This window comes from Saccopteryx bilineata, chromosome 4 (assembly GCF_036850765.1).
Source record: "Saccopteryx bilineata isolate mSacBil1 chromosome 4, mSacBil1_pri_phased_curated, whole genome shotgun sequence".
NCBI classification, from domain to species: domain Eukaryota; kingdom Metazoa; phylum Chordata; class Mammalia; order Chiroptera; family Emballonuridae; genus Saccopteryx; species Saccopteryx bilineata.
In genome coordinates, this window is record NC_089493.1 from 69,344,135 (window position 1) to 69,416,223 (window position 72,089).

Genomic DNA, 72,089 nt, shown 5'->3' on the forward strand with positions numbered 1-72,089 from the left:
TTATGGAGAAGAGACAGGGATTTGGAAAGCGTGTAGCCCCAGCTAACTGAGAGAAGCAGTCCCATGCCCTGGCAGCCCCTACAGTCCTACCTAGCGATTGCTCAAGGAGCCTCCAGCTTTTGGAAGTAGGTCAGCTATAAAATGTTAGCTACCCGGTACAAAGGACAGGAGAGGGAAGAAAGCAAGAAGCAGTAGAGAGGATAAGAGTACGCTTCTGAGCCACAGTACCCGAGTCACTTGGGTAAGCTGCTCCTAGCTACCTTTCAGACCTCTGTAGCGATTAAATACTCTGTAGAGTATTACCTACAAAGTGCTTAGAATAGTGCCTGACATACAGTAAGTGCTCAGTGAGTGCTAGCTGTTAGTATGGGTTTCCATAATATTGTGCAATTTTTTTGTTTTGTGAGCGCATCAGTACTTTGTTGTTGGTCCCAGCTGTGTGGTTGCCTGCTGTTTTCAGACTTGGGAGATGAGGTGGCCGTTGTAATTGCTGACCTTGTCAGAATGTGAAACTGGATGATATATAAATAGCAAAATAAAAAATCATCCCTAAATAAATAAATATCTGCCTGTGTGTAAAGTTACTGATATGTACACATTTATACACAAAATGCTTGTTGTGATCCACAAGTAGTACTAACACCCATAGATTAAAAGTTGTTTGTTATATTCTAAGAGATACCATGAAAGGTCAGGGGAAGAGGGCATGAGTTGCTGCTGTTTTTACATGGTTTACCACTTTGGGATGACATTTAGAGGAAAATATTGCAAAGAAAATGGTGCTGTTTGGGACTGGCCTTGGTTCCCTGGGCTCAGGCACTGGGGCACAGTGTCTAAGAAGCCAAGGTCTGTTTGGATTTCCCACGTCACGGCAGAGGGGCAAAGCCCTGCTGGGACCAACCCAAGAGCCAACAACAGTCTTTGGAGCTGCACCCTTCCCAAAAGTGCTTATGGTTCAGGCTCGGGGGGTCCCAGAAGAGCAATTTCATTACTAAGGGAAACTTCCAGAGAGGCTCCCCTCACTCTTAGAGAATCACCCCCTGCTCTGCCCTGCTCCGGACTGAAAGACACACAGAGGCCTGTTATTGTGTCTCACCCTAAAGTGTAGGAGGTTGCGGCCATCACCCCCAATTTGACTCTCAGTAAAATTGGGACTTTTGGGCAAGTCACTTGATCTCTCCACATCTGTAAAATGGATATAAGAATAAAATCTTCATGGGACTGTGAAGGCTTAGCTGTAACCAGGCAAAGGTTGGCATTCAATAAAAGGTAGCCATTAGAGTCAGGACGCGTTGCAACCACTGATACTGCAGGTGGGGTGGGGGGGTGGGGGGCAGGGGCTGCTGCTGAAGGCCCATCCAAAATTCACATATAATGAAAGCGACCATAAAACTTAGTGTCTAAATCCCGGGCACTTTTGAGGGTAAAAGGAGTGCTCGTAATAATGGTGCTGGGACCACAGGCCCAAACTGGGACTGTCCATGATTCTCTACTCACCCCTCACTGCTCACCTCCAAGGCCAAGCTCTCCGACTACCTCTTTCTTTTCTCTCTCTCTCTCTCTCTCTCTTTTTTTTTTTTTTTGTATTTTTCTGAAGCTGGAAACGGGGAGGCAGTCAGACAGACTCTCACATGCACCCGACCAGGATCCACCCAGCATGCCCACCAGGGGGCAATGCTCTGCCCATCTGGGGCATTGCTCTGTTGCAACCAGAGCCATTCTAGCACCTGAGGCAGAGGCCATAGAGCCATCCTCAGCGCCCGGGCCAACTTTGTTCCAATGGAGCCTTGGCTGCGGGAGGGGAAGAGAAAGACAGAGAGGAAGGAGAGGGGGAGGGGTGGAGAAGCAGATGGGAGCTTCTCCTGTGTGCCCTGGCTGGGAATAGAACCTGAGACTCCTGCACGCCAGGCCGATGCTCTACCACTGAGCCAACCGGCCAGGGCGACTACCTCTTTCTTCAAAACATAGTTCTTAGTGAAATGTTTTTCTTTTTCTTGATGTCTTTCCTTTGAAGGATATTTATTTTACCATTAAGGTTAGCTATCACTTACTAGGGAATACACATGTGTTAGCTATTGTAGATTAAGGAAATAAGCTCTAAAATCCTCAACCACCATAGGAGTTAAGTGCTACCTCCATTACACAGTTTATAGAACCTGATGCTTGTAGGGGTTAAATAACCTGTCCAACTGAGGTAATAGGCCTTGTAAACGGTATGTTGGGGATATACCACATAGACTAAAGCCTATGACCTTTACTGGATCAGATGGATAGAGGTGAACCTAGAATGATTTATGTAGGGCCCTCACTCCTACCCCTCACTTGCTGGACTTACAGGGTGGGTGTATATCTTCCTCCCACATACACACTAATTCCCAAGCACTCAGGTCAGAGAAGTGGGCTGAAGAACATTGGCTGCTTTCTGATTTCCACAGAAATGGGGGCTTCATACATATAGGTTTCTTTGTAAATAGAATCCTGTGAAGTTTTCATAAGACCTAAAGATTATATAGCTAAGCTGACAAAAGATTTTATCCTTATTTTTTTCCATTTTAGATATTCCCATTGTGAGGGTAGCAAGCAGTCAAGTACCTCTAGACCCTGATGTTCTTTTTTTTTTTTTTTGTAACAGAGATGGAGAGGATAGGCTAGATAGGGACAACAGACAGGAAGGGAGAGAGATAAGAAGCATCAATTCTTTTTTGCAGCTCCTCAGTTGTTCATTGATTGCTTTCTCACATGTGCCATGACCAGGGGGGTGGGTGAGGCTACAGTAGAGTGAATGACCCCTTGCTAAAGCCAGCAACCTTGGGCATCAAGCAAGGAAACTTTGGGTTCAAGCCAGTGACCATGGGGTGATGTTTATGATCTCACACTTAAGCCAGTGACCCTGCGCTCAAGCTGGTGAGCCCATATTCAGGCCAGATGAGCCCATGCTCAACCCAGTGACCTCGGGGTTTCGAACCTGGGTCCTCTGTGTCTCAGTCTGACGCTCTACCCACTGCGCCACCCCCTGGTCAGGCTAGACCCTGACGTTCTTTATTGACAAGTTGTATGGAAACACTTCTTTCAAGGATGCTCATTCCTGAATCTGCCATGGTGAGACAGACACACTGCCCTACCCACTAAGTGTCTAAAGGTAGAAAACATTAACTCTGACTGTCTGGTTCCATGGTAGGGCTCCCATAAAAGTAGGGAATGGTACTCAGAATTCACCTAAATTATTTGGGTAAATTTATCATTTCTGGGGCCATAATTTTCAGGAGAAGGGTTTCAATGGTGTAAGAAAATGATTGCTTCCTGCAGTGCTGGCCATGTAAAATGAGCTCTTTTGCAAGCACATTACTTGTTCATCATTGCAGAGCTTGTCACCTCTGGGGTGCTCATCCAGGAGTTATCTCATTACACACATCATGTCCTTGCAAATGAAAAGTTTCCTCTGCACCTGCTGGCTGATTTCTTAGGATAATAATAATAGTGTCCATGTAGAACTTGGGAACAATGCCAGGGAAATCAATTTTTTTTATTTTATTTTATTTATTTTTTTTATTTTATTTTTTTTCATTTTTCTGAAGCTGGAAACAGGGAGAGACAGCCAGACAGACTCCCGCATGCGCCCGACCGGGATCCACCCGGCACGCCCACCAGGGGCGACGCTCTGCCCACCAGGGGGCGATGCTCTGCCCATCCTGGGCGTCGCCATGTTGCGACCAGAGCCACTCTAGCACCTGGGGTAGAGGCCACAGAGCCATCCCCAGCGCCCGGGCCATCTTTGCTCCAACGGAGCCTTGGCTGCGGGAGGGGAAGAGAGAGACAGAGAGGGAAAGCGCGGCGGAGGGGTGGAGAAGCAAATGGGCGCTTCTCCTGTGTGCCCTGGCCGAGAATCGAACCCGGGTCCTCCGCACGCTAGGCCGCCGCTCTACCGCTGAGCCAACCAGCCAGGGCGGAAGTCAATTTTTTGTCTCAACTAAACTTGAGCCTCAGGGATGGTTTCCATCCAGGAGATTAAGGGTTTCCAAACTTTCAACAGTGGCGTTGGTGCCAGTCCTGAGGAATGGGAACACCAGTAAGCCTCCCTCCCCACCCACTTTTAAGCATAACAAACTGAAAATAAAGTCTATTCTTAAATATTCTGTTGAGTAAAGATTCCCCTGAGTTACTTTAACTGGCGGTAAGTGTCCTTTATGTTGCATGTCATGAGTGACGTTTATGAGAAATGGTGGCAGTCACTTCAGGTGAGCCTACTTGCATGCACAGGGGCCCAGTCCCCCACTTCGTTCCCCCCGACAGGTCATGAAACGATGCGAAATTTACAGCCCAACTGTTCCAGATAGCCTTGGCACAAGTAACGCCCGCCCCAGACTGCTGGAATAGTGCCCACCCAATCAAGAAAGAGGGCATTTTCCCACTTTAAGTAAGAACTTTACCTTCTTAACCATCAAAGTCTTTGTAGATACTCCTCTCACCTCCTGGAATAAATCATCCTTTTCCCCTCTCTTCTGGAAAATACCTACTATTTTTAAGAGTCAGTTTAAGAGGGGGCACCTAATCTTATCTAGAAGAGGTTTTCTGTTACATACTCTCATAGGACCCTGCATGCTCCCTTTGATAAACCTCATCTCATTTTTATACTTATTACTAGATCAAGGCTGGCCTTCACTACTTGGTCACGAGCTCTAGGGAGAAGGCTTCCAGCCGTGTTCCTGCCGTGCGTACCACCTGGCCCAGTATCTAGCACAGAGACCCTCAGGGAAAGAGTGGAGCCCCTGGCTGTGCGGAGGACATGTCCAGTCCACTGCTGTGGCGTGCTTCCCTGAGCTGGAGATGCTTTTTCTCTTTCTCTCCAGGATTTTCACTCTTGATTTCAAGGACTGTGCACCTCTACATTGCTCTTAAACTCTAGAATTAAAAGGAACCTTAAGCAGAATTATGCCATTTATATCACATTCCAGTGTATATAGATATTTCACCTAAGTTATCACAAGGCAAGGAAGTTTCTAATACCTCCATATTACTGACAAAGGAACCGAGGGGTCAGAGTGGTGTAGTAAGTCACACAGTGTGGGGCAGAGCTGTAAAGTGAATTATCCCCCATTATGATAGTACAACTCCAGTGTCAGAAAAACTGTAACAAGGCTGACTGTGTTCTACTTCCAAGTTCCACTGGTCACAGATCATTCGAGCCTTCTTCAAATGTTACTCCTTAAGGATTCACCTATTGCTTCTTTGCAAGTTGCCCTGACTTATAGAAATTTTGATGATTTTATTGGCATTCTCATGGCTGGCCCCAAATCTCCCATGTTCTCTATTCCACCCGTTCTCTGAGAAGTCGTTTGCATGCGCTGGCCTTTCTGTTTGCTTCTCTGTCCTCCAGCTGAGTCACTAACTTCTGTATCTAATCTCTATTTGCCCTTCGGAGTCTCCAAGTATATCTCTTTCTCATCCCCTGAGGCCTCCTGTGTGTACCATATTCAACTTTGGAGCCCTCCTTAAGTAAGGTCTAGAGCACCTCTGACAGCAGCTATATCGTCACAGGGTCTTTCCCAAACCACCACCAAACGTGTGAGTCTCCTATGCAGCCTAACTGCTCATTTCAATGAAATCACCAAAACATCGCTTTCTTTGGAATTGCTTTCAGAAACCTGTGGACCCTCATTTTTAACAACTTCAGTAACTTCTGCTTCAAGTTGGTATATGACGCACAGGCTACAGCTTTGACTTATCACCACCAAATTTCCAGAACTGATAGATATTATTTTAAAATCTGTAACTGAATTACAAAATAAGAAGAGATGCCCTGATAAAGGGAGCAAATAAAAATACAGACAGGAAGTAAGAGTACCCCTACAAAGGCAGGACAAAACCCAAGGAAACTCTACACCTAGAGAAAGTGAATTTATAAGAGCAGGAGAAAACCAGGGGCAACCAGCAGATTTGGGGAACTGCCTTCAGGAGTTCGCATGCATCTTCTTTCCCCTTACCCAGCAGCAGCTAAAGTGGGGCTCTACCCACAGATACTATTGGTGTATATTGGTATAGAGGGAGGCGGCTGGAGATGCTGTGTGGACCCAAACCCAGAAGCCCAACTGCTGAGATATGCTGACTCGTGGCATGTTCCACCCTCTACTTACTGTTCCTGACAACAGGTTGAAGTATAACCTGCAGCAAAATATCCTGCCTCCTCTCATCCTCCTCCAAAAGATGAGCAAACAGAAGCAACCACCTGGCTTAAGAGGAAATTTCAGCCACAAAAATGAGCACATAATTAAGACCAAACATTTTGGTTAGCATTTTATTAATGCTAACCCTATGGAAGAAGTCACAAACTATAAGCAAACAGAAGACTTTAGAACTGAGGAAAGAGGTACTGATCAATCAAAATAACACCGTGGAACATGCTTAATTAATAGCCTCAGAGACACTCGCATATACTGCATCTATAAAATATTTTTTAAAAATTAATAGATAATAGACCTTAATATTTTGATTTTTTTTTTTGAAGAGAGAGAAACAAGAAGGGAGAGAGAGATCAAGGGAGGAATGAGAGTAAGCATCAACTCAGTTGCTTCACTTTGTTTTCTCATTGACTGTTTTTCATACATGCCTTGATGGGTTGAAAGGAAGGCGAGGCTGAGCCAGTGATCCATTGCTCAAGCCAGCAACCTTGGGCTCAAGCCAGTGACCTTTGGGCTCATGCTAGTGACCTTGGAATCATGTCAATGATCCTGTGCTCAAGCTGGTGAGCCCATGCTCAAGTTGGCAACTTTGGGGTTTTAAACTGGGGACCTCAGCATCCCAGGTTGATGCTGTATCCACTGCACCACCATAGGTCAAGCATTATTTTGATTTTTGAAATAAAAATTTGAATAAAACAACTAAAAAACAAACAAACAAACAAAAAACCAATTGAAGGTTGGGAGAGTCCATCAAGGAATTATCTCAGAATGCAGCACAAAAAGATAAGAGATGGGAAATATGAAAGACCAGGCAAGAAACATGAAGGATGGAACCATAAGATCCAATATTTGTCTAACTGGTATTTTTTTTAAATAAATTTTTATTAATGTTAATGGGATGACATTAATAATTCAGGGTACATATATTCAAAGAAAACATGTCCAGGTTATCTTGTCATTAAATTATGTTGCATACCCCTCACCCAGAGTCAGATTGTCCTCAGTCACCCTCTATCTAGTTTTCTCTGTGCCCCTCCCCCTCCCCCTAACTCTCTCCCTCCTTCCCTCCTGCGTCCTCCCTCCCCCCACCCCTGGTAACCACCGCTCTCTTGTCCATGTCTCTTAGTCAGGCAAGCCCAGGGTTTCGAACCGGCGACCTTGTTACTAACTGGTATTTTTAAGAAGCAAAAATGGAGAAGAAGCAATGTGTAAAGAAAGATTAGCCAAGAATATCCCATAACTTAAGAGGATTGCCTGAATGCTCGGAGTGTAAAAGAGTCACACACAGATATCTCAGTGTGGCCAATTCTTTCATCCACCGAAGACAGACTTGATTTGGGAAGCAGCGAAAGATCATTTGAAGGCAGATGTGGCAGAAAAGATGGGTGATCAAACTCAGTTCTTATTGACAATGAGATATAAGTTAAATTAGGTATAAATTCAAAATATTTCTGCAAGGCTCAAATTAGTTCTGAAGATGCCTGCCTCTACCATTAGCACCCACAGAGGCAGTTTAGCTAGTAGAATTTTCTATTTTCTCAAAATTTCTTCTAGTTTTCTTGTATGGAAGTATATGCATGCTAGTTTCCTAACAGAGAAATACATGATCAAACTGAAAGCCAGGTGTCAACTAAAAGAACAATGCCTCTCCCACATCTTCCCTCAGCCTCCCCATCCCTACTTACAGTAGTTAATAATGCTTTGCCTCATGGATGCAGCTGCTTCCGTCTCACCATCCACACCCGCCTTCCTCATTCTACCTCCTTCCTCAGACCTCCCAGTACTTACAAAGCCCCTCCTCCACTTACCATAGAAATGTCAACCACATCTCAAAGCACAGGACAAGTCCCACCTTTCACACCCCGCCTTCTTTGGCCACATCTCAATGCTAATATTTCTTTGTACTCATCAACAGTATCATGCTTATTTGTTTTTGTTTTTCCTTCTACTAGACAGCAGGCTCTCATAGAGCTGAGAGAGTGCCAAATATTTTTTTCATGCCCTCCAAAGAACTGCTCCAGGCACCTGTTAAAATGAAAATATCCCTGGAGGAAGAAGGAGCTGAAAGATGATCCCAGAGACTGTTTCCTCGGACTGGGGAGAAGGAAGTGGCAGGTGGAAAATGTGGGGAAGTGACACAGAAAAGGAAGTGAGGGTGAGGAGGGGCACTCGAGACAAATGTCAACCCCTCCACAATTCTATTCAGGCCACCTCAGTGTCTCTCTCACATGGCAAAAGGGTCATAGAATCAATGACCTCCAGGCCACCAAGGGAGCTTAGAGACGACCTTATTCCCTGGCACCCTCAGAGTACCCAAGAGAGGTAAATTGACCAGCCTAATAGTACAGTCTACAGTGTCTCCCAAGGACACGACTGCAGTCCGGAGACTGCTTCTTCCAGCTCTTCCCAGCTCCGTCCCTTCTCACCTCTGCTCCTGCTGGAGACTGTAGACCAATAACTCTAACAATGTTCACTGAACTCTTTTATGTGCTAGATACTCCAAGAAGCCCCCAGTATGCTTTATTTCATTTTCTATACTTTTCGTTACCGTGTCAAAAATCACTATTATGTCCCCGATTTTTCTGATGAAGAAACTGGGGTGAGGCTGTAGCAATGAATGTGTACAGTCTGTCTGAACCAGGGAAGCCTGTGGCACAGGGAGGGAGGCGGGAGCCCCCCTGAGTTTCCCTTGTCAATTTTCTCCTCATTCTCTCTCAACCTGCAATGCCTTTCCCTTATATCTCGTAAAATAATACTTCTCCTTCAAGGCCCGCTCACTGTTATCGGACAGGAACTGGACCGAAGTGGCCAGCAAGTGTGGGTTCTTGACTTTGTGTGAGAAAGATTTCACAACAAGAGTCCAGTTGATTTTTGAGAGTACATTTATTAAAGCTGGAGACAAAGAAACAAAGGGAGGGCTTAGGTCAGAAGAAGCCACAGGACAGAGCCTAGGTGGTGCGCTGCTTTGACTCTCTAGAGACGATATAGGAAAGCAGTGAGCCATGGCGGGGCTGCTGTCAGCTCACTGGGAAGTCAAAGAAAAGGGGGCCTTGGAGACAGGCTCACGGGGTTAGCCTGGGATGTGCTGCCACTGCCTACTACTCCCCTGGTTACAAGTCTCATGGGGACCCTTAGGGTTTAGGAGATGCATGCCAAGAGGGGAGAAAGACATGGGCATGCCTGGGAGGGGGAGTGCACCCTGGGTCCTTTGTCCTGAGGGTTTTTATTTCTTCTGTGACAGAGACAGAGAGAGGCAGAGAGAGGTACAGATAGGGTCAGACAGACCGGAATGGAGAGAGATGAGAAGCATCAATTCTTTGTTGCAGCACCTTGGTTGTTCATTGATTGCTTCTCATATGTGCCTTGACCAAAGGGCCCCAGCCAGTGACCCCTTGCTCAAGCCAGCAACCTTGGGCTCAAGCTGGTGAGCCTTGCTCAAACCAGATGAACCCGCACGCAAGCTGGCGACCTTGGGGTCTTGAACCTGGGTCCTCTGCATCCCAGTTTGATGACGCTTTATGCATTGCACCACTGCCTGGTCAGGCTGTCTTGAGGTTTTTAAAGGCTGGGAGTTTAGGGGTTGTCTTAGGGAAGGAGCTCAATAGAATATTCATCAGCTTTATTCTGATGTGCCAAAATAAGATTTATTCCCCTGACTCCATCTGTCCTCGGGTGTGGTTGGCACAAGTGGCATTAATTGTATTTCTGTTATCTATCTCCCTGGGTAGGGTGATTTAAGCTATTTACTCTCTGGTTGAGAAGTGTAAACCATTTACTCTTAAGTGCCCTTGGTTATGGAAGGCAGGATTTTGTGATTTACTAGATGGTTGTAAACTGCTTGGCCATTGAATTGTCTTAGTTTCCCTGTTCCACTTGTCTTGGCTTACTAGCCTGTCTCGATGAAGCCATACCTAACTTTCCCAGAATAATAATTTTCTCTTCTCTTTCCATGGTTGTTCATGGCTCTGGTTCAACACTCATAATCTGACTTATATTAATAGTAATATGGGTGTCTGAGTGTTGTCCAATTAACTTCTTGAGGGCAAGAACCACATTTTGTTGACTGCTATATTCCTACAGTCTGAAACAGCATCCAGGATATTAAAGACAACAAGGTTTTGAAATCTGCATGTATATGTGCTTTCAGTGAGATGGGATCCTCCATGGCAGAAGCCCAGGGATCCTGTGGGCCTTGATGTCCACCAACGGCTAAAGTGTGGCTATGGACAGTGTCGCTGGGAGGTGGGCCACAGATGGGACTTCAGGGTATCAGGCACACCCTTTTCTCACTCCTTAAATCTTTCCCACTGGTTCCATTGGCTGCAAAATCTATCACCTTATCATTAAACCTTCACCTGTATTCAGGGTCCAGGTGAAACATAAAATGCTTAAAGAAAATGACATTCACTTATAACCCGGACACCACAGTCGAAGGTGGTTTTGGTCCAGAAAGAGCCTCTGGGACACTGAGAACCTGAGGCAGAGGATAAGGAAAGGAACTTGAAAGCTGGCGGACTGCAAGTTCCCTTATATCCCGCTTTAGCTCTGGGATCTGGGCCCACAGGCACCGCTGGCTGGCCTAAGGCAACGGTGCAGAAGGAGGGATGGGGGAGGATGAAGAAGGGCAAAGGTACTGGGGAGGGCGGGGGGGGGGGGGAGATAAGATAAAAGGTAAGAATCTTGGACTTCAGATACAGAGCTTATTTTATAAAGAAATTGGGTCCAGAGAGGTTAAGCAAACCTACCACTTGGGGTCAATCATTGGCTCCTTTGCCAGAGACTGGCCTTGCTAGGCCATCTCTGTGGCTTCTCAGTTTGTTCATTAAACAACAGATAAGCTCACAAGAAAGGCCAGTAATGCTGCTGTTATCTGACTGTTTGGGTGGTAGCTCGGGGCCACTGCATTACTGAAAGATGGCATTTGGAATCGCAGGAAAAAGAAACATTCCTCTAGAATTATGTAAATGCGTCATTCTTTGATGACCCCAGCTCATCTATCATTGGCCAACATTTACTGAGCATTTACAGTTCAAGGCATTCCTGGTCGCCTCCAGGGTGGCCACAAAGATAAATGAGATGTGAGTATATGCTTGGGAGGATACCATGAAAGACAGCCCCTTGCAGAGGCAGCTGGGCATGTTCCCTACCGGGCTGGTTTGCTACCGCCCTGCCAGGGAGTGCTGCATGAGCCACAACAAGGCCTCTTGGGAGCTCAGTGTGATAGATCTGGGACACCAAGGCTCAAGAGTGGCTCTGGGTCTTGCCACAAGAACGAGGTTCAGTGGCCTCTCTGGCTGGTGGCTCTAGGGCTACCTTAAGCAGCCCTACTTGGGGACTCATTGTTGCTCTCAGTGTCATGAGTCACAGAGATCATAAAGCCTGAACAATGATAGCAAGCAACGCTGGTGTACAACTATGAAACTTGCACTTGAACCCAAAACCTCAGTGTCCTGAGGTAGAGAGAATTCACTTCCCCAGCCAGGGCTCAGGAAAGCTTGGGAAGTAAGTACATGAGGTCATAGAGCTGGTTAGCCACCGAGCTGAGACTTGGATTCAGGCCCCCAGCCCCAAAGCCTGCTCCCGTGACACTGTCACATCTGCCTTTTCTTTCCTTTGGGTTAAAAGCCAAAACTGGACTGCAGAATCCTTTTAGCTTGTCTCTTTTACATCAAGGCAAGAGGTTAGGTCTTGCAAAGTTGACTTGAAAGTTAAGGGGCGGGTGCTTGCTTGGGCAGCACATATACTAAAATTGGAAGGATGCAGAGATTAGCATGGCCCCTGAGCAAGGATGACATGCAAATTCTTGAAGCATTCCCTATATTTTTACAAAAAAGAGTGAAGGGGTGGGAAACCTCTCAGAGAAATGGCTGCTGCTTCTGGAACAATACCCAGCCTTGCCTTTTCTGCCTCCTCCATAAGACAGGCTCATCCTGCCGGCGAGAGAAAGCCTGGCTGTCAGGCAGCCCCTGCACAACAGTATCTGAGGACCCTAGGGTAGACCTCTGGCCCCACACCTGCACACCCTGGGTCCAGATAAAGATCCAGTACTCTTTTCAGGTGGTCATTGCTGACTATACTTTAAAACAAACCCTCTGAGGATAGGCTATCACATTCCATTTGGAAGAAAACAGATTAGGTATCTGAGGGACAATAAGGCACCTTCAGAGGGTTAAAAATAAAAGCTAAGAGAGAAAAGGGCATCCAGGCCCAAGTTCTGGTCTGCACGCTCACAGGAAACATGGGCTTTGGCCGCCTGCACATTTCCCTGAGTGGTAACTTGCCTTTTATGCACTGAGTCGCCTTTTCTACGTGGTTGCAATGCAGTGGCTGAGGCCTCCTAGCGGTGCTCTGAAGGGAAGTCCACTCCAATGACGCAACATTGCACATTTCCCTGAGTGGTAACTTGCCTTTTATGCACTTGGTCGCCTTTTCTACGTGGTTGTGATGCAGTGGCTGAGGCCTCCTAGCGGTGCTCTGAAGGGAAGTCCACTCCAATGATGCAACATTTATCCTTCTGGGTGTCCCTTATTGGTTCCTATTATGTTTCTCCTTCTTCAGAACAAGAAACTTCCAGTGATTCACTTGGAAGCTTTCTGGGAAGAGTAACTGGAACTGCCAGGGTTACCACTCCAGTGCCAGGGCACAGAAATCAAATCGCAGAATGAGCATGTGGGTAACTCGGTCCCACTTGTAAGTGACCACTGAAAAGTGACCTTATTTCCCTGGACCTCATGTGGTTAGTTTGTTTTCGAGGGAGAGAACTTTACTATAAGGAGATCTCAAAGTGTCTTATAACCTTGAAAACCCATGCTTCCTTAGTGTACAAGTTCACGGGCAGCTCTGACATCCTAGATTCCTGGCTTATAACCTTCCTTGGGACTTATACCTCTCATTTCTGAATATCAGCTCACTCAGTCAGGGTCTTTAGTAAATGTTTAATGAAACTCTCCACCACTCTAAGTTATAGAGTGACCTGGAAGTCAAAACAAGTGTCCTATATCAAACAAAAAGGAGGGGTACTTATATCAGGTAAGAGAAGGCTCGTGGAAGGAGGACACAGACCTCTCCCAGGAGACCTGTGGGGCTGAAGCAGCTGAGCCCGGGGGATAAGAGAAGAACTCCCAGGTAGGATGTTTGTGGGTCACTGAGGAGGCAGAGTTAGGGTGTGGAGAGCCAGGAAATAAGACTAGACGAGGATGAAGTTTGAACCCATGTACTCAACTGGAAGCAAAGCAGGGTTTTTAGCAGGGGATTGATGTGATAAAAACTGAGTTGAGAAGCGATCTAGCAGCAGTGTGTGGGATGAACTGAAGGGAAGGCCTGAGAGGAAGGGGCTTGGGGAACTCAAAATAGGGGGTGAAACCAGACGAAAGTGGAAACAGTGCAAACTCACGCAACAGATTTGAATTGACCAAGTATAAAGGTCTGAATGGGATGCAGGTGTTGAAGGAGACAGGGATGGATCCCTGGCCTTGGGGAGCTCACCTTCTAGGAGAAGAAACAGAGGGAGATGACTTTTAAGAATTAATGCCCAGTGGTAAAAACACAAAACAATATCCAAATGATGTATTATAGAATTGTACACCTGAAACCTACATAATTTTACTAACTGGTATCATCCCAATAAATTTAAAAGATTTTTTGTTGTTGTTGATTGATTTTACAGAGAGAGGGGGTTAGGGAGTGAGAAGCATCCACTTATAGTTGTTCCACTTGAGTTGTTCATTGATTGCTCGTGCTTGTTGTATGTGCTTTGAGTTGGCAAGCCCAGAATTTCGAATCAGTGATCTCAGAATTCCTGGTCAATCCATTGCACCCCCACAGGGCAGGCACCAATAAATTTAATGAAAAAGAAAAAAAAAAAGCCACCCCGGCCAGTTAGCTCAGTTGGTTAGAGCATCACACCAAGATACCAAGATTGCGGCTTTGATTTCCAGTCAGGACACATATAAAAATCAACCAGTGAATGCATAAATAAATGAAACAACAAATTGATGTTTCTTTCCCTTTCTCCCTTCCTCTTTCTAAAATCAATAAAAAATAAAAGTAGTATGTCTATCCAAAAATAAATAAATAAATAAATAAATAAATGATGTGGCCCTAGACCTCTGTTTAACTTGCCTGTGTGTCCCATCAGAATATCTTACTAAACAGGAAAAATAATGCACAAAGAAGAGATAATCTTTTTTCTGAGGTCTGAAAAGCTTACTGCTTTAAAGAGAGTCATTCTGAATAGCCTAGGCATAAACATGAGTGATTGAAGTCCCTGAATATAGGGACCAAATAAATCCCATAATAGGCAACAAAATGGCATGATTAAGAGCATGGGCTCTGGAGACAGACTCTACGAACTTCAATCCCAGTTTTGCAACAAATAAACTGGGTGCCCTAGGCCTAGGGCAAGGTACTTCCCTATGCTTCAGTTCCTTCATCTGTAAAATGGGGGTCCTCATACAAGTATTATGAGGATAAATGGCTTAATATTTGTAAGGTGCTTGAAATAGTGTCTGACATATAGCAAAATGCTTTGTTAGTGTTAAAAAACAATTTTTATACTGGCTCTGGCTGAGTCGCTCAGTTGGTTAGAGCATTGTCTCCACACACCAAGATTGCAAGTTCAATCCCTGGTCAGAGTATCTATTATTCAAGAATCAACCAATAAATGCATAAATAAATTAAACAAATTAATGTCTCTCTTTTTACTTCCTCCTTCTCTAAAATAAATAATTTATTTTATTTTATTTTTTGCAACAGAGACAGAGAGAGGGACAGAGAGGAAGGGAGAAAGATGAGAATCATCAAGTCTTCATTGTGGCACCTTAGTTGTTAATTGATTGTTTTCTGATATGTGCCTTGACACGGGGGCTACAGCAGACCAAGTGACCCCTTGCTCAAGCCAGAGACCGTGGGCTTCAAGCCAGTGACCATGGGGTCATGTCTATGATCCTACACTCACGCCAGTGACCCCATGCTCAAGCCGGATGAGCCCGTGCTCAAGCCAGTGACTTCGGGGTTTCGAACCTGGGTCCTCTGCATCCCAGTTCAATGCTCTATCCACTGTGCCACAGCCTGGTTAGGCAATAAATCAATAATTTTTAAAAATCTTATCCTGTTGGATCTTTAAGTCATACTTTTTAGGGCATCTTTATGAAAAACAAATTTTTTTAATTAATTTATTTTTTTTAGAGAGAGAGGAAGGGAGAGAGAGGAAGAGAAAGAGAGAGAGAAAGAGCGAGAGAGCTCTTGTATGCTCACAATCTTGATGTATCGAGATGGCTCAAACCGACTGAGCTGCTGGGCCAGGGCTATGACCTACATTTAAGGAAGACGAGGAGCAAAGCTTCTTAGCCCCATTAAACATTTAGACATAAAGGGAGGCCTCACTTCACACAATAGTGTAATACTGTAAAAATGACCATGCAGGCCGAAACTGTGCCAATATAATCCTAAAAATCAAAGGAAAAAGTACAACTGTTCTGTGACCTTTAACATTTTTTGTTCAAGCATTAAAAAGTCTTATTGTAGGTTTTAAGTGTATAGGAAAATGAAAAAAATAGTAAAACTAATATTTAAAACATTAGAAACACTGCAATTCTTAAAGTATTTTTTCTTTATATATATATATAAAAAAGCTTATCAAGAGTATTTAAACAGGTCTTACCTTCTCTGTATAACAGGATACCAAAGGAGCATCTTTTCTATACCTTGGTGAATTGTCATGCTCCCTTATCAATTCACATCAGCTGCCAATATTTTATCCTTTGTGCTTTCAATGTGAAATATCTAAGAGTTCCTTTAATGTGAAGCTTTTTTGTTTTTGTTTGTTTGTTTGTTTGTTTGTTTTGTATTTTTCTGAAGCTGGAAATGGGGAGAGACAGTGAGACAGACTCCCGCACGCGCCCGACCGGGATCCACCCGGCATGCCCACCAGGGGCGACGCTCTGCCCACCAGGGGGCGATGCTGTGCCCCTCCGGGGTGTCGCTCTGCCGCGACCAGAGCCACTCTAGCATCCGGGGCAGAGGCCAAGGAGCCATCCCCAGCGCCCGGGCCATCTCCGCTCCAACGGAGCCTCGGCTGCGGGAGGGGAAGAGAGAGACAGAGAGGAAGGGGGGGGTGGAGAAGCAAACGGGCGCCTCCCCCATGTGCCCTGGCCGGGAATCGAACCCGGGTCCCCCGCACGCCAGGCCGACGCTCCACCGCCGAGCCAACCGGCCAGGGCCTAATGTGAAGCTTTTTGCCAGCATCACTTCCTCTGTCCTCCTTTTTGTCACTATCACTTTCTCCACTTTTAACATTTTCAGCTTTCATCAATATAAATAGAAACCTGGAGGGTCCTGGCTGTCAGAAAGTCACAAAGAACTTACTCAGAATGTTATGAAATTCTACTCTGGAAATAAAAAACCTAGAAACTCAACCTGTTCAAAGTAGCACCTACTCACTAACAAAGGAACCACATAATGACAGAAACACTGTTAAATTTCAGTTTCAAATTTCAATATGTATTTTAAACTGCCCAACACATGTGCATGCAGTTTCAGTGCTTTGCACTTAACCATTAATAGTTATTTAAAAGGTGGAAAATAAGATGAATCAAGCAATTCAATGAATTGGACTATACTGAGAAATTTCTAGAGTTGCCAGCAATGAGTCTTTGACTGGATGATTAAGATCTCATCTGGATGTTTGGAGAATTACAAGTACAAACTCATTAAGACTGTGATAAGAATTAGGGCTTCTTTCCCCCCTGAAAAGGGCAGATGAGCAGATACATTTTATTCAGTATTTCAGGGAGTTCACAGAGCCCCTCAAATCCAACTAGAAGCCCTGGGCTAATAATCTAGAACTTTATTACTAGATGAAACCCAGCCCAAATCTGTTTCAGAGCCATTAGAAGCCCTGGAAACTTCAGGCACTCTCCCAGGGAAGGGAAGCCTTGAAGCAGTCATTGGCACCGGGAACTGCATTGAACAGTTGCTCTTTCCTCACTGTACAAGTCTATTCAATCTCGGTCTTTTCGACAAACCAGCATCTCTGTGACTCTCTCTTGAGAGTACAGGCATTAGAAAACCTTACTGAAAAGACAGACTCAATATTATGTTGTTGAAAAATCAGAACCAGCAAATCAAACAGAAAATCCTCTTGCACAGGAGGCTAGCCACTCTGAGGAGTGAGGTCGCTAAGTGTCACCCTAGCCTATTGCTGGTAGCATGCTACTCCGTCCTTTCTTTTCTTCTTCCTCCTTCCCATTCCTGCTCTTTCCCTTCTCCTTTATTTTTCCTCTCCCATTCTTCTTTCCTACTATTGATACCTCTGGCATTAGCCTGCATAGGCACTGCTTAATCCAGCCTGTGATGCAAGAGATTTTAAACCTTACTTGTCCTGAGTGAGTTGCATTGAATTCAATGGACCATGTAAAGGGGACTCTGAGAACTGCCTCCCTGATGGCTAAGAAACATGTTCTTGTTGGAGAAGCTTATTCTTTGGGGAAAGAAATGCTGAGCGAGGAAGCATGTTGGTGATTGCTTTTTTTTCTTCTTCTTTTGATTGATTTGGCTGCAAGGGGAAAAGTTTGCCTAAATAAAATCTGCTGATGAAGTCACAGAATGATCCCACCTCTGCAATGAGCTTCATTTCCTTGTATTTTGGTAAAAAAAAAAAAGAATAATAATAATAATAATTGGCTCTTAATTGGGAATTCAGTCACTCTGCCCACTCAAGGGCAAGATGATAAGGTTCTAATCAGACCAAGCGTCCAACCGAACGTGAGGCTGTGCAAGGTCAGACCTGCTGTGTGTCAAGCCGAAAGAGCTCTCTCGGGCTTGCTTGTTTTGACTTGTCCCCATAAGTCAAATTTGTCTCGTCTAAGTGTCCAATCACATTATAAAACAAAGTGCAGCTCTCTGTACCACAGCGTCCTCTGAAGCAACAGGAGTCCTGGTGGTACCTTTTCGGGGAATCTCTAATTTTTCGGCCCCTTGGTTCCCACAGGTCTTCCCTCGAGACCAAGGAGCACAGTATGGTTTGGGGAATGCTGAACCCAGTGCATTTTAACATCACCAGCATGGTGCCCGACGCCGTGCCTGTTGCCACCATGCCAATCCTGCTGCTCACTGGCTTTTTTCTTTTGGTTTGGAATTATGAGGGCTCCTCTTCAATCCCCGGTAAGTCGTGTACCTAGTTTTGTATCTAAGGAGATTGTTTACTTGGGTTTTGGGTCCATGAAGGTAAAGAAAGTTTTGTAAAAGGGTACGGAGCGAACCTGGGGAGATGGCTGAAGCCCACAGCAAACTTGGCGAGTGACGACTCAGACGGAAGCTTTTTCACCAGTTAGCTGCAGGTTTTGAATGAAAGCATTTTAAAATATCTCAGATAATCCCTTCTACTCTGCACTTAGCTTTGGTAAAGCAGACTTGGAACAAACCCTTTAAGGTAAGTTCGAGACAGGGAGGAACAAGGTAAAATTCCAGGTGTTATTTGTTTGTTGGTTGGTTTCAAATTCATTCCAATTTTGCTCTGAAGGTGAAAAAGCCTCTGGAATGCCATCTGTAATCCCTTTTCTCTCTTCCCATGCCTGCTCCCTGCTTCTCTTTATTCCACTCTTCATTTTCTTTCAATTGTTGGGGGGGGGGTGATGATGGGGCCACCATAAGGACTGGATGAGACCTGGGCAGTGGAAGAGTGGGGACCACTACAGTTCCCTGGATCATCATACCCTAATAGAATCTTCAGCAAGATCTGTGGGGCAATCAAAAAGTAGAGTATAATATAATTATCCAGATAAATCCAATAGAAACCCCTACCACTCCATCACTGTCAGATTAATTCAGAATTACTCAGAAATATCAGACTAGTTCTTTGGTTTTTAGTGAAAATTCCTCATGGCAGGCATCTGTCCCCAGGACCATAAGATATATGGTAAGGCTATATGTCTGTCTTTCAGGAGCATTGTCATGACACACTTCCCGATGTGGGGGGCTTCAGCATAGCTTGATTTAGAGCAGGAGTAGGGGCTGGTACCCTGTGTCTGGATTCTTTAAGAATTTCTGGAGAACTGCCTGTCTCTCTACCTGATTCAGCCTGGTACTTTAGGTCACTACAATGCCCAGAACATTTAATTAATCTTGTTCTCTACTCCCAGATGGAGTCTGAGAGAAGGTTCTTTCATGGTCTCTAACTTGAAATCCTTTCTCACTGGATTTCTTCTTCCCCGGGGGACTCCCAGGTCAGGGTCCATGAATAGTGGAGGTGAGGTGGGTGCATTTTTAAAAAGCACCCCCCGGTGTTTATGCTGCAGGTGGTGATAGAGCTGCCTCAGACTCCCGAGTGAGGAGGTCTAGGGGGCAAGCATGAGAGCTGGCAGCCCTGAAGCTCTGGGCCAGGAGTCTAGGTGGCAGTCCATTTCTGTCCACCACTCCTGGAGCAGGGACACCATGCTGTCATATACCAATAGGTCAATAGTCCTGTGGTTCTCAGCCAAAGGGACTTAAGAAGATATAATGATTCAAAGCTCTTATGTTTAAGTTACAGTTTACAACAAAGCATTTTCTCTGTGATCCTCACAGCACTCTGGTGAGTTGTTTGTGTTTATGCCTATTTTGCAGATAAATAAACTGAAACTTAAAGAGGGTAGATGCTGCATGGCTAGTAAGTGATGAAACAGGGACTCACACCTAAGATTGTTTGACCCACAGGTCCTGAGAGGCTTTGCTGGATCAGGTTCTGGGGGGTGAAGGAGACGAGGAGGGTGCAGAGATGACACACGCTGGCAGTGACTTCCTGCCAGGGAGAGCTCTGAGAGTCTGCGCCAGGAGAGAGGCGTTCCCACTTAGCGGCTTTGCGAGCTTCAATTCTGGGGAAATGCCTCAGGTTCACTGATATCTGTGCAGCGCTCACAGTTACCTGGCACCTGGCAGCTCTCCCTTCCCCTGAAACACACAGCCGCCCCCAGACTTGCACAGGGTCTTTTCCTACAGAGCCTCTCTCTGCCCTGGCCACCACATCCCCATAAGGGGACACAGGGTAAAGGACACGGCAACATATTTTCCTTTTTCCCACTAAGAAACTAAGTTACAGAATAGTGCACAGTGAATGTCATCACAGTCCAGGACAAGAACTAGGACGTTAGCAGGGTCCCACAAACATCTCTTGTGCCTTTTCAGTCACACCCCCTCTCTCGCCCCCAGAGGTAAACATGCTTCTGCTTGGTGACAATCACTCCCTGCCTTTTTTAAAAAACAGTTTTACCACCTTTTTTTTTTTTTTTTTTTTTTTTTTGTATTTTTCTGAAGCTGGAAACGGGGAGAGACAGTCAGACAGACTCCTGCATGCGCCCGACCGGGATCCACCCGGCACGCCCACCAGGGCCGATGTTCTACCGCTGAACCAACCGGCCAGGGCCTTACCACCTATTTTCACATCCTCAAACAATACAGTTTAATACTGCCTAGTTTTAAATATGTTAGCAATCGAATCCTACATTACTTGTCACCTCTATCTTGCTTCTTTTGCTCCATATTATACTTGTAAGATTCATCTTGGTGGGGCATGCAGCTGTAGTTCATATGGTGTGCAGTTCCATGAACATCTCATGGTTTAATCACTGATTCTACTGTTGAAAGTCATTTGGGGTATCTTCATTTGGAGGCTATAGTGCTGCTGTGAAATTTGTGAGTGCATGTTTCTCTAGCATGAAATACAACAGTATCTTGACTGGATAGCAAGCAAGGGGTTCCAGTCGTTGGCTTCACAAAGGTTGTCTCTATACAAAACTGCAGTAAGTACTGAACGTGGCTCCTGCCGTCACTGCGTGCCTAGATGAACATCCCTGAATCTGAGAAGCAGGGAGGAGCCGGGTATGGAGTTGCAACCACAGTATTTCCCTAATATTCTCCTAAAGGTTTCCCCTCCTGGAGCATCCTCCCTCCAGCTGGAAGGTGTTAGAGATACATATAAATGAAAGGATCATGCTTTGTTTTGTTCTTTCTCTTCACACACTCTCCTGCCAGGGACTCTGAATGGGGACCTACTTATACCCATCACACCATACCTAATTGGGTCTCAGGAAGTGTTTGTTGGATGAATTAAGCTGACATATGACTGATCACTAAGTATCCAAAACTCTGATTCTCTTCTGGTTAGAACACTCAGGTTTTCAAGCTAAGTAAAGTTCATCGAGATCTCCCTTTTCAATAGACACAGCCCAACACTGTCATCTTTTTTATTTGAATGGTGGTTCCCAAATATTAACATTTTTTACAAACTTTTATTTATTTATTTATTTATTTTTGTATTTTTCCGAAGCTGGAAACGGGGAAGCAGTCAGACAGACTCCCGCATGCGCCCGACCAGGATCCACCCAGTACGCCCACCAGGGGGCGATGCTCTGCCCCTCCGGGGCGTCGCTCTGCCGCGACCAGAGCCACTCTAGCGCCTGGGGCAGTGGCCAAGGAGCCATCCCCAGCGCCTGGGCCATCTTTGCTCCAATGGAGCCTCGGCTGCGGGAGGGGAAGAGAGAGACAGAGAGGAAGGAGAGGAGGAGGGGTGGAGAAGCAGATGGGCACTTCTCCTGTGTGCCCTGACCGGGAATCCAACCCAGGACTTCCGCACGCCAGGCCAACGCTCTACCACTGAGCCAACTGGCCAGGGCCACAAACTTTTAGATGAAAAATGAAAAGTGCAGCCTTAGTTGTCTTTGTTTCTCCCGAATCTAGGATGTTAAGTAAATGTTGAACAATATCTTCTCCCAAATAGTTAGATGTCTGACCTCATGTGAAATAAATGTATGTGATCCAATGATATATATCCATTGTATTAAAATGTAAATACAATCTAAAATATTCTTTAAAAGAATGATGTTTAAAAGTGTATTTTTCAAAATATACACACAGCTGATTAATTTTAAAAATTCATTCAGAAAGCATTTATTGAGCATCAACAATGTTTCAAGCTATAATTACCAGGAAAATATCCTGTTATTATGCATGTTTCTATTGATGGCAGGTTAGTATATCTCATGACATTTAAAGGAAATACTTATTCAATCAAATCTGCTTATTTAAATATTTTTAAGAACTTAATGAAATTATTTCATATAAAGTCAATCATCTACTTATCATATAGCATTATTAGAACATTCATAGGATTAAGAACACTTTAAAAATGTTTTCCTTCTACAGATATGAACAAAGTCTTTCTCATTAAAGCAAAAAAAAAGCTAACAATCTTGTTCACATTAATATAGTTACTGCATAGTTAAGGGCTAAACCTTGTTAGCTGAATTTGGAAATAAACATCTAATTTAGATGATTCAAGAAAAAGTTTAGATTATCTAGATCATTTCTACAGAGCACCTGCCCACAGAGAGAGAGCACAGCCTGGTACAACTGTGCATGTCCTGTTTTTATAAGTATTTCACCAACAGAATGGACATAAAGGAGAAAGATTTAGAAAAGCTTCTAATTTAGTAATAAACTCCTAAAATGATTCCAAAGCGTTTTTGTCTAACTTTTCACCACCACTGGTAAAATCAAGCTACCAAGTTCGGTCTCTGATAAAAGCAACAGCAAATTCCCTAGTTATTCACTGGATTTATGTCTTCAGAATTCTGCCTTTGTCTACATAGAAGCAAGGACGAACGTGGCTGAGTAAAACCACCTCCCTAAACTGAAACTTTAGTCTAAAAACTGATTGAACTCATTGTCTAATTCAAGCCTTAGCTTTATTTTGCCTATAGAGATTTAGCTTAAGATTTTTTTTCTTAAACTGAGTCCTTTTTGAAGGAAAAAAAAAATAGATGTTCTTTGTTTGGATATTATCTTTGCAGATCATGTTTCTCTTAGTTAAAAAGATTACACCAAAACTATAACTTCATTATAACCTACCCACTAGGTCATCTGAAAACATATCTGTCAGTTTGTCACTTTCCCTGGTTTCCATGCTTGTTACTAGATGAACTGACTGACTTGTATTTGAAACTCATTGACACCACTTAACATGGCAAGAAAATCGTAGACGCACATCCTGATTCATTCAGACTGAAATGACTGAGACAAAGTAGAACTAGTAGGGTGTGAACAATAAATTACTTTTTATTCATGGAAGGGTAAAGAGCTTCTAGTTAAGCGTATAGGTTTATTTCTTTATTTTATTTCTTTCTTTATTTTTTAGTGATTCACAGATACACACCAGAAGATGTGAAAGAACACTTAAGTATGAAAGAATAAGAACAGCAGCAACAAAGCAGTTGCTCTTTTCGGTATTATTGGAACGCTGATTGTGATTTGATGATTTTTCTAGGTCCTGGGTACTGTATGGGAATTGGGCCCCTCATTTCCCACTTCCGGTTCCTGTGGATGGGGATTGGCAATGCCTGCAACTACTATAACAAGATGTATGGAGAATTCATGAGAGTCTGGATATGTGGAGAGGAAACACTCATTATCAGCAAGTAAGCCTGTTAATAATCAGAGACCTACTTTTAAAGTCTAAGCTGGGTTTTTCATACTCAAAAAAAAGTTTTTTTGCTTTGTTTTGTTTTGTTTTTGAAGTGAGAGAAGGGGACATAGAGATACAGACTCCCACATGCACCCCAACCAGGATCCACCTGGTAACCCCCATCTGGGACTGATGCTTGAATAAACCAAGCTATCCTTAGCGCCTAGGCTGACATTTGAACCAATGGAGCCACCGGCTATGGGAAAGGAAGAGGGAGAGAAAGGGGAGAGAAGCAGATGGTCACTTTTCATGTGTGTTCTGACTAGATATCTAACCCAGGACATCTATTTGCATTCCAGGCCGATGCTCTATCCACTGAGCAAACCAGCCAGGGCCGAAAACAACATATTTTTTCTTCCCATGCAGTCTTTGTTCCTAAGTTTGTGTTTTACTCCTAGGTGAAACAATCTAACTATAATGGGCTTTGCCTGAAGCCAGAGGCACATCGAGAACTCTAGCCCTGGCCTGATAGAGTTGGTTAGAGCAGTGGTCCCCAACCCCCGGGCCACAGACCCGTACTGGTCCATGGGCCATTTGGTACCAGTCTGCAGAGAAAGAATAAATAACTTATATTATTTCCATTTTATTTATATTTAAGTATGAACGATGTTTTATTTTTAAAAAATGACCAGATTCCCTGTTACATCCATCTAAGACTCACTCTTGACACTTGTCTCGTAAGTTCGACAATTATATTTAAAAATACCACAGTTTTTACACCGGTCGCATAATTTTATTTTGTGCATTTATCCGTCCCACCCTAAAGGCCGGTTCGTGAAAATATTTTCTGACATTAAACCGGTCCGTGGCCGAAAAAAGGTTGGGGACCACTGGGTTAGAGCATCATCCTGAAGCACAGAGGTTGCTGGTTCAATCCCTGGTCAGGGCACAGACAGGAACAGATTGATGTTCCTCTCTCTCCCTTTCTTGCTAAAATCAATAAATAAAAAAAATTAAAAAAAAAAAAAAAGCACTCTGGAAAGATGGGAACGTATTCAAAGTCTCTCTAATCAGTGACTGTGGAGAATCCAGATGGTTTGGTTTTGACAAAAGATATTTTAGAGAGAGGCATAATCTTATCTGCTTTCCTAAGATTTTGATCTTATCACTACAAGTAAGCAATTAAAATAAAAACACCCCTAAGACAAAAATCTGACTGTACCAGTTTGCTAATGCCAGGCTACTGGGCACCTCAGGAAGGGTCGAGAGTAGACAGAAGCCATCGATATGATGCGATCCTACGACTGCCTGCCAGTGTCCGAGCTGAACGATCTGAACTAAAGGTACAAAATTGCCTATTAGAAAAAATGATGGCCGCCCCAATTATTATATTTTCTGGAAAACCTTAGCAGTTTGAATTCAGTCCATCCGGGGTTAACTAAATATGCATTGATAGTGCAGAACTAGCTTTGTGAAATACTTGCTAGTTTTCTTTATTTAGTAATCATAGAAAATGGAGAATTTCAGAGAGAGCATATTTGACTAGACTTTCAGCTATCTGTACTAGATTTTTAACAAAGCTATCTCCCAGCACTGCCTCATTAATGTATTTTTGTATTTATGATCCCCACTGGGGCTTCACCCACAAGCTAAGGCTCACCGAGGTGTTTTACTGAATGATTAGAATAATGTGAAGCATTTCTGGAAACTACATTGATTTTTTTTTTCAGGCCAAGTTTCCATACAGCATTTCATAAAAAAATCTTAGTATCCTCAAAGCCCAAGTTGAGTCAAATACCTAAAAGAAGGAAGTGAGAGAGAAAAATGTGTTACCCATAAAAATATTTTAAACTCTCCCGTAATGTTATTTTGAATCAATCTGACACCGCAATTTTTGCCTGAGTTTTTTCTGTTTCTTCAGTTTGATATTGCACTTTTTTTTTTTTTTTTTTTATTTTTCTGAAGCTGGAGATGGGGAGAGACAGTCAGACAGACTCCCGCATGCGCCCAACCTGGATCCACCCGGCACGCCCACCAGGGGTGACGCTCTGCCCACCAGGGGGTGATGCTCTGCCCCTCTGGGGCGTCGCTCTGCCGCGACCAGAGCCACTCTAGCGCCTGGGGCAGAGGCCAAGGAGCCACAAGGAGCCATCCCCAGCGCCCGGGCCATCTTTGCTCCAATGGAGCCTTGGCTGTGGGAGGGGAAGAGAGAGACAGAGAGGAAGGGGGGGTGGAGAAGCAAATGGGCGCCTCTCCCATGTGCCCTGGCTGGGAATCGAACCTGGGTCCCCCGCACGCCAGGCCGATGGTCCACCACTGAGCCAACCGGCCAGGGCCTGATATTGCACTTTTAAGGCAGACCCTGTTTATACCACTAAATATAAACAGCTTTGGGGGGAAATGCCATTGCATTAGGTTCAATGTGAAACCACTCTGATGCAATGGTCATCCAAGTGTGATCCCTTGGCCAGCAACATCACCATACCTGAGAAATTATTAGAAATGCACATGCTCGGGCCTCACCCTGACCCACAAAATCAGAAAGCCTGAGGGTGGAGCCCGGCTTGTCTCTTCACAAGCTCTCGGGGGACTCGGAGGCACACTCAAGTTTGAGAGCCACGCTCTCCTGGCTAGACCATAACCACTCTTGGGTTTCACTTCTCTTGGGCTCAGAACTCTGGTCAGCCGAACATAAGTGAATTTAATATGTCCTCATTTTAAAAATCCTTACTTTACTCACTTTTGCAACTGACTGCAGTTTCAGAAATGTCCCGAGAGTGATGACCCTTGGGCTTGGGGGATTGGGACACCGGCCCCTGCTCTTTCGTTCCCAGCACAGCAGGTTGCCTTCCAGCCCTCAAGTCCGCGTCTGCCTTCCTCCCCACCAGTTTCCCCCAGCAGACAGGCGAAGCGGCCCATAGGATATTTCTCCGGAACATTATCTGCCTGCAGCTCAGGGTCTGCAGCAGAGCCTGTGGTTTTCACCCAGGCCGCATATGAAAGTCACTCAGAGAGCTTTAAAACCCCCAAATCCCAGGCATCAGCAGTGTTTAGCACTCTCCAGGTAATTCCAATGTGCTGAGGAGCTGGAGAGAGGAAAGAAGGTCAGAAGTTTCCAGGGGAAGTGGGGTGGGGGGCTGTCCCTGGGGCTAGGGGACACAGCTAGGCGGAGCTGGAGTGGTATGTCTTACTGTGTTGCCCTTAGGTCTATCTCAGGCGGTGGCAGGGGAGCCTAGAACTGCAGTGAAGAATGATGCATGTGATGCTTCTAGATGCTTAGATCACCAGATACATTCCTGGGAAGCCCAAAGCCAGTTCCTGAAGTAGGACCCTCATTACAGAGAGGGGTGGGTGGAATCTGACCAATGTGCTGTCTTAATGAGGAAAGTCATCTTAGTGACCTGACCGAGGTAGACACTGATTCCCCCTGGAGACGAGGACACAGCCCATCCTGCCTGTCTCCCAGCTCTCCTAGTTCTTTCATTATCCTGTCCTCACAGGCTTTTCACTGGTTGGAGTCTTCGTGTTCTTTTTAATTGCCTCTGAGCCACTCAATTTTGTTAAGGGCTCAGCCAGCCCCCCCACCCCCACCCGGGAACAGGACCTGTTTGTCCCTATCTCCTTTCCTTGCCTGCTCTTCAGGTCCCTTCCAGAACTACTCGTACCTCTTGAAAAGACCCCATTGGACCTCAGAAAGCTTTTTATTTTTATTTGAGTAGTTTGCCAGATCTTTTGAAAAGTTTGAGATCTGTAGTCATTATAACTATGTAGAGATTATAGCCCAACTTTTCTAACCAGTTTAGTCTTGCAGTGGGGAGGGCTGGAGAACTTGGGGGAGGGGTGGGGAGGCAGGCATGAGCACTGCTGGGATGTGGCCTGAGGAACGTTGGGCTTTGGGGGAAGGTGCATCTAATCATCTGCAGGTAAAGGCTGCACAATTCCCTAAGCAGGTATGTGCTAAATTAATGAGGATCACAGAAGTTGTACATGACACTATATGTTGTGTATATATTATTTTTCATCATGAATACCAAAAAAGGAATGTGGATATCACTCACAAAGCAGAATAAGCAATTGATGTGCTAATTAGGGTCATACTTGCACATATGTTAGCAATTAACATATCAATTAGGGTGATAGTAGTATGTGTTTTAATATGTATAAATTTATAGAGAATTTATTCATTTATTCTTTAAACATATACTGTATTTACTGAGTATTTACTATATACTGTACTAGATACTAGATGATCCCAACTTACCATAGTCATTATTGACTTTCCATTTGTTTAATAAATAAATATTTATTAAGAACTTACTATGCACACTGAGTATTATGAACAAAGAAAAATCCCTATTGTCATAGAGAAATATATTGTTACTGTACTAACAATAAACAAGGAAATGTATAGTATATCAGTAGGGTGACCAACTGTCTCAGTTTGCCTGGGACTCTGGGGTTTCCCAGGATATGGAACTTTTAATGCTAAAGCTAGGATGGTCCCAGGCAAACTAGGATGGTTGCTCACAAAATTATCAGGTAGATATATGCTATATAGAAAATTAAAGTAGGTAAGAATGAGAGGGCTCATTGCAGGGATGGGTGCACAATTGTAAGTAGATAGTCAAGGAAGACCTCATTGAGAAGATAGCATTTATATAAAGACCTAAAGGAAGTGAGGGAGAAAGTCATGCAGAAACCTAGGGGAAAAACATTCCAGATAGAAGAAACAGCAAATGCAAAGGCACTGAGGTGGGATACAATATGGCTAATGAAGAGTAGGGGAGATGAGGTTGGAGAGGGAATAGGATACCCAATATTGGTGCGTCTTGCAGGCCTTTGTAATAACTCTGGCTTTTTCCCTGAGTGAGATGGAAACCCATTAAGGTGTTTAAGCAGAAGAGTGACATACTGGCTCATTCGTATTTCAGTAGAATCATTCCGGCTTCCCTGTTAGGAAGAGATGGTAAGGGGACAAGGGATGGATACAAAGACATCAGTGAGGCAAGAAATGATGGGTGATAGATGATGAGGTGAAATTCAGGGTATATTTTGAAAGCAAAGCCAATAGGGATGAACAGATTGGATACTGGGTGTGAGAGTCAAGGTGATGTCACAGGTTTTGCTTGAACACCCAGAATAATGAGGATACTGAGTTACCTGAGCTAGGTAGAACACTTAAGTATAAAAGAATAAGAACAGCAGCAACAAAGCAGTTGAAATCAGGATTCCATTTCAGACATTTTGACTTGACATGTCTAGTAGACATGTGAGTGGGATATTGAGAAGCCTTCAGACTGTCAACAAAACCTCACCAATCCAATGCCAAGATAAGTCCCCAGTCTATGGTACCATAAAAGGAGTAACTTATTCACATAAAATTTGTGAAACACTGAAAGACAACCTCCAGTGTAAACTGGAAGTGGGCTCCTCCAAGACAAAGAGGAGGCCCACTTATATAAAGTGCTCACCCTCATCCCTGATTGATCCATGTTATGCAGATATCCCAATTTGCATTGTTTGATATTTCATATAGCACTGTCCTGATTGGTCAGTCTAGCACATCCTGACTGGTTGTGATAGAGCTGCTTGGTAAAGATGCAAATGAGGATATATCTTATGCAGCTCTGATTGGACAGGGAAGGTCTCAGTCCATTGGTCAAAATATGATTCCAGTCACTTCTTTATAAGTTTGGCTCGGCAAGCAGAAACAGCACAGGTGGCTTGGCAGCTCCATCTGGCTTTTCTCTGATGTGCAGTGTGCATGTAAACAATGACTGTTAAACTCTGATTATGAATTTGGGGCCAGTTAACCACAAGGAGTCCTTCTTGGCAGACATATTCCTTCTTGAGGTCCACAAGACCCTCCACCATAGTCAGAAACTACCAAAGGAGGCTAGATAGAGAAAAGAAAACCAAGAGAGTATGGTGGTCTGAAAGCCAGGTGACAAATACATATCGGGGAAGAGGAAACTGTTAACCATGTCATGAGAATACAGAGCTGTGAGTGTTATATTTAGCAAAAGGGAGGTCATGGGTAACTTTACATAGCATGGTGGGGACAAGGGAGACATAGAGGCAAAAGTCTGACTGTTGTAGAAAGTGGGGTGTGAGGGGTGGAATTGGGGCAGCAGGTACAAATACTTCTCCAAGCCATTTGCCATAAAGTAGGAATTTCATCCACAGTAACAAGAGGGAAGATTGCATACCTGGTCCCAGATCCTGGTAGTGGAGCTCGCGGAGATTCTACATGCTTCTGCTTTCTCAGTAAAATTGGAAATAAAGTCTTTAGCTGAGACTGAGGGGGGAGGAAGTAGAATACATATTTGAAGAGAGAGGAGGCAGGATATAATAGTCATCTAGAAGAGTGAGTGAATGTACCAGGGAAATGGAGTAGAGTTGCCAGCTGCACTAAGGGCTCACTTATGTTTAACTGAGACCTATCAGCTAGTGTGTGTGTGTGTGTGGGGGGGAGTTCCCAGCCCCATTCAGTTGCCAGGTGCAAGCACAGAGTAAGCTAAGAATTAGATTTAGCTGCAGTTGAGATTTTACCAGGCAACTAGGACAAAGCAAGGAGAGGGTCAAAGGAGTTGAGGATGCATGAAAGAGAGTGATTTTAATAATTGACAAGAAAACATTTTTTCACGCTTTCTATTAAGAAAATGTTAAAGTGAACAGGAAAATTAAAAGAGCAGTCCTACCACTTTTCCCCCCATGACATTGATCCTATGAAGAGACCAGTTCAATTGTCTTATAGGATGCCCCACATTTGAATTTCTCAAATTGTTTCATTATGGTGTATTTAGCATATTTCTCTAGTCCTTGTATTTCTTCCTTCCTCCTTTCCTTTCCTTTCCTTTCCTTTCCTTTCCTTTCCTTTCCTTTCCTTTCCTTTCCTTTCCTTTCCTTTCCTTTCCTTTCCTTTCCTTTCCTTTCCTTTCCTTTCCTTTCCTTTCCTTCCCTTCCTTCCTTCCTTCCTTCCTTCCTTCCTTCCTTCCTTCCTTCCTTCCTTCTTTCCTTTCTCTCTCTCTCTCTCTCTTTCTTTCTTTCTCTTTCTTGCTTTATTCTTTCTTTTTAGTGAGAGGAGGGGAGACGGAGACAGACCCCTACATGCGCCCCAACCAGGAATCCACCTGGCAAGCCCAATAGGGGGCGATGATCTGCTCATTTAAGGCAGTTGTTCTGTTGCTCAGCAACCGGCCATTTTTTTTTTTTATTTTATTTTTTATTTTTAGCACCTGAGGTGAAGGCCATGGAGCCATCCTCAGCACTCAAGGCCAACTCACTCAAATCAATTGAGCCATGGCTGGGGGAGAGAAAGAGAGAGAGAGAGGGAAAGAGAGAAGAGGAGGAGGATGGCGGAGAAGCAGATGGGCACTTCTCCTGTGTGCCCTGACTGGGAATCAAACCTGGAACATCCACACGTTGGGCTGATGCTCTACCACTGAGCAAACGAGCCAGGGCCCCTGTATTTCTTATAAACTGAAAACTAGGTCTAAAGGCTTAATTAGATTCAGGTGAATCATTTTTGTAATAGTATTTCCTTGTTAGTACAGGCACTTTATACTGCTTCATATTAGGAGACAAGGAAAGGTTGTCCCACTATTAATGATACTAAATTTGATCAATTGGTTAGGGTGGTTACAGTGAGCTCTCTCTGTTAAAAAGACTTTGTTTTCTTTTGCAATGACCCCAGTATTTAAGCTGAATAAGTGAGGATATTAGAAGGGTAAAGGACAATAAGTAAAAAGGTGATAGGATTGATGGAACATAAACCTCAGGTGCAGAATAAGTCTAGACGAGGCAAGTATTTCTAAATGTTGGGGACCAATTATTCCATTAATTGTCTTCTCCATATTTCTAGTATTTATCACTTTTGAACCTGGCCACAGACTTGTGAGCCCTTTAAACTCAGAACAGAAGGGATGACTTCCTCCTTACCATTTAAGAACTTAATTTCCTGGCTCCTTTCTATTTTGAACAGACAATAGGTTTGCTATCTTTGGAGATATCTTTTGACTTTAGTTATGTTTAAAGAAGAACAATGATTCAAGTTACCAAACAACTTACACTACCCACTGTCTCCTCTGAGCTTGGGGACTCCCTCAGTCTCTCCTCATGATGAGAACTCCTCACTCTCCCAACACATCAGTATAGTATCTCCATCAACTGGTGTTACAGAGTGTGCACAAGGCAGAGGCCAGGTCTCTGCAGTGTTCCTGAGTGCCAGGAAAGCTCAGGGCCTGGGTTCCTCCTTCTTCACCAACCTCCTCTTTTTCACTTTCCCAGTTTACTTTGGTTAGATAACGCCAGTCTACTTTTGATAAAAGACCTGGTTGAAATTGGTTGTCTGCCAGCCTGTCACACATAGCTGGATGTGTTTCATTTCTGTCCTTTGCCAAGAGCTGAGCCTCGACTCAAAATAACTGAGATGTTGGTGCCCCCTAAAGGACACATTGATTTTTCAAGCTAGGTCTTGATTAACATTTAGTTGGCTTTAAGTTTGGGGCTTCTTGTCCTCTTTTTTTTTATTTATAATTCCTCAAAATAATGGACTGGCCAATATGATTAATGCAGAATACCAAAGCTTGAGGGTCAAAGCAGAAGCAATAGTGTTCTTTTTCTCTTCTAAGCACTAAAAAATTTTAGATACAAATTTGTGAATAAAGAGTATACAAATTACTTACTTTTTGCTTTAGTTATAAAATAAGGTAGGGGAAGGTAAGAAAAGCTAGAGTTCTGAAATATAGTAATAAGAATTTTAGTTTACTCTCATCCAAGTACTAACCAGGCCTGATTCTGCTTAGCTTCCGAGATCAGACAAGATCAGGTGCATTCAGGGTGGTATGGCTGTGGACAATTATAGTCTTCTCTAAATCAGGAATTTTCTATTCAGGACAAAATTTTAGCTGTTTTTCACTCAAATTAATTCCCTGAAATATAAATAGAAGCATCTGGATTTTTGATTTTGTTGCTAGGAAGAGGAAAACTTGTCCAAAACTTGGGATCATTCGATGAATATTATCTGGAATCAAATCAAGAGAATATTTTACTTAACACAGAGTGTTCTGATTTGAACATAAGATTTTTTTCACAAATAACTTATTCATATAATAATTCTGTTCTCATTTCTTGGCACTGCCATTTTTTCAGTGGCATTCTTTTAAAGTTTAAATAAGACTATAGAATCCATCACAAATATGAGGGTTTGGCTAAAACGTAGGCCACAGCCTAATCCACTTAGCCAGCACAGAGCTCATTTGGCCCAATGTCTTCTCTGAGAATGTGTTTTTCACAGGCATGAATGAAACAACCTCATTAAGCCAAAATCATCCTTTTAGGAGCCAAGCATCAACTTTGAAAGGGAGGAACCAGTGTTAGATGGCCATACCAGCCCAGCTTAAGAACTGGGCTGCACCAGGACTGGTGGCATGAACTGTAGCAGCCACATCCCATCTTTGAGGGTTACATGCTCAGAAAACCCTGACAGTAAGAGAATTTGCAGTTGAGAAACAAAATTTCAGTGGAGAAGTGAGGAAGAAGAAGCAGAGTTGCAATGAACACCTGAAAACTTGAATAAATATTGAGTTCACCAAAATAAATAAATAAATAAATAAATAACAACAGTATCTAAAATGAAGATAACACCAATGCTATTTTATGCCTCTTGAATTTGCACAGTTGGGCACCATGCAGTTACTTTCCATTTTCTATCCCCCGCACACCAGAAAATATCCAGTGTTTCCTCTTTTGCAATAGCAAAGAGATGTTTATAAATATATGTTGCTTTCTTGGAATAACATGCATATTTTTTTTCCCATTCCTCTGCTCAAATGTGTAGTCCCTTTTCAATTTTAAGATCACTGTCTCTGAACTCCATTCTGGTGTCAGAAACATGGGATAATTTATCATCCTCCGGTGGAAAAATAAACTCTGGGGGATCTATTTTAACTCTCCTAGCAGGCCCGTGCAGTTTAGTTCTCAAGCCCCAAAGTCAAAGTTAGATGGCTTCGGTCTGCGTGTGGCAGATCCCTGCTTGCACAGCTGAGACACACACAGACTCATGGCAGTCTGTCCTCCTTGGCTATCTTCACGTCTCCCATAGTTGCCCTGCAGAAAACTGTTGCTACACTTTCTCTAACCACTCTGCCAATTTCTATAATTCTCAAACCCGGATCCTTTCTTCTCATTATCTCCAAGAAAAATGGCTATCAAGTTGAATGTGGACATCTTTTGAAGTTGCAGAAAAATATATGGAGAGAAGTGGATTTGTCTGTGCTTACATTTTGCTGGAAATTTGCATTTGGCTGTGTTATCCACATATAAATACTGTGACATAGGCCTTGTAATTTAAAGAGCCTGTTGTCATGCCCCTCAGAGGAGTCTTGGAACATGCTTTGTTAGCATCGAGACCCGCTTTGTGTCCGAGCACTGACTCTGTGGCCCTCTGTGTACTCTGTGTTCCTACTGTCTACTCAGGAGCCCAGGGATGCTGAGGGCCCCACACCTCAGAGGTGGCATGCTCCGGATTTGTGTATGACAAGGCCTGGTCTTGGAGGCAGATGGCTGAGCTGTGACCCCTCTTTCTTTACTCACTCATCCACAGCCACGCAGCCCTGCTTTGTCTGCCTCATACGCTAATTGCACTGACTTTTTTCTTTCTTTTTTCTTTTTTGACAGAGAGTCAGAGAAAGGGACAGATAGGAATGGACAGACAGGAAAGGAGAGAGATGAGAAGCATCAGTTCTTCATTGTGGCACCTTAGTTGTTCATTGATTGCTTTCTCATATGTGCCTTGACTGGGGGAAGGGGAGCTACAGCAGAGCGAGTGACCCCTTGCTCAAGCCAGTGATCTTGGGCTTCAAGCCAGCGACCTTTGGGCCCAAGCCAGCGACCATGGGGTCATGTCTATGATCCCATGCCCAAGCCAGTGACCCCATGCTCAAGCTGGTGAGCCCACACTCAAGCTGGATGAGTCCGTGCTCAAACTGGTGACTTTGGAGTTTCAAACCTGGGTCCTCCGCATCCCAGTTCGATGCTGTATCCACTGTACCATTGCTTGGTCAGGCTTGCCAGATCCTTTAGATAACTCATTTGATAATATCTCCAAGTGGTGTTTGTGTTTGGCCTATGTCTACTATACCATATTGGCATTTATGAAAACAATGGACATAAAAACACCAAGTATGCTGCTTATTATCTTCTCTATCCTTTGACAAAATACCACACACCCTCCATCTATTCACCAGAGAGAGGGTTAGCCACATAGCTTATTAACTTATATTAACTTTGACCTCTGGTTTCCTGCCCCAACGGCCACAGCCATCACTTAGCCCTCGTCCAGGTAGCCTGCCTCCTTCTGGGCCCTGCACTAACCCATTTTCCAACCTTGGCACCTTTCCACAGAAAATGCAGTCATCCACAGCATTTCTTCATTTTTCTCTTGGTAGATGAAAAATAATTCATTCCATCTATCCCACAATTCTCAACTTCATAGAGTGCCCACAGACTCTTTCCTCCCAAGAGTCCTCTCCTCCCCAAATCCTCACACACACAACATTCATCCAGCTCTCTCCCCTCCTCCCTCCCTGTGCTGCGTGTGCCCCTGTCCAACAAACCCACATACCATTTACTCTAAAGATATCTTTTTGATTATTAAATTACTTAAATTCTTCACTTACCTTTCCAGTGCCACAGGTTAACATCTAAGCAGTCTTTTTTTTTTTTTTTTTTTTTTTTTTTTTTTTTTTTTTTTTGTGGCAGAGACAGAGAGAGTCAGAGAGAGAAACAGATAGGGACAGACAGACAGGAAGGGAGAGAGATGAGAAACATCAATTCTTCGTTGTGGCTTCTTAGTTGTTCATTGATTGATTTCTCATATGTGCCTTGACCGGAGGGCTACAGCAGAGCAAGTGACCCCTTGCTCAAGCCAATGACCTTGGGCTCAAGCTGGTGGGCCTTGCTCAAACCAGATGAGCCCATGCTCAAGCTGGCGACCTCGGGGTCTCGAACCTGGGTTTCCACGTCCCAGTCCGACGCTCTATCCACTGCATCACAGCCTGGTCAGGCTAAGCAGTCTTAATGAAATATCTTTTTAGCAAAATGAGCATCTCTACAGAAGAATTCCATACTGCTGTCCTCAGAAGATAATATTCTTCTCACATGTCAGGCCCCTATGACTTCTTCAGCTAGAATTTTATAACATTTTATTTTTAATTTTCTATTTATTGATTTTTAGAGTGAGAGGGGAAGGCAGGAAGGGAGAAAGAGAAAAAGAGAGAGAGAGACATCAGTTTATTGTTCCACTTAATTATGCATTCATTGATTGATTATTGTATGTGCCCTGACTGGGAATTGAACCCACAACCTAGGCATATGGGGATGAGGCTCTAACCAAGTGAGCTATGTGGCCAGGGCAAATTTTATGATATTTTAAAACTCTTAGTGCCTCATCATGCCCAAATGAGACTAGTAGGTGGGGGCAGGAAGCAGCTCCTAGAGAAGAAATGGGCCGAGAAGACAGAAATAGAAGAAGCTGCCTTCTTATTCTCACTTTTTCTGAAGGCTTTCCCCATGCCTTAAATGCTGAGCATGGTGGTGGGGATGGAGGTGGAACAGTGGAGGAGAGGCTGAAAACTTTCTAGGAAGCCTGGGTTCTTGGCGAGGTCCTAGTGTTGCTACATCTAGGGTTATCTCGTGGCTGCCCATGTTTTATATCTTGGGAGTACTCTGTGACCCTAGAGACCTTGATGAGTCATGATGGAATGCGGAGCCCCAAGATATCGACTGTCTCCACCACAGAGATATCGCTAGCCCAGCCCAGGGCCAGCAGTGCCCAGGAAATGTCCTTCAGGCCCAGAGTGATACCTCACTGAAGGGCCAGATCTGATCAGGGACTCTAGACTTATTGCTGGTTCCAAACTAAAGAGGAAAGACTTCAGCAATTCTGAGGCTCCCTCCTGCAGACCTGCACTGTCAGGAGTGGGGCTGGACTGCGCCTGAGGCCTGGGGGTTCTCAGGACTCTGGTGGTGTGGAGGATTCCGCTTCTTAACAGCTTTGCCGCTCTGACTTGGGTAGTATTTTGATGACTTGGGAATAGGAAAAGAAAAGAAAGAAATTAAGTGTGTGTGTGTGTGTGTGTGTGTGTGTGTTCTCTCTTCCTAACACTCAAACAGGAAGTCAGTAAATAGAAGAAGGATGTTCTTACGGTAACAGACCACTTATTTCACGTGAATACTAGAGAAATCATGCATGGCATTTACAGCAACATGAACTTATTAAGAGAGCCACGCGGTAGTTGAAATCATCCCGAGTTCTCCTGACCCTTAAACAATGAACACGGCTGGCTTTCCTTGCAGGTCCTCGAGTATGTTCCACGTGATGAAGCACAACCACTACATCTCCCGGTTCGGCAGCAAACTCGGGCTGCAGTGCATCGGAATGCACGAGAAGGGCATCATATTTAACAATAACCCAGACGCCTGGAAGGTTGTTCGACCTTTCTTTATCAAAGGTAATCCAAAGCCTGGCTGCATTCTGCTCTTACCTATGAATGTGCTTTCTTTGAGAAATCATTCTTCAATTCTGCTGCCTCACGGTTTTGAAATAATGATATGCACTAACCTGCATTATGTATCCTGCTCACAAAAATTAGGGGATGTTTCAAAATGAATATGAAGCGATAAGAAAAGAAGCATTTGACTTTTTTTTTAAAAAAACAAGAACATCAGAAAAGCAAATGACAAGTCAAAGAAAGTTGTTTGATTGTACAAATGAGATGCAAAACCAACTCTTATTTCATTGGTGAAAATGCATCATACAAAAGGCCGAAAGTACTGCAGTATCTGCATGTTCTTTAATCCCGTAATTTTAGTGAGCAGTTTATTTGCTATATAATGGGCACTATTATAAACACTTGATATTTTAATCCCACAGGCAAGTTCAGGAGGTAGAATACTCTAATCACTTATACTTTACCACTGAGAAAACTGAGGCATAAAGAAGTTAGGTAACTTGTCCATGATTCCAGCATTAGTAAATGGTGGCCCAGAAGACAAATCCAGAGCCTATTTTAACAGCCACAAATTCTGTTCCTCCTGTTAATGCACAAAGCAATGTCATGGATGTGAAGAGGAGATGGAGCTCTAAACTTAGGATCATTTCAATTAAGAATTGAGTTTGTCTGCCATATGTTTGATTTAAACATACCAAACAAATGTGTTTGTTGAATCACTGACTGACATCACAGATGTTTTAACAGAAAACAATTTGTAAATAAAATTAGAGAACCTTAGAACTGGGAAGGACTGTATAGGCAGGATGGGATTCAGCTGGTTCGCAAGGGTTTGTCAGAACTGATACCTAATGTTTTGTTGAGTTCTGCGAACCGGTTGTTAACATGGCACTTGTAATCAGGGTCCTCTCTAAGGTGGGCACCTGGGCAGCTGCCCAATGTGGAAATCCCAAATTTACATTCCTTACTCTTTTTTAACGTTCATCTGTGCAACAGCGTATTCTAAGCGCCGGTAGTAATGTTTGTTCCGTCCATAGGTGAAAAATTTGATGAAACTATGCTTGTAATATTTATTTATTTATTACATAAAACTCATTGTACCTTTGATAAAATACTCCATTTTAATTCCCTTGTGTTTGCTACTTCAGTAGGAAGTGAGGATGCCAGTCAAGATGCAATATGGAAATATCTTAACAGTTTTATTGTTGTTTTGTCAGGTGTTATTTAATATTTTTTCATTAATACTTTAAAACTTTTTCTTATAATCTAGTTTTGTATACCTCTTTTATTGTTCTTATCTAAGTATTAAATGCATGAATTGATATACCTTTGGGTATATCATTTTTATATACTTAAAACAGTCATTAGGGCAGAGATCTAGTTGTTAAATTATTTGAATCCCACCACTGTGTATATGTCACCTCAGTTAGCCTCTGAGTTTCATTTTCATAGTTGAGTTTTTCAGTCCTAGAGAGGTTGTGATTTTTGTCCAACATAGTGAGTATTGGATGAGCAGAGACCAGATGCCAAGCCTCCTTATTTAGCGAGTTCCTCCTTTACTAGATCCGGCTGAAAGTGAAGCTGTGGGGGATATACATGACCAGACTTTGACATTAACATTGAGGAACGTAATCATGACTTGGAAAGGTCAGTTTTGGAAACCAGGGCTAGAGGGATTTTGAGTCTGACCATGCACCATCACTATTCTTTCCTCCAGTCGGCCTTGCAGTGAATGTAGATGCCCCTGCGTGACTGCTGAGACAGGGGAAAGCTGTGCCCGTTCCCGCTGGGTGCTGCTTCCCCTGTGCAGAGTGGCCTACCACCATGACTTGGCACACCTCCATTACGGACTCTTGTATTAGTTCCCTATCATGGCTCTGACAGATTGCCACAGTGACTTAACGCAGCACCATCATCTTACAGTTCTGCATCAAGTCTGACATGGGTCTCATTGGGCTCAAACCAAGGCATCGGTTGGGCTGTTTCTTTCTGGAGGTTTCAGGGGCAGATAAATCCTCTTATGCCTGACAACATTGCAGAATAGATTAATAAAAAGAGTATAGGGTTTGGGATGATAGGTTGTGGATTCTATTTCCAGCTTTGACATTTTGCTAGCCATTTGACCTTGGACAAGTCATTCAGCCTCTCTGAGCTTCAGTTCCCTTGTCCATAAAAATAAACACCATAGAACTCCAATTCTAGGATCATAATAAAGAATAAATGAAATGATTCTGTAAGGCCCTATAGAAATATAAGTCTTACTGTACTCAGTCATTTGGTGCAGGTGTATTAGAAATATGTGAGCTCATATTTAGGAACAATTAACTGCCATATACCATTATTCTCTATTCTGACATTCAAGAACTAATAGACTCTTGTAACTCTCATCCATTTGTTTAACACACTGTTGTCTTATCATTATTGAACTAGGTGCCCAGAACACAATAAGAAACAAGAAATGTTCCCTGCCCCTAAGGAATTTATCATGGTGGAGGGAGCAGAGTGGTAGATCAGTACCTCAGCAGACACCATCCTCAGCGATGAGTTACGGCAGAGGTGTGTGCAGAGTGCTACAGAGCCCAGACCAGTGGGCTGTCTAATGCACACTGAGAGGTCAGGGAGGCTTTCCGGGGAATGTCTGCTTATGAGTTTTCAGAGAAGGTAAACGCTACCTAAATTAAGAAAGTGTGATGAGGATACATTCTACAGGAGGAAAAAATGGGACACTCCAAGGCAGAAAAGGACAGACCAGTATGCCCTGTACAGGAAATGGGAAGTAAGTCCAATGGGAATGGCCCTTGGACCTTGCATGGATTACATGCCTGCACCTAGCCGTGTAAGGCAGAGGCCACAGCGAAGGCAGGGCAGCCACCAAAGACTCCTGTGCCAAGGCAAGGAGCCGAGCTTAGCTCACAGCTATGGGAAATCATTCAAGATTGTAAGCAGGATGACACGAACACATTTGTGTTTTAGAAAATCTCCTCTAGTGGCAGAATGAATGATTAACTTGAAGGAAGCGTGACTGTGAGTAGTCAGAGCAGTTAAGAGCAGTGACTTAGGGTGGATGGAGGAGAGGGTACCCACGTCAGAGAAGTTAAAAAAGTAGAATCCAGAGTACTTGTAAGTTAATTAAAAAAATCTTTGTGACTTTTTTGAGATTAGCCCAACATATGGTAGATCATATTTTCTAATGAAAACATTACATCATTGTATCCAAATTAAGTGCCAAACATAGAAGGCTAATTGTTTATTGAATATTCACTGCTGTGTGTGACAATTTTTTAATAGTCATTGAGAGCCCAAAGCATTTCTTTGATGAATCTCTTTTTAGAGTTACACTTCTTGTTGGTTCTTCTGATACAGTAGAAAGTTTGGGGTAGATTTTGATATCTAAAGTAGTAATATTAATGAAGATATTGACTCACTGGGTGTGTCTATGGAGAAATAGTTAAGTTCAACTTAGGCAATGGCCCATCCTGGGGGATGAGGTGGGAGGGCCAAGAAACAGCCTGTGTTTCCAGAAACTGCCAAGAAAATAGTCTGCATTGATGGTTGCTTGCTCAACCACTGATTACTTGCTCAATTTTTTTTTAAACTGGATAAAATTCAGTACTTTTAAGCAGACTGTTAAAATTAAAATCATAGCAACATCATACCACTCCCTATAAGCAATTACATTTTGTTCATATGTTTGAAACTTGGCTTCAAGCTCTTGGACATAGAAGCAAATCATACATCAGCCTGGGAGAAAACCACCTGTGATGTTCAAAGCCAACCTTTACACGCGAAGGGCTGAGTCATTAAGGAGTTATTTGTCCCACTTGTGGATGTGATAGTCACTCAGGGAACAACATCCTGGCTTCTCACAACTGCCAAGTCCTTCCTACAGTCAGGAAGTATGCCACCAACCCAGCTTTTTATTTTACACATAAGTCTACTCACCAAGCCTTTCTTCATTTGCAAAGTCTGCCTTCAGGGAGTTCTGCAGCTGATTTTTTTTTTTTAACAACAGAGTGATGCCTACCAAAATTTCCAGTGTTTTTCATTGTATTTCAAGGACTCTGACTTTAACAGCAAGTCTGAATAATAAAAAGAGAGAGAGATTACTCTAAAGCTTAAAGAAACTTAGAACACACAGAGAAAGGGGGACTTGAAGAGTTAAACTCAAGACTGACCCCTTACCATCAACAGCCACCAGCTGCTCAGATGATCAGGGGCACAGCAAAGGTGAGGTCACAGCCAGCTCACTCTACCTCTTTTCATTCCCTCATTCATCCATTCATTCAGTCCTCTATCCGACAATGTGCTCTGAGGGCCACTATGTACTATGGACTTGCAGTACAGTGCTAATGGGAGGTTGTCACTGCCCTCAAAGGCTTCCCAGTCCAGGGGGGAAGACTGCTAAGCAAACAAAGAATTGCTTAGCTGTTACGACATTGACTGTGTGAGATAAATCTGGAAGTAGTTTGAAGAGAAACTGAAATGAAGAGAAGGCCACTTTTGGTAACTTATAAGACTAGCATTTTAAACCTATAAGCTATTAAAAAGGAAGCACCTTAGATAAAATGGTTAAGGTCCAATTTAACTAGTTCTGTAGCAATATCCTGCCACTTGTTGAAACATAAAATAGGTATCACCCTGGACAAATTCAAATCTTCTTTAGAGGAAAATATAAGCAGTAAATATGAAACAAACACTGATTTGTGATTTATGACCATTGTACTAAAGGTTTCACTGGCAATCTCACAAATGATCTGCTAGAATGTGAGGAAAAGATTAATTTTGAATAGTTTGTTTAAAATAAGATTCATTCATTCATTTTTTTAAACAATAAAGGTGATATATTTTTAAAGAAAATTAGGTGAATAAAAAAAAGTATAAAAGGAATATGAAAATTGCCACCCAGTTACTGAGTAAAAAAAATGTGGATAATTAAGCTCTAAGCATAAGAAGCCAAAATTGCCTGACTATGTGTCCCGGAGTTCACGATGGCTCTCTCTGCTGCATTCCCTTCAGCTCTGACTGGCCCTGGCCTCGTGCGCATGGTGACGGTTTGTGCTGAATCTATCATAAGGCACCTGGACAGGCTGGAGGAGGTCAGAAATAAGTCAGGCGCTATCGACGTGCTGACCCTCATGCGGCACATCATGGTGGACACCTCTAACATGCTTTTCCTGGGGATCCCCTTGGACGGTACTGAAATCTTCATTCTCATGACTTGACATTCTGTGCTCTGTAGAACGAGGGGAGGAGAGGGATAGCAGGCTCACGTAAAACTATGCCGTTTCCTACATTGTTCTTCTTCCAGCATCTCTAAGATTTCCTAAGATTTTTTTTTCCCTAGTGTGTCTTACAAGATATAAATTTCTGTAAACTAGGGGCCATCTATTTCTTTTGTACCTCTCTCTTTGTTGCTGTAGGAAATAGAATTTTACCCACAGTCAAAACTCAACCAATGTGATTAGTTCACTTGGTCATTAATATATCCTCCCACCAAACAAACTCATGCGTTTAACCATTTTTAACCATTCTTTTGGGGCATGATATATACACATTCTATACACACACACATATATACACACATATATATAGATATATACATGTACACCCCTCCTTCAAAGCTACTAAGTATGAAAACTTTGACCCTGTCTTTGTGATGATGGTTCTGCTTCTTGCTGCAGGAAACAGTTATGAGAGCTACCATTAGTTTAGTACCCACCACGCACCAGGCAGCATAAAAAGATGCTTTACATAGAGTTTGACATTTAGCATTTTTAACAACCCTGTACAGATGTCTCACCCAAGAATCTCCTTTCCTCACTGTACTATGGAAACAAATATTAAAACAGACACATGCAGCTCTACTACCACCTAAACACCAACATTACTCTTTGGGATTAATTCCATTCTACTATTGTCCAGCTTCCTGTAATTTTTCCTGAATTAATTTCTAGCAGTGCTCATAGACTCATACATTTATTCAACAGATATTTTTTGATTGCCTATTTTATTCCAGCACCGTTCTAGGTTCTAGGGGTAGAGCAGTGAACAAGACAGACAAAGTCCTTGCCTTCAGGGGTATGTGGATAGTAAACAAGTGAATATCTATATATATTTATTTGCCTACAATATATTAAGCAATAATAAGTGGTTTGAAAAAAAAAGGCAGGGTAAGAGGATAGTAAGGGGGACGAGGGGACAGTGGGATTGGACCTGGCTGGCATGGAGAGGGTGGTCAGGAAAGGCCTCTACAGAGAGGACCTCTGAACATACGCCTAAATGAAATGAGGCCACAAGCCCCACACAGATTTGAGGGGACCATCACAGGCATAAGAACAAGGCATAATTTTAACACTCACCCAAACCAGCTGAGTTCTAACACCTGCTGCCAGATTGGCCACATTTGGACAAATAGACAAGCTCTAACCCCTCCCCTTTGCTTCTCTAGCTCTCCTTGCCTTATCTCCCCTGTCTTAGTTACTCCTCACAAGAGCCAGAGAAACCTCATTACCATTCGGATGGGAGCTCCCATTCACTCTGATCCCCTTTTAGACAGGACTCTAATCCCAGCTTGCCTGTTCTTTACATATCTTTGCTTGGGTGAGGCAGGTACCTACTTTATAGGTTCCTGCTCTTTGGTTCCTTGCTAGCCTTGATGCCTAGGAAGGGTCATGTAAAGGGAATTGTAAATGTCTGTTAACTTATGCACACAGACTGTGATGCTAAGAACCTGCATAACTCATGCAGAGTTATTTTATTCCCCTCCTCCTCACCTGGTCCTTGCTAACCTCTATTTGTCCAAGGAACCCAGTGCAACAAAGAGGAAAGGTACATCATCCTGAAGTCAGATAAAACTGAGCTCTCCAGTACAAGGGTCTACCTGCCAACTAGCTATATGGTGTTGGGCAAGCTTCTCAATGTCTATAGACTGCAGTTTCTTCATTGAGCAAGTTTCTCAATGTCTATGGACAGCAGTTTCTTCTCTGCCAAATGATGACACTATCATTCCCCTAGAAAGATTGTAAAGATCAAGCAAAGTCTCTTTTGCAAAGCATCTTGCATAGTGGCTGGTATTTAGCAGTTGCAAATAAATGTATTCCTTCCCTTTTGTATAATGTGAAAAAAGCAGGGGTTTTCTCTTCCCTGATTTTCAATTTACTTTAAAAACCTATATTAAGAGCTGACTATGCATGAGGCTTGACAAGGCATTGAAGATACTAAGATGAATACATTCTCAGCAGAATATAAATAAGTATGAAAGTTATGTGATGAGTCCCATGAAAAAAATATGAATAAAGCACTATGAGGTGAAAATACTATTAAAAGCTATTAATTAGGTACATAATCCAAGTAGATTATTCATATAGTGGCTCTGCTTACCAAACACCAAATGAAGTTAAAATGTGGCTGTTGACTGCCTGACAGGAGGGTGGCATGGCTTTCTGCCCTGCCAGCTACCAGAATTGAGGCCACAACAGCCATGACTCCTAGTGCCCCTTTATTCCCCTCTGTCCAGAAAAGTAGGAGACATGGAGGCTCAGCCAAAGAACGGTATGTGAGATTCTAGGCTGTGTCTCTAACACAAAGTTGAAAACTGGCAAACCTCTGGTTAACTCATCTGATTTAGATGCCAAGTGAAATAAATTAGTGTTGATTTGTTTAGTGGCAATAACATGGCTAAATGCCCACTGAAGGTGGAACCTTGCCCAGCTTGGAACCCCAGATTGGTAGGAGAATCAATGGGGGATCTTCTCTTCTTGAGTTCACATTTTTGCTCAATTGTTCTGCTTTTGTTGTTTGTTTGTTTTTCCAGAAACTGCTATTGTAAATAAAATCCAGGCTTATTTTGATGCATGGCAAGCTCTCCTTCTCAAACCAGACATCTTCTTTAAGATTTCTTGGCTATACAGAAAGTACGAAAAGTCTATGTAAGTAACATAAATTTGGAAAACTTGTCCATGAGATTGGGTAGTTTTTTCATTGTCTTTGCTATTGTTGGGCTCTTCAGCAAGTTTTCTGTTCAGAGGAGTCCACAAGGGAGATGCTGATGTAACACTTTCTATATCAATTTGGTTGAATGTGGCTAGACAGAAGAGCAAAGGAAGCCTTTGGCCAAGGCAGCTTCTCAGCAAGGGGGCCAAGTGGTGGCCTGAGGGCTCCATATCTGGAACTGAAACATTGCAGTGTATTTTGAGTTGAACAGAAGGGCTGTCTGAACCCATCATTATTATCTGTCAAAATTCTCTTCGCATGTTTGGAAAAATGGGAACGTGAGATCATTTTATAGTTTTGCTGCTTCTGAATAAATTTAACTTAATTCAACTTGTAGGAATTGAGAGTAGTCTCAAAATAATTTTTTCATAATGAACATGATGAACTTCAATAAAATGTGTAGTTTTTAAAAATTATGTATCTTGTGTTTTTGAGGGATCCTGAAACCATCTTTAATGACTTTGCTTTGGTCTTAGACTAGTTTAGCAGAAAACTGGACAAATGCCCAATGGCCTTAGTTAATCAGTGGGTTTTTTTGTTTTCTTTATTTTGTTTTAGTGTAAGTAGCCAGCCATTAAACAGTGCCATTTTAAATCACCAGTGGAAATCCCATGGAACCTAGAGGCAGAGAGAGATATGGTTTGTACCCTGTCTCTACTATTTAGTAACTAAATGGCCTGGGGAAGTTATCTACAGTAAAATAGAACCTGCCTTCCAGAGCGGGGATATGGGTTAAAGAGATCCTATATGGAGGGCAATGAACACAGAGCGTGGGCCACATTAGGCGCTAAGTACCTTAGTTTCCCCTTCCCTCTGTTCTTACATTCCCCAGATGTTCTTGACCGTCTTAAATTCCCCATCTCTATAAGTTCTCAAACTTGATTAAAGACCCAACTTTATTCTGTTTGTATATTTTTAAATTTAATAATATTAGTCTCCAGGGAGGAAACCAACTTGATATTGCTTTATATATTATCGTGAATTACAGTGAATGAGTATTAGGTGGATGTTTAAACACTTCATTCTGAAACTTATTGAATGAGGCTGTATAACACTTTCTCTTAGGTTTCTGTAGAAATAGTTCAACAATGTTCTTATCTATATTAATCATTTGCCAATGGTTAGTGCACTAGTTTATATCTCCTGTCATAGAGCAGTGAAGTCCTTTAATCTAGAGAAGTCTTTTAATTTCCTCCCCTCCATGCCAATATTTTTACTGAGGTACAATTGACATATAACATTATATTAGTTTCAGGTGTACAACATAGTGATTCAATATTTGTATAAATATATATTGCAAAATGATCACTATAATAAACCTAGTAAACCTCTGTCACCATATGTAGTTAAATTTTTTTTTCTTGTGATGGAATATCTACTCTCTTGACAGCTTTCAAATATGTAATACAGTATTTTTATCTACAGTCACCATGATATACATTACAACCCTGGACTTGCTCTTTTATGAGTGGAAGTTTGTATTTTTTTTACCATCTTTACCCATTTTGCCTACACCCACCCCCACATCTGGCAACCACCAGTCTGTTCTTGGTATCTGTGAGCTTGTTTCTTTTTTTTTTTTAAGATATTTTAAATAAGTGAGATAATACATTATTTGTCTTTCTCTATCATGCTACTACTTTGAAATATGTTTTTATGGAAAGGATTCTGGAACATGTACTCCCATCTCTAATTTTGTATTTTTGCTTCTTTTAATTCCCAATATTATTGCAATACTGTTTTCTACTTTTTATTTTAGCAAGTGTAAAGCTTTTCAGTCACAGAATACCTTAAATAGGTGTTTGCATTACATTTAATGTAATATGGAATATTGTTTCCTGAGATCGAGGAACAGACACCCATGAACAAATACATTTAAAGACAAAGCCAAGAATGACTAAATTTAGATCTCAAGGTGGCCTTCTTGTTCATCTAGTATGATCCTTTTACTTTATTTATTTCATTATTTATTTATTTAGTTTTAGCGAGAGAGAGAGAGAGAGAGAGAGAGAGAGAGAGAGAGAGAGAGAGGAAGGGAGGGGCAGACAGCGAGAGAGATGAGAAGCATCAACTCATAGTTGTGGCACTTCAGTTGTTTATTGATTGTTATGTGCCTTGATCTGGGGGCTGCAGCCAAGCAAGTGACCCTTTGATCAGGCCAGAGAAATTGGGCTCAATCCAATGACTTTGGGCTTTAAGCCAGTGACCTTTGGGCGCAAGCCAGGGACCAAGGGGTCATGCCTATGATCTCATGCTCAAGCCGGCGACCCTGCACTCAAGTAGGTAAGCCCGCGCTCAAATCGGTGAGCCCACACTCAAGCCAGCAACCTCGGGGTTCTGACCCTGGGTCCTCAGCATCCCAGGCTGATGCTCTAATCCACTGTGCCACCATCTGGTCAGGACTGATCTCTTTACTTTGTTTATTTATTTTTTAATTTTTTTAAAAGACTTTATTCAATTTTCAGAGAGATGAGAGAGGGAAAGAGGGAGAGAGAGAGAGAGAAGGGGGAGGATCAGGAAGCATCAACTCCCATATGTGCCTTGATCAGGTAAGCCTGGGGTTTCAAACCAGCGACCTCAGTGTTCCAAATCTATGCTTTATCCCACTGCGCCACCACAGGTCAGGCTGATCTCTTTACTTTAAAAGAGACATAAGGCTCAGAGACTTAAAGTAGGTTATGTAGAAAGACAACATCCTGAACTAGAACCTGACACTTTGTCCAAGGAGTTCTTCCCTCCACCACACTGTCAAAATGCCTACACGTATTTATGCAGCCATTCACTCATTCAACAAATATTTACTTAGTATTTATTATGTGGCAGACACTGCAAGGTATGAGAATAAATATCAAGATTAATAAACAGGTGCTTGAATTTACTGTGTAGAACAGAAATCTCAAACTCAGTTGTCTTTAGGGCCAGGCAAATGCAAGTGGGTTGGGTGGCTAAGACAGGAGGAAGAGGAGGTGCCCTGGGCAAACCTGTAGGAGGTGCCCCCACTGAAGACAGGCACTGGTTTTGACTTTGTTTTCTTTTTTTTATTTATATACTGTGCTGGCCAAATAAAAAATCAGAAACATGATTGGATTTAGCTTTTGGTACTGGCTTTTGACCCTTAACTGGAGGTTACAGCAAGTTTAATGTATACGTACTTGAACGATATTTGTGAAGAATTAAGTATAAATTCAAATATTCATAAGCACTAATGGTTTCAATTAAAGCAGATAATTTTATTTAAACAAATGGCAAATGAATACATTTTTCTACATGACCTCTGTACAGATAAATTACGTTTTCACTTTTTTTTTTTTCCAGCAAGGATATGAAAGATGCCATAGAAATTCTGACAGAAGAGAAAAGGAAAAGGGTTTTCACAGCAGACAAACTGGAAGACTGCATGGATTTTGCCACTGAGCTGATTTTTGCTGAGGTACTGACCCAAACTAACCACAGTTCCCACACAACATGTATGTGTGTAGGGGTGTAGAGATTTCCTCTGGTGATCGTGTTGCCCATTTTTGCTTTTAAGTATTGGCTCCAGCTCTTTTATAACATCCAGTTCAAATGCCTCACTCCTTAGACATTCTGGTAAGTCTGACCTTTAAGACTGAGCTACTCTGTGTCTGCAAAACACAAAATAAGAACACAGGAGAGTCCGAAGTCACTAAACACATAGTTCAGCTTTCAGCAGAAGATAATGAAAAATGTTCAAAGTCAAGTACAAAAACATGTCATTTCTAATTTCATTTTGGTGAGATTGTTGATCCCGGAGTGTCACCTCCCCTCCTTTGGCAAAGTTTTGCTTCACTTTTCCAATTATTCTGCCCTCTTTCAATTCTTCAGAAGCGTGGTGACCTGACAAAAGAGAACGTGAACCAGTGCATCCTGGAAATGCTGATCGCCGCGCCAGACACCATGTCTGTCTCCGTGTTCTACATGCTGTTTCTCGTGGCAAAGCACCCTAACGTCGAAGAGGTGATAATGAAGGAAATCCAGACTGTTGTTGGTAAGAATTTATCAAATAAACAATAGATCTTAGAAAACAATTCCTTCTGAACACCAGCTTCTTGTGTTCTAAGCATAGGACGTCAAACAAAACCTTTATTCTAATCCACATAGAGAACAATGAAGTCATTTTGTCACACTTTCATTATGCCAGATCGGTTAACAATATAATTCTTTCTGTGTCTTATTTGATTATAATAATAAAATATGCTGTTCTGGTCTAGTAGCTCAGTTGGTTGGAGTGCCATCCCGGTAGGCCAAGACTGCAGGTTCAATCCCTGGCCAGGGCACATACAAGAGACAACCAATGAATGCTTAAATAAGTGGAACCAAAAATCAATGTTTCTCTCTCTTTCCTCATTTTTCTCTCTCTCTGAATAAGGTAGAAAGTGGCGCCCCCATCACTTCCACCCTGCTCCCCAGCTTCACCCCCTCCCCAGCGGAAACCACTGGTAGTAGTTCGCTGTGATTCTTCAAAGGCATTTTTATGTGCTCATAAACACATATATGTGGTTATAATTATTTGTGTTACAAAAATTTATCACACATAATTTTTTGCCTACCTTATCAGTGAAAAAAGGCTTTTGTGGGTTCAGCCAGGGAAATGGCTATCGTTTATAGCAGTGTTTCTGGTTTCAAGCAGTCCATTTGCAAATGAGCTTCCAGTTGATGGTAGGAGGAGGAAGAAAGGTTGACAGCAAAGGCTGGGGAGGGACCAGCTCCCCCCCCAGTCCAGTGATGCTAGTCTCTCCTTCCCCCAACCCTCTTTTCCACGTCTGCAAGGGTGCTCCCTGGGCTCCCACTCTGCAATCCTCCACACTGACTCTTCCCTCCGCTGCCTCGGCCTCAGCAAGCATCATGCTGCCCACTGCTCCTGACATCACCATCTCTCCATACAAATGTTACCACACACAGAAGTCAGAACTGCTTTCTGAGAGAAAACAGAATTCCTTATTTGGGATGTCCTTCACATGGGTAATCTTTTAAGGAACACACTTCTGACATGTGTGACAAGATGTCAATAATGATGTATACTTTTCTCTCTTGACCTTGCACAGTTCCCATGAAACAAGTTATTTGGCTGTAGAAAGATACTATCTTTTAGAAACCATTCCAGTGCTGCTTAAAATAGTTGACAAGGAGAGGATGTCATAGAAGAGTTAAGTACGTGAGAGAAGGGGTCTGCAGATGCATCACTGTAGGTAGGAAATTGCCTGGCAAGTAAGACAGAACAGCAAGGAGACAGAACAGCATCCAGACTCCAAATTCCAGAATGTTCCCTCCAAGTGCCCCCACCAAAGGTTATGGGTACTGTGCCAGGTGTAGGGGCAGTGACCAAGCCAGCGTCACCCCTGTACTCATAGGGCTCATTGGCTGGTGGGAGAACTCAACAACCAAGTTCAATGGAGTGAAGACAGAGGACCACAGAACACTGGTTCAGGGAGCAAGGGGGGGAAATGCTCTTGAGACCATAGCCTTTAATACAATTTCCTTGAGAAGTGAAGTGTTTGTGCCCCGTGATGTCCTGCTCCCCACCCCCTCGACACTTCACCAGACCTCTGCAAAGATAAAAAAGCAGTAGAACCATTTGTACATGTGTCCGTGCTGCCTGTCAATACATACTCAGGGTAATTTCTTTCCAGGGAACACCTTTGCTTACCTTCTCCCTCCTCTTCCCTTCCACCTCCTTACGCCAGATCAATATCCCATTAAACCCTTGAGTATACAAAGAGAAGTATGTGAGGGGCAGGGCTGTTAGAGTTCTCTGACCAAATGAGACCTTTTATGAATGGTGCAGTGTTCAGGCAATAGGGCTGCCTCAGGACCTTGGTCAGTGTTTGATTCTACAAAAGTGGTAGCCCATTTGAGGATGCTCTGAAGCTTTGCCAATTCTGGGAGTAAGCCAAGCTTCTCTGACCAGTGTCAGGCCAGTCTGAGACAGAGGGGGTGTCCTTCGGTCCCTAGCAAACCCGGGGATTATCTGAGGTACTCCATTTTGTTGTGGTAGGAAAGGGGGTTCCTGCCTCTCTACAACAGGTTGTTCTGGAGGAGATGGGGAGGAGAGGCCATCCGTGACACGTCCTGAACAGATGACTGCACAGGTAACCAGAGGAGAAAACGTTACTGAAACTGAGGAGAGTCCGTCTCAGTTTGACTAGAGAAAAGGTGAATGTCTCAGAGTCTTAGTGTCTCTGAGACCTCAGGGACCTAGCAGAAAAGTGTTGGACGCTGACTGGGTAGGTCTGCACGAGGCTGCAGAGGGACTGCCCCTGGAAGGGGCTCATCGGTCGCTCAACGTCAGCCCACTGCTGCCAGGTGGGGATGTGAGTCCAGTGCTAACCAGGATTTTTTTGTCTTTTTAATAAAAATCCAGGCTTTTCTATGAAATCTCCCAGCTTTTAAGATAACTGACTTCAAATCTGATTTTTTCTAAAACACTCTGTAGGCCAAACATAATATATTTGGCCCAGGTTGCTGGTTTGCATTCTGATTATAAATATAAAATTTTTTCCAACCAAGCACAAACTGTTCTGTGGAAACTATAGGAGTTTTAAGGTCCATCGGATGTTGAAACTAACATTACCTTTTTGTCCTTATCTGCTCCCACAGGTGAAAGAGACATAAAGATCGATGATATTCAAAAGTTAAAAGTGTTAGAAAACTTTATTTATGAGAGCATGCGGTACCAGCCAGTTGTGGACTTGGTCATGCGCAAAGCCTTACAGGACGACGTCATCGATGGCTACCCAGTGAAAAAGGGGACTAACATTATCCTGAATATTGGAAGAATGCATAGACTTGAGTTTTTCCCCAAGCCTAATGAATTTACTCTTGAAAACTTTGCAAAGAACGTAAGTGCCAATCTTGAAAACCAAGTACGTCACTCTTTACAGTGTCAGCTGTTGAATCCTCTCTGGTTCTGTTTGCACCATGTACATTTCATTCTATTTACTTGTCTCCTCTGTCCCCTCACCAGAAACACACATTTTCCCTAGCTTAGGCCATTTGTCCTCAAGCTAAGGATGCTAGGTCTCCAGCTCTAGGAAGTATCTACATAGTAGCCACCAAATAGGTAAAAAAATATGTAAAAAAGTCAGGACCCAAATTTGACTAAAATGAGGGGAATTTTGTTTAATTCAACCAACCGACTTGCTCATTTAGTTACCAGTTTGTCACCATGTAAATGTAGCTATAGCACTATCTAAGCAAAGGAAATTCCATTTCTGCTTCAGATGGAAATCAAGTGAGATCAAAAGATCTGATTTTTAGCCCTGGTTAGTTAGGTCAGTGGTAGAGTGTCAGCCTGGTGTATGAATGTCCTGGGTTCAATTCCCAGTTAGGGCACATAGGAGAAGTGACTATCTGCTTCTCTACCCCTTCCCCTTCTCTCTCCCTCCCTCTCTCTTATCACCTCCCACAACCATCTCTCTCCCTCCCTCTCTCTCATCACCTCCCACAGCCATGGCTCCACTGGTTCAAGTGAGTTGGCCCCAGGTACTGAGGATAGCTTCATGGAGCCTCAGCCGCAGGTGCAAAAAATAGCTCAGTTGCTGAGCAATGGCTCAAGATGTGCAGAGCATCTCCCTGTAGGGGGCTTGCTGGGTTGATCCTGATTGGGGCATATTCAGGAGTCTGTCTCTCTCTCCCCTCCTCTCACTTAAAAAATAAAAGATCTGATTTTTGCAGTTTGCCTTGTTCACCAAATGGTCCCACCAACACTAATTCCCATTATAAACGGGACTCAGTGACTGGAAGACCTCAGCCTTTTCTAGTCCCATCACCGAAGTGTACTTGAGATTCTGCTTCCCTTGTGTCAAATTTTAGACAATGATATTTTTAACCTGTATTATCCAGATAATTCCTTTAGTGCCTTTTCCATTTGGATACGGTATGGAAAAATAATCATTAATTCAGTTCTCTAGCAACCCATGCCATGTTGACATCTTGTCAGCAAAAACTTATTGGGAATCTGCTTTGTGACAGGTACTACGTAAGTCCAGATGTGGGCAACAGATGTGGTACCCATTAATTTTAACATAACTAAAACTATTTAGACGCTTGGCACCAATAGGTCAGGAATCTATATCTTCCCTAAATTTGTCCACTGTCGTCAAGTTATATGACATTTCACAAACACAGTCTTTGCTTTGGTGATTTTCAGAATAGCAGTAAGGCTGGGGCTATCCCAGAGAGCCAGCTGAGTAACAGTGGCGGTAATAGAGCGATCTGCATTGTTTGACTCAACACACGTTTATATGAAAAGCACAACTGGGTACTGTCCAGGGTTGGGTGTGTATCACAGGGGCTGAATCAGACTTATGGAGCAAAGGGCTTATCTGAGTTATAGCCATTCCTCTCAGTGAAGAAACAGTATGGCGAAGATCCCAAAACAGAGCGTTCTGACTGATGAGTATTTTTATGACAAATCAAACAGAGACTGCACAATTTTAGCCTCTAATAGTCTGGCTAATTTTCTGATCATTTTCACAGGTTCCATATAGGTATTTTCAGCCATTTGGTTTTGGGCCTCGTAGCTGTGCAGGAAAATATATCGCCATGGTAATGCTGAAAGTGATCCTGGTGACACTATTGAGACGATTCCATGTGCAGACATTGAAAGATCAAGAAGTTTGTGTTGATACAATGCGGAAAACAAATGACTTGGCTGTGCACCCAGATGAGACCAGCAAATTCCTGGATATGATTTTCATCCCAAGAAATTCTGACAAGTGCCTCGAATGCTGAACAAGATTGGTCAGTACCACCTGACCTGTGGTGGTGCAATGGGTAAAGCATCGACTGGGAATGCCGAGGTCGCTGGTTCAAAATCCCAGGCTTGCCTGGTCAAGGCACATATGGGAGTTGATACTTTCTGCTTCTCCCCCTTTCTCTCTCTCTGTCTCCTCTCTCTAAAATGAATTTAAAAAATATTGGTCAGTACCAATTCTAGAGTACTTCTCATCAGTAGTTCATAAGAAAACATTCATTTTTGCCGGGTAGTATCATCCTCATAGTGAACATTCAGTGGTCAATGGCATTTTATAGGCATACTTCCTATGGGCTGTCAGCAAACCAGGAAACATTGGTCATCTGATCTTGTCCAAACCAGAGAAAACACAGAGGCAGAGAGTTTGCAGGAAAAATGGTCAGTGAAGAAACTGCAGCCTTAAAGGCCCAATTCCACAAAACATGTTGGAAAAGATAGGCCAGTAGCAAAACTTCTATCCAGCTGGCCAATGTCTGGGAGCCTAAAGCCAAACACACCTACTAGTGTGAATACAAGTGTTTGATCTGGTTTTCAGTGGGTTTGGGGACTGTAGCACTCATAGTCTTTGGAGAAATACAAACTCAGCATTTGACTTTTCCTATGAATTATATTCAGTTAATTCTTGTTTATTCACATGTGACTTACCTGTAACTAAAGTTAAATCAGAGACTATCCCTTCTCAGTCTCCCAATTCATGCCTCAGCCACTGACCTCTGCTATAGTAGATGTAGATTAGGGCAGTACAAGGTAATACAACTTAGTAATTACTCAAGTAAAGTATAATTAGGATCTTATATCTGCTGTAGGAATAGAAAGTCACACAATTCATTTCAAATTCAAATTATTTTGTTGTTGTTGTTTGTTTGCATTATTGCTTAGCTCCATTAGTATGGCTAACCAAGGCATAACTTTAAATAATTAGTAACTCTTAGCCCTGGCTGGTTGGCTCAGTGGTAGAGTGTTGGCCCAGTACGTGGATGTCCCAGGTTTAATTCCCAGTCAGGGCACACAGGAGAAGTGACCATCTGCTCTCCACCTCTCCCCACCCCTCTCTCTCTCTTCCCCTTCTCCAGCCATAGCTCGATTGGTTTAAGTGCATCAGCCCTGGGTGCTGATGATGGCTCCATGGACCTTCCACCTCAGGCACTAAAAATAGCTTGGTTGCAAGCATGGCCCCAGATGGGTAGAGCATCATTCCCAAACCAGGGTTTCTAGGTAGATCCTGGTTGGGGAGCATGAGGGAGTCTGTCTCTCTATCTCCCTCTTCTAACTTGGAAAAGAAGAAGAAATAATAATTAGTAACTCTTACAGGAGCTACAATTATTTGGGGGAGGAGAATTCTCTAAATCTTTATCTAATTCTACAGCCCAGTGGGTTCAACCTCCTAAGGAGTGCCATTCCCATCGCATTGTTTTTCTCTCTTGATATTTCCCCCTCTTTCTATGATCCCAAAGCCAAGGGCAACAGATTAGTAGAGAACGTGATCAGTGTAGAACCCTTACAATCATTATTTATCCTACCTCAGATTTAATAGTTACCATAGAGATTTAACAACTGTCTAGTTTATTGAATCATTTATGTAGCCATGTATAAAATGTACACCTTAGAATTATCTCAGTAGTGTGAATCAAATAAATTAGTTAATTTTTTAAAATACCACTTGTGTTATAGAATGATTGTTTAAACTGAATGTCATTTAAAAGCTGAAAAATTAAACTCATTTAAAAAATGTAAATGTTTGCCATTGAGTCAACCGCCACCGTAACATTTGAATATTCTTTTCATTCTATTTGGCACTAGTATAGCTGCGTATAAATACAGAGTGTAAGCCCCTTGAGAGAAGGAGCTCTTTTCTTTTGTAATTCATTCCATATTTACTCTTAAGATCAGTACCGAATAGACACTTTTCTTCAGAGACACTCTCAACTGACCCTAGAAACCAAGTAAAGAAGAGGCAGGTATTCTAAAAATTCAAAGATGAGCATTAGTAAAGAAAGAAGTCTTTGAACGTAAAATTATTTGGATCATCTCTATAGCCTAAATGTACAGGCAAATGTGCCTATGTGCCTGGATATTTCTGTCTAGACAATCTAGACAGTCATCTAAATAATTCAGACCCCTGAAAGCAAGGCCAGTATCCAAATTAATTCACTCAGTGCCTATTAGCACACTGTTTAATTTGCTCTAGCTGGAGCTGCACAGTAGAGAAACACAGATTGGATCAGTGTACTTCACCCATCCAACTCCCTTGGCACATCTGCTGTACTTCACATGGAGCCAAGGCCTGTCTATATGGTCAAAGCAAAACGAAAGTTGTATATAAACAATGCTGATATAAAGATATGTTGTGTTGTCTCACCACTCTGGAGCTTAGTAGACCCATCCATAAATATGGATTATACCGGAGGCTCTCTAGTGTCATTTCTAATACTTTCTTCTGTTATTATTTTGCTTCATAAACATAAAGCCAATTTTTTCCCTTTGTATCTAAGCCCCAATAACAAATGAAGTGTATAAGACAATCTCACTTTCATGCGATTTGGTCACTGAATGGACAATTTGGGCATCCAGTACACATCAACTGGCAGACAATAAGCCCCCCAAACGCTAATACGTCTGCATATAGCCCTAACTTACTGCTGCAGGGTCATGAGTAAGTTTGTGGAACACATCTCACCCAGACAGTCACTTTATGCCCCATCTGAACTTGGGAACAAGCCAATGGATTTGCTGAAGCAAATAATTTTTTTTTTTTTTCTAAGTGGCCTTGGTTTCCTACTCAAACCAATCAAATCAACCTAAAGCTTAACAGTCCCTCCATTCCTTGGTAAAATTAACACTTTCCCTGACCACCAACACTTTTTCTCTGGCATGTTCACCACCTTCCCAGAATGCAGCTTGCTGCTTTTGCTACTCATATAGCTCCAGAAACGACCAAGAAGAGAAATGAACTCTTACTTAACAGAAATCCCTGCCCATGATAATGCAGAAGCAGCTGACACATCCTAGTATGTGGTCCTTGAGGCGAATGGGAAAAGGAATTGCTATGAATCATTAAGGTGCCACAATTGATGGCGGTTCATTCACCGAGTACTTACCATGGACCATGTTATTTCATCTAAACCTCACAACAGTCATGCAAGGTACAGATTATTCCTCATCCTGCATGATAAAACTGATTTTAAAGAGTAACTTGCTCCACCCACTTAGCTAGAAATGTGAACCTCCTGATTTATCTCAAAGTCTATGATTTTTCTGGTATGCTATACTAAGTAAAAGCAGGATGTGATTTTTTGTAAAATCAAATATAATGTAATGATAAATGACTGTATATTTTAATTGGTATAGGTATTAAAATTAGGGGTGGGGTAATAAATCAGGTATTGAGAAAACTGGTTAATTTTTGCTCTTATCCTCACCCGGAGTGGCCACTCCACCATGGGAGTAAGTCCAAAATCAACAACTTGGGACTTTAGCTTGTCTCTTTAATCATCAGCCCAGGGTGGGTCAAACTAGTTATATTGATTTGGCTATTTTAAAGAGTTAAAGTCAACAGATCAATAGGTGTAGTCTGGTCATCTGTGTTTGAAACCACATGAACTCAATAAATTTTTGGTGGGTGAATGAGAGAAGAATCTTTAAGCCAATAAGAGAAACAAGTTTTATTAAGTTTCACAAGAATAATTGTTGTCGCATGTATACATTCCCAAATATAGTCTTTGCAGACTACTAAATGCCACTGAACCAGTCTAAGATAATGAATAAACTGGATACGCACTTAAAACAAGAAAAAACGGAGCCAGGCAGGGGAAGTTGGATACCTCGCAGTCATTGTTACTAGGAAGGGGAGTTTCTACTCATTAGGGGGTTGGACCTTATGTACCTTAGGACTCCACCTGCAATCTGAGATTCCATAAGTCTATTGATTGACACCACCTTTACAACCAAGTGATAGTGATTTGAATACTTCCAAATGGAAGTCATAAAGTTGGTCCTGTGGGACACATATCAAAGAGTTCATCTTGTAACCTCCATTAGCTTAACCATCATATTCATATGGATCACAAACACATGGTACTTTATGCTTAATGATTATATTTGATATTCACCAGTTATCAGGAGAGGTAACACGATGCAATTTGCAAGTCTAGTTCATTTCCAAATAAATCAAAAAAGCACATTTCATTCTATTTCAAGGCAATTACTCCTGGTTCTCCTTAGTTCTCATTCTAGTCTCTTTTAGTAGCTTGTATTCCTACTTTTCTTAGATCTTTTGTGGGTCCCTCCACACTAGTCGTACTGGTAGCCCTTCCCTTACACAGTGTCCCTCAGCTTAGCTCAGGTCCCGTGCTCAGGAAATCCCTGCCCAGTCTCCTGGCCCCAGGCCTGCTGTACTCTCTTAGCACATTTGGTGTGTGTTTGCTTTTTGTCCTCTTTCTTCTTTCTCTGCAGATCTACCTTCTGTATTTTCCATATTTCCCACAGTCTTCCTAGACCTCTATTGTCTCCTTCCTTATTCTCTGACAATCCCCAATCATCTTCCCGAATTGCTCTTAGCAGAAGTCACTGGTTCAGTGGTTTCAAGAGCCTTATTATTCCTGGCTGGTGAAGCTAAAGTGCCTGCCCCTCTTTTACCACTGCAGACTCTTACCTAGATAAGGTGTAGCATTTCCTCCCTGGATCAGTTTCCTCGAATTGCCGTAACAATCTACCATGAACTAGGAGCTTAAAGTATAAAATATGTATTCTCTCATGGACCTGAAGACCAGAGTCTGAAATCAAGTCAACAGCAGGGCCGCTCTCTCTTGAAGCCACTAGAGAAACATCTTTTCTCTTCATCTTCTTCTTGGTCTCTTTGGCTTGTGGCCATATTTCTCTAACCTCTGCCTCTGTGATGGTGCTATCTCCCCCTGTCTGTCTCAAATTTGCCTCTGCCTTTCTCTCATAAGAACATTTGTTGTCCCTGGCCAGTCATTCAGTGGATAGAGCATCGGCCTGGTGTATGGACATCCTGGGTTTGAGTCTCGGTCAGAGCACACAGGAGAAACAACCATCTGCTTCTCTTCCTTCCCTCTCCCCTTCTCTCCCACTTCCCCTCCCACAGTCAGTAGCTTGACTGGTTCAACTGTAGTTGTGGGCATTGAAGATACCTTGGTTGGTTTCAGTGCATCAGCCTCAGGTGCTAAAAATAGCTCAGTACTTGAGCATCAGCCCAAGACAGGGGTTGCTGGGTAGATCTCAGTCAGGGCCCATGCAGGAATCTGCCTATCTCCCCCCCTCTCACCTAAAAAAAAAAAAAAAGAACATTTATCATTTGATGTGGCCCATCCAGGTAATCCAAGATAATCTCATCCCAAGATCCTTAATTTAATTACATCTGCAAAACCCCTTTTTCCAGGGATTTAGATATAAGCTTAGCTCTTGGGAGCCATCATTCAACAGTTTCCTTAACTTGGATGTACATCTGAGTCAGCTGGCTTTTGTGACAATGTGGATTCAGATCCAATAGGTCTAGGCGGAGCCTGAGATTCTGCATTTCTGACCAGCTCCTGGTCACACTGATGTTGTGGTAGGTGGTTCAAAGGGAGCAGAGTTTGCAGCAGTGTGGTTCAAAGAGCAGCAGCAGCACCTGGAACCTCATTAGAGCTCTCAGGTTCTACCCGCACCTGTTGAGTCCAGATCTGATCTGGATCCATACTGCAGCAAGACCCTGAAGCAATCTGTTTGCATGTTCAAGTCCAAGTAGCATTGATTAAACTAGAAGATTCTTCTTCCTAATGTATACCTAAGGCCCCACCCATTGCATTCTGCCCTGCCCTGTGGAGTCTTCATTAGGGCAGGTCTTCAGTTCCCTGCGTGGTGGTATTTCCCTGGGCCCCTGAGAGAAAGGCCCTGGAAATTAACTCTGTTCTCCCTTGCACTCAGTTCTATTGCACAAACAGTTCCACCCTAAGCCCCAAGCCAGACAGCCACTTTTCCCAAGACTAGTAATACCGTACTATATACTCTATGATTCCAACACAGCAGTTGTAATACACACAGAAGCTACCAAATAGGATCTTGTCCTGCTCAAAGAAACCATTATAAAACTTGCCAGAAATCCTGGTCCTTCTTCCTGATACAGAGATCAGTTGAATGTGCTTCCCCCACTCCTCTGATTTTCACATCAAACCCTTTATATTCAAGGAGTCAAACTATGAAATGTGTTCCTTCATGTATCCTAATGAATATAAGAAAGGACATCCCTACCACAAGAGTCTACTAGGCAGGAGGGTTCCCTTTTCTCCACATCCTCGCCAGCACTTATTCTGTGTTGTTTTGTTGATGAGCACTATTCTGACTGGTGTGAGGTGATATCTCATTGTGGTTTTAATTTGCATTTCTCTAATGATTAGCGATGTTGAGCATTTTTCCATATGCCTATTGGCCATCTGTATGTCCTCTTTGGAGAAGTCATTTCTTTCCAAAGACTATGGGTGAAAGAAATGACTATTCATTTCTTTCACCCATTTTTTGACTGGATTGTTTGTCTTCCTGGTATTGAGTTTTACAAGTTCTTTATAAATTTTGGTTATTAACCCCTTATCAGACATATTGTCAAATATATTCTCCCATTGTGTAGTTTGTCTTTTTATTCTGTTCTTATTGTCTTTAGCTGTGCAGAAGTTTTTTAGTTTGATATAGTCCCATTTGTTTATACTGCCTTTTATTTCACTTGCCCATGGATATAAATCGGCAAATATATTGCTGCGAGAGATGTCAGAGAGCTTACTGCCTATGTTTTCTTCTACGATGCTTATGGTATTACAGCTTACATTTAAGTCTTTTATTCATTTTAAGTTTATTTTTGTGAATGGTGTAAGTTGGTGGTCTAGTTTCATTTTTTTTTGCAGGTAGCTGTCCAATTTTCCCAACATCATTTGTTGAAGAGGCTGTCTTTACTCCAATGTATGCTCTTACCTCCTTTGTCAAATATCAGTTGTCCATAAAAGTGTGGGTTTATTTCTGGGTTCTCAGTTCTGTTCCATTGATCTATATGCCTGTTCTTATGCCAGTACCAGGTTGTTTTGAGTACAATGGCCTTGTAGTATAACTTGATATCCGGGAGTGTGATATTTCCCACTTTATTCTTCCTTTTCAAGATTGCTGAGGCTATTCGTGTTCTGTTTTGATTCCATATAAATTTTTGGAATATATGTTCTATATCTTTGAAGTAAGTCATTGGTATTTTAATCAGTATTGCATTGAATTTATAAATTGCTTTGGGTAATATAGACATTTTAAATGTGAAAAACAGTATGGAGATTCCTCAAGAAATTAAAAATCAAACTGCCTTTTGACCCAGCTATACCACTTTTAGGAATATACCCCAAGAACACCATAGCACTGTTTGAAAAGAAGAAATGCACCCCTATGTTTATGGCAGCATTGTCCACAATAGCGAAGATCTGGAAACAGCCCAAGTGTCCGTCAGTGGACAAGTGGATAAAAAAGCTTTGGTACATATATACTATGGAATACTACTCAGCCATAAGAAATGATGACATCGGATCATTTAAAACAACACGGATGGACCTTGATAACATTATACTGAGCGAAATAAGTAAATCAGAAAAAACTAAGAACTATATGATTCCATACATAAGTGGGACACAAAAATGAGACTCAGAGACATGGACAAGAGTGTGGGGGTTACAGGGTGGGAGGGGGAGGAGAGGGGCACAAAGAAAACCAGTTAGAAGGTGATGGAAGACAATTGGACTTTGGTTGATGAGAATGCAGCATAATCAAATGTCAAAATAACCTAGAGATGTTTTCTATGAACATATGTATCCTGATTTATCAATGTCACCCCATTAAAATTAATTTTTTTAAAAAGAGTCTACTAGGCATCTGTCATCATTAGTTATGTGGTTTCTTTGCTCGGAAAATTCTCCCTGAAGGAGTTCCTCCTACCAGCCTGCTGCCTCCACACGGTCAGTGAAGGCTGAACTTAGTCAAGCTAGAATCAAATCCTGGCTCTGCTAGTTAGCAACTATGTGTCCTTGGGGGAGCTGCTTAACATCCAGGAGCCTAGATCTACCCATTTGTAAAATCAGGAGCCTAGATCTACCCATTTGTGTAACATATGAACCCTGAGTGTTAGAATCCTGCATGTAAAGGTCAGCACGGGGGCTCAGAGAGGTCTGTGTCCTTCTCCACTCTTCCTTTGGTCCTCTTCTGTTCCCACAACCCTTAGGAAAATGAACAAACCCAATTGCCTTTTCCTTTTTTGCCTCCTCTTCCCTTATCCTAACTCAGTGGTCTTTCAAGTAGTTCATTTTGAAGATAAGACTGAACTTAATTTTTGTCTGAAGAGGTCTATCTATACCTATCTCCACATCAAAAATAAAACTATGTCAACTTAAAAATAATGTTAAAACCAATTTTATAAATCTCCAGAATTAAATCTTTTCCCTAACGCTCAAATAACCTCCGTCTTGCAACAAAAATGGTTTGTTCTCGCCCTGTGGTTAATTTCTTTCTTCAGCAAGCACTTATTGAGCACGTGCTATGTGCCAGGCTCTGTTCTAAGTGCCCGTTCTCTTGCAACTTATATGTTGAATGGAAAACAAGTTAACAGATAATGAGCAAGATCATTTCAGGTAGTGGTAAGGGCTATGAAGGAAATAAACAGAGTGGTGGGATATGAGGAGGGGAAGGGCTCTATTTTAGTGTTAGATGGTCAGGTGAGGCTTCTCTGAGATATTGAAGTTAAGATCAGATTGACAAACAGTAACACGTCAAGATCTGGAGGAAAAAAAGTTCTGGATAGGGGGCACAAACAGCAAGTAAGGAGGCCTTTAGGTGGGATCCAGGTTGGCATATTTGAGGGCTCACAGGAAGTGTAGCTGCAGACGTGGTTGGAAGGAAACATGAAACAAGGTTGATGAGGTAGGCAAGTGCTATAGACTAGACCGTATGCCCTTCAAATCCATTCATTGAAATCCTAACTCCTAATGTGACTATATTTAGAGACAGGACCTTTACGAAAGTAATGAAACTTAAATGAGGTTATAAGGTTGTGACCCTAACACAATAGCATTAGTGTTCTTGTAAGAAGAGACACCAGAGACTTCTTTCCGCCACCTGAGGACATAGTGAGAAGGCAGCCCAATGCAAGCCAAGAACAGTCCTCACCAAGAGCTGAATTGGCCAGACCTTGACCCAGAACTTGCAGCCTCCAGAACTGTGAGAAAATTCATTGCTATTAAGACACTCAGACTATAGTACTTTGTTATGGCAGAATGAGCTGATGAAGCAGACCATGCTAGGCCATGAGGGCCACAGTAAGAAGCTAGACTGTAAGCAGAGGTATGCTGAGTTTGGCTCATTTCAGCTTAAAAAGTCCATTGTTGAGTTTTCAGGAATTCTATAAGCTGTAAATATCAACTTGGTGCTTTGAGATTGGCTTTAGTGGGAATATTGAAAATTGATAGATGGCCTGACCAGGCAGTGGCACAGTGGATAGAACATTGACCTGGGATGCCGAGGACCTAGGTTCGAAACCCTGAGGTTGCCAGTTTGACTGCCAGCTCATCTGGCTTCAGTGCAGGCTCACCAGCTTGAGCATAGGGTAGCTGGCTTGAGCGTGGGATCAGAGATATAACCCCATGGTTGCTGGCTTGAGCCCAAAGGTCACTGGCTTGAAGCCTATGGTCACTGGCTTGAGCAAGGGGTCACTTGCTTGGCTGAAGCTCCCCCAGTCAAGACACATTTGAGAAAGCAATCAATGAACAACTGAGGTGCCGCAACTATGAGTTGATGCTTCTCATCTCTCTCCCTTCCTGTCTGTCTGTGCCCCCACCTCTCTCCCACTCACTAAAAAACAAAACAAACAAACAAACAAAATCTTTCTTACAGAAAAAAAAATTGACAGATGCTACAAATCTAGGCTCTTCTCCCTCGTCCCAGATACTTCCTCCCTTCCAAGAAAGTCTGTTTTTAAACATTTACGAGCATACTAATGAGGTATGTGCAATGTAAGTGCAATAAGAAGTCACTGGAAAGTTTAAGCGGGAGGACATCATTTAATTTACATTCTGAAATAATCACTCTGGCTGCTGCATGGAGAATGACCTTAGGGGATGAGAACGGAAGCTGGAGGCTCCAATAAGAGAAACTTGAAACCAGATCTGACCTCAGGTACTCATTATACTGTCATAACTGAGGCCTGCAATCCGGTTTTTGTTTTGTTTTGTTTTGTTTTAGTGAGAGGGAGAAAAACAGAGACAGACAGGAAGGGAGAGAGATGAGAAGCATCAACTCATAGTTGCGGCACCTTAGTTATTCATTGATTGCTTTCTCACATGTGCCTTGACCAGGTGGCTCCAGCTGAACTAATGACCCCTTGTTCAAGCCAGTGACTTTGGGCTCAAGCCAGCATCCATGGAGTCATGTCTATGATTCCACGCTCAAGCCACCTCAGGGTTTGAACCTGGGTCCTCAGAGTACCAGGCCAATGCTCTACCCACTGCACCATGACCTGGTCAGGAGAAACTCTGCCTTTTTAACATTTTGCGTCTAGGGATTGATTTCCTGAACCTTGGATCAGCCACCAGCTCTCCTCCTCACTCAAAATCACCATTGGTATCAGGCTTCACAGTGGAGACCGTCCCCCAAATGAATTGGAGCCTCAAAGAGCCTCAGAGCTGAAGGACCTGTGAAACCCAGTGGCTCAGCCCTTGCCCTACCCCCACTCTGCTCAGCGTGAAACTGAGGCCTGGAGTTTAATGCTTGCCCCATGGCTAAACAAATAGAAGGGTGGGGCAGCACGGGGATGGACGCTGGCTCCTTGTCCAGCCTCATTTCTACTACATGGAAAGGCTGAGCAGCAGTGAACACAGGAGACCTGTCTTGCTGTTACTACTTCAATTCAGGTCAATAAAAAGACGATCATTTGTTTTGATTATAATTATAATGCTCAGCCTTTATGAACCTGTTCTGCAGTAACACCACTTGGGTTAGAAACATTTAACAGCAGCAGATCAAGAAACAGTCCTTACGGAAAAGCCTGATCACTCAGCCTCGGGAAGATTGTACACTTAATGCTGACACAGTCTCAGAGCTTCTACTTACTCACGATCCAAATATAGATGATTTAGAAGTGACCATAAAGGCAATCAAAGAAGCTTCCTTTTCTTTTTTTTTTTTTTTAATTTTATTTATTCATTTTTAGAGAGGAGAGAGACAGAGAGGGAGAGAGAGGAGAGAGAGACAGAGAGAGAGGAGGGGGGAGGAGCTGGAAGCATCAACTCCCATATATGCCTTGACCAGGCAAGCCCAGGGTTTTGAACCGGCGACCTCAGCATTTCCAGGTCGACGAGAAGCTTCCTTTTCTTAATCACAAGAAAATATAAGAAAGAAAAGAAGTTAACTGCCTTTTTTCAAAAGATCTTGCAACTATAAATCATGGAAATAAAAGTGGCACACGTTCATGAGGATGAAACAATTGCATATTTTTAAAAATTCTTTTAAGAAATTCTTTATTTACTGATTTTAGAGAGAGAAGAGGGAGAGGGGGGGAGAGAGAGAGAGACAAGAACTTTGATCTGTTCCTGTATGTGCCCTGACCAGGGATTGAACTGGAAACCTCTGGGCTACACAAGATAATGCTCTAACCAACTGAGTATATGACCAGGGCTCCAATTGCATATTTTATTGTTAGGAATTAATCATAGTTCAGGAGAAATTCTTCATAGTATTTCTACTGTTTTCATAGATATGTGGAATGTTGTTGGAGAGGACACAACCCACCATCTATAAATCTTGAAGGCTCAGAGATTGAGGCCTCTGCCGAAAGCCTCACAGCTCATGGGCAGCCAGACAAGGAAGGCGCTCGGTTTCCTGACTCCTAGTTAGGCATGCTCACTCAACTCTCCAGAAGGCTCAGGATCTCCTCTGCCCAGCACGGCGGGCTGCTCACTGCCTCTGCAGTGCGGCTGCCACCCAGGAATAGGGTCTAAATTTCAGTTCAGCTCTGGAGGCTCCCTCCCAGGGCAGGGGCCCCCTACCCTCTGCTCCTGGCCTGACCTTGGCCCTCCCTTCCTGAAGTGTAAATAAAGCTCGATTCCCAGCCAGGTCACACCGGAGAGGCGCTCATCTACTACTCCACCCCTCACCCTCTCCTTCCTCTCTGTCTCTCTCTTCCTCTCCCGCAGCCCAGGCTCCATTGGAGCAAAGTTGGCCCGGGTGCTGAGGATGGCTCCATGGCCTCTGCCTCAGGCGCTAGAGTGGCTCTGGTCTCAACAGAGCAGTGCCCCAGATGGGCAGAGCATTGCCCCCTGGTGGGCAGAGCATCGACCCCTGGTGGGCATGCTGGGTGGATCCCGGTCAGGCACATGCGCGAGTCTGTCTGACTGCCTCCCTGTTTCCAACTTCAGAAAAATACAAAAAAAAAAAAAAAAAGTGTAAATAAAGCAAGACTGAGTCTCAGCCTGGCTGTGCAAAGCAAGGCAGAACCGGCAAAAGACATTTTGCCCATTGATGAATGCAGCCGACTGCTTCAACACTTCATTCCACCAAGGTCTGAATGTGGGCTGGCCACGCCCACTTGGCCCATATCCAAGTTGCTTTTCTTTTCCCCATGGACTGTGACTCTATTCATTACAGGGGAAATTGGAGAAAATGAATTGGCACATAAAGTTTTCAAGTCATTCTTGCCTTTCTAAGGGACTGCCATCAAGCCTGCAGCAACAACAATCATGAGATGCACAGACAGGGAGACATGAGTGGAAAACCCACTTTCCCCTCCTTTTTCCCTTTAAAAAATGTGTACTGCTGTAAGGTACACATGGTACAAAATTTGTCATCTTAATTATCTTTAAGTGCACAGTTCAGTGGTGTTAAGTACATTCAGATTGTTGTGCAACCATCACCAACATCCACCTCCAGAATTCTTTTCATCTTGCAAAACTGAAACTCTGTACCTATTTAACAATAACTTCCTATTTTCTCCACCCCCTGGCAACCACCATTCTACTTTCTCTCTCTATGATTTTGACTATGTTAGCTATCTCATATAAGTGGAATCAAATCAAACAGTACTTATCCTCTTGTGACTGGTTTATTTCACTTAGTATAACGTCCTCAATGTTCATCTACACTGTAGCATGTTCCTTCCTTTTCAAGGCTGAATAATATTTCACTGTAAGTGTATATACCATATTTTGTTTATTCGTTCATCTACTGCTGGGCACCTGGGCTGCTTCCACCTTTTGGCTATTGTGAATAAGGCTGCTATTAACATGGATGTATATCTCTCTCTTCAAATCCCTAATTTCAATTTTTTGGCTATATACCCAGAAGAAGAACAGCTGGATCATATGGTAGTTCTATTCTTAATTTGTTGAGGAACAGCTCAAAAAATTGATTGTTGCAACTACTATTTTCCATAGTATGTTCCAACTACTACTATGGAAAATAGTAGTTGCAACAATCTACATTTCTACCAACAGTGCACAGGAGTCCAATTTCTCTACACTCTCTACAACACTTGTTATTTTCCACAACACTTGTTATTTCTATTAGAATAGTAGCCATTCTAATGAGTGTGAGGTGGTTGAAACCCCATTTTTAATCCATGTTCTCTTATTGGACTCATCCCCCTGACTCTGCTTAGAGACTTGGCCTTCCATGGAAAGGATCAAGCAGGAGATTCTCTCAATTCTGATATCTGGTCTATGGAGTTCAAGTAAAATACAAACGTCAGATTTTTCTTTAATAGCAAGGGGCTTACCTAAATAGATCGGATATTTGCCCCAGGGCAGCAGGTGTGGATGACCATGGTCAAGGTCACAGATATGCAGAGTCAGCACTATGAAATTTTAAGGCAATGTAACATGACCACATGTTTCAAACACATAATCAGAGGGCTTTTCTCACTAAAGGGAGTAGAGACTGGTGTGGGCATTTTTAAAATTTTATTTTCTAGTATTTTAATTTTATTGAATTTTTTCTTAAGTGTTGGTTCATGATGGGTTGGAAATTAAGAAAAAATACTTTGTCCTTTGCCACAGAAGCCCTGTCTTAGACTCTGTCTGGGGCTGAACAAATGTCGATACTGTGTGTGCTCTAAGGTAAATAACAAAAATTCCTTGGGAACTCTCAGCTCTGCAGATAACACCAAGGTCATGTTCAGAGCAATAGCTATGTCTGGCTGCTTCTAGCTCCCAGCCCTGCTGGCAAAGGAACTCTGGCTTCCACAACATTTCTCTTGGGGATTTAGGGGCTCCTGGGGCCCCCACCACTGGGGCCACAACATCTTCATGCGCCTCTCCAAATTTCCCTGGCACCCACTTTCCCGAGGACCTTAGCCATGGGTGCAAATGGAAAGCACCAACCGTGGCCATAGCCTATTTCTCGACACCTCTGGCTATCTCTGCTTCCCCTGGTGTAAGGGCCTGGCATTAGCTCATTCTGCCACAGCCGGAGCGTGAGCAGCTCTGCACCCAGGCCCCGCCCGACCTGACCCAGACGCTCCGGCCCTGCCCACTGCTCCTGGATTTCTTGAAGCTCTCTAGTTAGGGCATGGGGTCCAGTTCCCCCAGGAGCTGCTGGAGGGGATGAGTGACCCAACCCAGCTGGGTCAGCAGGGGTGGAGCTGGCAGGTAAATTCTTCTACCTCCTGCCCTGCCAAGTTTGAACATGTGATAGTTCTGCACATTGTAAAAAGCATTTCTTTCTTGTTTTAATTCTTCGCTCTACCTTTGTGGTGGTTATTACCACTCCCATCAGATAGATGAGAAAACTGGGGTTCCAGGAAGATGACATAGATCCAAAGCCTGACTCCAGCTATGTCACACACAGGTTCAGGTCAGTCAGTGCGGGACAACACAGGCACAGCTTAGGAGCTGCACCAGGAGGCCCGAGCAAGGGACCTCCAGGCGAATGTAATAAATCCAACTGCAAAATCATTCCAAAGGAGAAGAGATACCCTCACTGGGTGCTCTCATCTGGAAGAAGGAGCGAGTAGGCCTGTCTTCACTGAGACCTCCTTCCTCTGGGACTAATTGCCAGTGTGTGGCACTCTCAGGCCTGGCACATTTCTGAGGAGGGAAGCCATGGGGTTGGTGTACACAATCTGGCCCTGGGTCCCATCCTAGCCACGAGGCGACTATGTGACTGTGGACTTCGTAGCTTTCTGAAATGCCTTTCTTACAGACTTGTCCTAAGACTCACAGAATGCCTGGCAAATTATCACATTGGGCAAAGGTTTCTTATTGCATCGAATTCTCTCTTTAGTGCCCCGCACCCCAATCTCATATAATTGGTTGCTTTCTGCTTCACTCTCTACATCCTGAGCTCGGTCTTGCCAGTGGGTAGGAGGCAAGCTGACTGACCCAAATACCAAGAAGTACAGCACAGTTTGTTTACCTTCTGAACCATAATTCCCACCCTTGGTTAACTTGGGCCTGAACACATCATGCAAAGGCCTGACGTGGGGTCAGGAGAGATGGGCGGCACCTGGTACGCGGCAAGTTACCTGGCCGCAGGGAGATGCGGGTCAGCAGGCCAGTGGGGGCTGGGGACGAGGTTTGGAGTGAGAAGGTGAGGTTCAGAAGGAGACCTGACCAAGGGGAATCTTTAAAGAACTTACAGGTGGAGGTCTAGGACTGAAGGACCATTAGAGAGTCCAACAGGCTAATGCCTTACTTTGCAAATAAGGAAACCGGTCCAAAGAGGATAACTACCACTCTGGTAGGCGGTCCTGTTGAGACCAGACTCCAGGTCTCCTGACTCTTATTCCAATGCTTTTAACACTTTCCTTTAGCTTCTCCATGCTGCCTCCACCCTTGTCAAGTACCCACACAAACTAGACTTGCCAAAGCAGCTACCAATTTTAAACAATCTATCCTAAGATATTCCTATTTATAAGAGCACTGGTCCCAATTTGGGGGTTGGAGAATACACCATTCCCCTAAATTGGCAAAAGGGCCAAGCAGAGTCCCCCCACCACCACACACACACACACACACACACACACACACACACACACACACACACACACATTGAAGATGCCCTTGCAACAGCCTGCGAGAAAGCCCTGTTATCCTCACGTCAGCCAACAGGGGGAAGACGTGGAAAAGGTTTGTCAGACTGGCAGTCTGGAAGCTCCCAGCAGAGGGGAGGGGAGGGGAGGGCAGGCAGCCTGCGGCTCACCAAATTGGGCTGTGAGCCAAGGACGAGCAGTAAAAAGCCAGCATGACTGGTTTTACTGTCTAGTAAAATGGAAATACTCATAAATGCTCATTTTTTCTATCATTTCAGATTCCTTAGTGTCTGGCTGGCTCCAGACAAAGCACTTAAATTTAAATCATCACCAGGCAGAGGGGCTGTGACATTGGGGAAATTATTCTCTACACTTGGTTACCACATTTAAATGAAGGGAAACACAGTGCCCAGTTTTTAGGGTCATTGAGCGGCACAGATTAGAATTTGCTCTCCACATGGAGAATTGCTTGCTCGATATATATTAGCCAGTAGCTAATAGTGATTTTACTTTATTAAGTCATCCCTTAAATACATGCTAGTTAAGTGCCTACTCTGCATAAGGCCCTAAGTCAGGTGTTTAGGAGACAGAATAATGAATTAGACACTTCTTCAAAATTATCACAATTATTATCTTCTATGTTGTGTCTAGTTTATCTTTTGGCTATTGTCTTAATAATAACTGTACATTTTTTTTTATTCCCTTGTTACGAGGAAGCTCAGCATCAAGTCTGAAGGCCAGCCTTGACCGCTGTGTTGTCTCTTCTGACCGACAGATATGCATTCTTGAATTTTGTTGGTTCTCCTATTATATTTATGGTATGCTTTACTAAGTTGCTGTATAAATCTTTGCCCCGACCTGCTCTGTCCAGAGGTACGGGCTTGCCTGGCCAGAGACCAGAGCGTTCTGGGGAAGGGAGGGCGCCAGCCTCCAGACTAATGCAACCTGAAGGGAAGAAGGACAAGCAGGAACAGCAATAGTCAAAACACCTCTGAGGATGACAGGGCTGGAGGCTCTGCGGGAAGAAAAAGAAATGTGGGTCCTGGCTGGTTGGCTCAGTGGTAGAGCGTCGGCCTGGTGTGCAGGAGTCCCAGGTTCGATTCCCAGCCAGGGCACACAGGAGAAGCACCCATCTGCTTTTCCACCCCTCCTCCTCTCCTTCCTCTCTGTCTTTCTCTTCCCCTCCCGCAGCCAAGGCTCCATTGGAGCAAAGTTGTCCTGGGCTCTGAGGATGGCTCTATGACCTCTGCCTCAGGTGCTAGAATGGCTCTGGTTGCAACACAGCAACGCCCCAGATGGGCAGAGCATCGCCCCCTGGTGGGCGTGCCGGGTGGATCCCGGTCGGGCACATGCGGGAGTCTGTCCTGACTGCCCCCTCATTTCCAACTTCAGAAAAATACAAAAAAAAATGTGGGTGACACTAAAGACACTGCCCAGGGCCACCTTCATTGTAGCCAGAGAGGGAAAAGGAGGGAAGGTAGAGGAGGTGTGCACTCAAGAGGATTGGTTAGAAAAGAAGTTGCCTAATATCCTTTTCAGGGGAGTGGGGGAGTGAAGACAACTAGCAAGAGGTTTTGCATCAAGAGATAAAGAAGAACAGGGAGCAGAAGTCACTGCTTCACCCCCACCTTGTGCCCAGAAGGGAAAAGTTCCCAGGGTCATCTGCTCACACAGCTGAGTCCCCAGGTTCCCCTCTGGTCATCATTAGGCCTTGGGTTACTGATGTTCACATCACTTCCCCACCAGTGGTGGGGTTCAAATAATATAACAACCAGTTCTCTGCCCTAATGACCATTTTAAGTATAAAAAATTGATATACCAAAAAGTCATTTATTATTTCATGCATTTAATACTTAAATAAGAACAATAAAAGATGTAAACAAAACTAGACTGTTACAAGAAAGAGTTTTAAAATATTAATGAAAAATATTAGATAATATCTGATAAAAACAATAAAACTGTTATTTAAGATATTTCCATATTGCTTCTTGATTGGTGTCCTCACTTGCAATTTTTTTTCACCTGTGAATGGGTGAATGGTGTAGGAATATGCTATGAAGACACAAAGTTAGGAAAACAATTAGAGACAGCAAAGCACCCTAGAGTGAAAGCCCTGAGTGGTCAAGAGTCCAGGGGCCTCTCTGACCCTGTACTGGAAACAGCAAAACAG

General features: G+C 43.1%; 1 protein-coding gene and 1 non-coding gene across 2 annotated transcripts; both read left to right on the forward strand.

Moving 5' to 3' along the window:
• The first annotated feature begins 11,895 nt into the window (after window positions 1-11,895).
• Window positions 11,896-11,999, forward strand: LOC136336982 (U6 spliceosomal RNA). The gene has a single exon (XR_010731711.1). It is a non-coding gene; the product is annotated as a U6 spliceosomal RNA (small nuclear RNA).
• A 6,194-nt stretch (window positions 12,000-18,193) lies between these two features.
• CYP19A1 (cytochrome P450 family 19 subfamily A member 1) lies at window positions 18,194-54,027 on the forward strand. Its single transcript, XM_066275968.1, has 9 exons — window positions 18,194-18,338; window positions 23,473-23,623; window positions 36,970-37,124; window positions 42,141-42,317; window positions 44,938-45,052; window positions 48,432-48,546; window positions 48,960-49,122; window positions 51,732-51,973; window positions 53,613-54,027. The coding sequence occupies exons 1-9, from the start codon at window positions 18,194-18,196 to the stop codon at window positions 53,865-53,867; spliced, it is 1,518 nt and encodes a 505-aa protein (XP_066132065.1). The 3' UTR covers window positions 53,868-54,027.
• The last annotated feature ends 18,062 nt before the right edge of the window (window positions 54,028-72,089 follow it).

Bases quoted from the DNA above. Each gene is read 5' to 3' on its own strand.
- CYP19A1 (XM_066275968.1), top strand. From the start codon at position 18,194: ATGGTTTGGGGAATGCTGAACCCAGTGCATTTTAACATCACCAGCATG. The intron at 18,339-23,472 runs GTAAGTCGTGTA...TGATTTTTCTAG, and splicing joins GGGCTCCTCTTCAATCCCCG to GTCCTGGGTACTGTATGGGA. The intron at 49,123-51,731 runs GTAAGAATTTAT...CTGCTCCCACAG, and splicing joins GGAAATCCAGACTGTTGTTG to GTGAAAGAGACATAAAGATC.